The following is a 71,478-nucleotide window of genomic DNA, read 5'->3' on the forward strand; positions in this document are numbered from 1 at the left end:
GAGGTCCGACCCCTAAACAGCATTAGGTCCGAACAGGCAGTGGCGTTCTTCACCAACATCATCCATCGCTTTGGGGTCCCGAACTCCATCATCACCGACAACGGCACCCAGTTCACCGGCAGAAAGTTCCTGGACTTCTGCGAGGATCACCACATCCGGGTGGACTGGGCCGCCGTGGCTCACCCCATGACGAATGGACAAGTAGAGCGTGCCAACGGCATGATTCTACAAGGACTCAAGCCTCGGATCTACAACGACCTCAACAAGTTCGGCAAGCGATGGATGAAGGAACTCCCCTCGGTGGTCTGGAGTCTGAGGACAACGCCGAGCTGAGCCACGGGCTTCACGCCGTTCTTTCTAGTCTATGGGGTCGAGGCCATCTTGCCCACAGACTTAGAATACGGTTCCCCGAGGACGAGGGCCTACGCCGACCGAAGCAATCAAGCTAGTCAAGAAGACTCATTGGACCAGCTGGAAGAGGCTCGGGACATGGCCTTACTACACTCGGCGCGGTACCAGCAGTCTCTGCGATGCTACCACGCCCGAGGGGTTCGGTCCCGAGACCTCCAGGTGGGCGACCTGGTGCTTCGGCTGCGACAAGATGCCCGAGGGCGGCACAAGCTCACGCCTCCCTGGGAAGGGCCGTTCGTCATCGCCAAAGTTCTGAAGCCCGGAACGTACAAGCTGGCCAACAGTCAAGGCGAGGTCTACAGCAACGCTTGGAACATCCAACAGCTACGTCGCTTCTACCCTTAAGATGCTTTCAAGTTGTTCGTATGCCTCGTTCCCACGCAAAGTTTAGTCATCAAGGAAGGGTCAGCCTTGCCTCGGCAAAGCCCGACCCTCCCTCGGGGGCTAAAAGGGGGGAACCCCCCTGCGTCGAAATTTTCAATCAAAAGGCTTCCGCGTTCCCTCGGCTATGTCGGTAGCAGAACCCCAAGAAGCGAATGCAGGTGCATGTAAGTGGCAAGGCTGACTGAGCCGAGGGACTCCTACACCTCTAGGTTACGGATACCTCACTCGTCACCTACCACGAAATAGGACTCCTACTTGGGCAAGGCAGCCTGCTACTGACGAACGGGGCCGAACATGCAAAATGAAAGGAAAAGGGGCACGACTTTATGCTACGATAATAAAGTGTTTTGGGCCTCAACGGCCGCAAAAGACACACGTGCATTCAAAGGAAACTACTCCGACAGAATCAGGCGTCGCCCGGGGAAGGAGTCGCGCCTTCGGCTTCGTCCCCGCCTTCGACAGAATCCACCCCGGCTTCGGACGACGGCGCAGGCGGGAGGATCTCTGCCTCGAAGGTGGTCGCCAGCACTACGCTCGGGCCCGCGGCGGCCGCGTCGAGCCTCTGGACTTCAGCCAGGGCGGCTTCATCTTCGTCAGGGAGGCAATACCCCTCGCTGACCCGCTCCAGATCCACGACGTAGTGGGAAGCGAGCACGGCGAAGGCCCGCCTGATGCCGTGGTGTAGCGCCTCGCGGAGTCTACCGCGCACGTGGTCACCCAATGCCTGCAGGCGACTTTGAGGGGAGCTTCCTGAGGGGATGTCGCCGAAGCCGAAGACCCGGCAGAAGTCCGAGATGGCCTCGGACATGGCCGCGTGGTCGGCCTCCCTCTGCTCGGCCGCCTGGGCAAGCGCCCTGGTGGACTCATCAAGGGCAGACTCGAGCTCTGCGAGCAGCCAGAGCGCAAAGCCTCAAACACAAATGGAGGGAACAAGCTGAAACGAAAACCGAAAACAGCCAGGACATACCTTCGGCTCGGGCACGCTGCTCCGAGGCTGCGGCCTGGGCTACGGCTAGGTCTGCTGCAAGGGCTCCGGCCCGGCTTTCGGCCTCAGCAGCCCGGCCCCGAGATTGATCTCACTCATCGACGACCTGGTCGAACTCCGACTGCCGTCGCTGCACCTCTGCGCGTGCCGCTGCCGCCTCTGCTCTCAGATCGGCACAGAGCAACCGAAGGTCCGCCACCTCGGCGCCCTGCTGGGAGAGGCGCGCAGTAGCCCCGACGAGCGAGGTCCTCAGGGATCACAGCGAGCCCCAGATATCGACCTCGTGGCGGATGAACGACGACTTGGCGGCACTCAGATCCGTCAGATCCTGAGGGAAGGAAGCAGGGCGTCACAAAAGACGCCTTGGTCACAAAAAAGGTATGCCTGAAATCATTACCTGGAGGATCTTAGGGACGTCCCTGCAAAAGACCTCCAAGGATGACCGGAGCGACCCCACAGTTGCTTCGGCACAATCGCGGAGCTCGTCCCAAGACTGCTCCTCCCGCTCATCGTCAAGAACGAAGAAGGGATCCGAAGCCTCACGGGTCCGGAACCGGAGCAACTGGCGGCGCCTCTCGGAGCTCCGCCGCGCAGGGACAAGGCTGCCGCTCGGCGGGACAGATCGTGTTTCCACGCCCCCCTCCTCCGAGGCACCGAGCGCCGACGCCTCGGCCATCTCAGCGTCGGCAGCGATAGGTCGCTCCCCGACTGGGACGGCAGCGGCTTCAGCAGCAGCTGGCGCCAGCGCCGGCGGCATGTCCGGTGGGCCCGAGGCCACGACCGCGCCAGCCGCCTCCCCTAGCGCGACGGCCACCTCGACAGAAGAGCCAGCCTCGGGAACTCGCTCCACGGCGACTGGTGCCGCCTGAGCCCCCCGCTGTGGAGCGCCTTGCGAGAAGGTCAGCTGAACGGCGAGGCCCGCGCGGCACCGGCTGCGGAAGCCGACGCCGTCTTAAGGGCTTTCCGGGGAGCCAGATCGGTCAGGCCATGGCTTCGCTTGCTGAGGAAGAAAGGAAAGTCGCGGTCGGGACATACGAATGAGGAGCCAGGACGAAGATGTTCCAAGGTACTTACCCGCTCCGGGCCATGATCAGCCGCGCATGAGGAGAGGTCTCTCGGATCTCGACCCCCGAAGGTACCGCCGAGGTCCGCCTCGTCGCCAGCTTCGGTACCGTCCTCGCCTTGGGCACCTTGGACGCCCGGGAGACGGACTGCCCAGGTGCTGCCATGGCGACCTGAGGGTCACTCTCCTGTGCTGCCGGCGTGGGCGATGGCTCTCGGGGAACAGACGCCTCGGCCTGACTCCCCGGGGTCACCTCAATTTCCCCGGCCGAGGGGTCAAGAACCCCCTCGGTTTTCCCCTGCTCTTCGGGCCGGGACCTCGGCGTCCCGACTCCGGGAACTGACGGCGCCAGCCCGCTCGGGGGCTGGCTTGACGACTCCTGGCCTAGCCTCAAACCCGGGCTGAGGCCGAGGCGGGCAGCCATGTCGTCATCCTCGTCATCCTCGTCGTCGTCAGGCGTTTCCGGCGACGGCTCCCTCGGGAGTCCATCCCTCTCCTGTCGACGACAGAGCTTTTCCAAGGCGTCTCGGGCCCGTGTCCGCTCGCGGGCCCGAGCCTTCTCCGCGTCCTTCTTCTTCTTCTCCTCCGCGGCAACCCGCCGCGCTGCTCGGTCCACCGCGTCCTCCGGGACCCGTGGCCGGGAAGGCTTGTGCCACCCTACCTCCTGGGGACAGATGAAAAGTCTCGACCGTAAGGACCAAGGGCAATCCGACGCAAGGAGAAAGAAGGAGCGGACACTCACCAGGGTCACACACCCGTGGTCGGGGCGCATCAAGGGCTGAGAGAAGGCGCTGGCGTCCGGTTTTCCCAACGCGACGGCCACCCGCCCGTGGAGAACGTCGATGGGAAGGGGATCCGAGGACATCTGCGAGCCCTCCAAGTCAGCCTCCGGCTTCATCTCCCAAAGCGGCAACCGCCGCTCCGCCAAGGGAAGCACCCTCCGGCGGTGAATGGCGGCAATCACTCCCGCGGCGGTGAGCCCTCCTTTCCGCAACGCCTCCAGGGCCTTGAGGAGGGGCTCGAGGTTCTTCTGTCTGTCGTGCGGGGTCCCGTAGCGCCAAGCATCGGCGGCGACGGTGACCACTCGCTGAGAAAACGGCGGGAGCATCTCGCCGTCATTCCGGAGGTAGAACCACCGGCGCTGCCACCCTTTATTCGAGGACGCAAGGATGGCGGGAATATACTGCGACGCCCGCGACTGCCTCAGCTGGAGGATGCAGCCGCCGGCCCGCACTGCCGCGCGGACCCTTCTCTCCCCCGTCGGCGAAGCAAAAAGCTCCGCGGAAAAGAGATGAGTCCACAAGTCCCAGTGGGGAGCGATCCCCAAGTATCCTTCGCACACCGCTACGAAGATGGCGGCTTGCGAGATGGAGTTGGGGCTGAGGTTGTGCAACTCCACCACATAGTTGTGCAGGATCGCCCGCATGAAGCGGCTTGCCGGCACACCGAATCCCCGCTCGTGGAAGGAGACGAAGCTCACGACGTACCCCGGCGGCGGGGACGGAGCGGCTCCGCTCGCGGGGGGAATCCACTCCGGCTGCCTCTCATCAGAGAGAGGGCGAAGTAAACCCTCAGCAACAAGATCCTCCAGGTCATCCGCCGTGACTGTGGAGAAAGGCCATGGGTCGCGCGGCGAGACGATGGTCACCCGGTCGGCCATCACCGAGCAAAAGGGGTGGCGGCGGAAAGGACTGGGTGGGCGGTTTCCTTTTCTCTGGCTAAACCTCTCAGGTTGCGAAAACATAAGAAAGAGGCGAGAAGTGGAGCAAAGAACCGTCGCCAGACCCTCCCCCGAGTATATAAAGACCAAGGCGAGACCCGTTCAACGTTTCGCCCGGACCCGCCGCGGGATTCAAAAACTCAAAGCGAAACGACCGTTCCTCGAACGGCTCGCGCACGCGCAACGGCCGCCCCGCGAACCGCTCGCCCCATCGCATTAATTCTGCGGCGGGACAGGCGGTGCCTCTGGCAGGAGAAGCAAGCGACGCTTCGCCTTCGCCATAATGACCGCGTCAAAAAAGGTACGCCACGTCATTCGATTTCGTATCCTTTTCCTTTTCCTCTTTCTCTCTCTTACAACAGGGACCGGGAAAGGGGGATACCCCAAAAAGGATCCTTCTCCGTGAAGGAAACAGGCTTCGAGCCTCCCTACTGATCAGAGGTTCAAAGGCTAGCCCCTCGGAGGGGTTTAACAGCCGCCTCAGAGCGCGTGGGCTCCACACCCACTACTGGTCAGAGGTTCGAAGGCCGGCCCCTCGGAAGGGTTCAACGGCCGCCTCAGGCCACTCGGGCTCCGCGCCCACTACTGATCAGGGGTTCATAGGCTAGCCCTCGAAGGGTTCACAACCGCCTCAGACACAGAGTGAGGGATGACCTTGGGTACGTTCGATACATAACCAAGGCTCGGGCTACGCTCCCGAGGTACCCTAGGACATTTCCGAGACCAGCGGGAACGATCTTGTAACGGAATCCCATCAGAGGGAGGCATCGAGCCCTTGGACCCCGTCGACAGGGGACCGGGTCCGGCAGATCACCCGCAAGTACTTTTGAGCGCGCCTCTGGGCCTCTAGCCGACCCCTAACAAATGGGGCACGGGCGTCCACTCGGATTACCCGCCAGCAGCTCACCGGAGACACCATGTTCGGCGCCCTCCGAGGGCAACATGGCGCTTTCCCCCCCTCCTCCTTGCAGAAAGGCGACACAGGGGCGTATGTAAAAAAGTCGAGTCTGTCCTTGACCGTCCTCTCGCCCTGTGCAGAGGCTTGGGGGCTGCTCTCGCAAACCCGGCTCTGGCCAAACCGTTGACAGCGTCAACATACCAGCCCGAGAACTTGGGACCCGACCGTGCACCCAGGCTACGGCCAGCTCGCATGAGGGAACGACCAGACCAGCCGAAGCATTGCGCGAGGCATTAAGACCTTGGAGGAGTCAAACCACTCCTCCGAGGCCTCGGGGGCTACACCCGGCGGGTGCGCTCGCGCGCACCCACCGGAACAAAACGCAACCGAGAAAGGCTGGTCCCCTTGCAAAAAAGTGCGACAAAAGCCTCCAAGCGAGTATTAACACTCCCTTCGAGGCTCGGGGGCTACTGTCGAGGACCATAATTAGGGTACCCTCAAGACTCCTAATTCTCAGCTGGTAACCCCCATCAACACAAAGCTGCAAAGGCCTGATGGGTGCGACTAAGTCAAGGATCGGTCCATTCGAGGGACCCGATCACGCCTCGCCCGAGCCCAGCCTCGGGCAAGGGCAGCTGACCCTGGAGGATCTACGTCTCGCCCGAGGCCCCCTCCAGCAACGGACACACCTTCGGCTCGCCTGAGGCCCAGTCTTCGCCAAGAAGCAACCTAGGCCAAATCGCCACGCCAACCGACCAAATCGCAGGAGCATTTAATGCAAAGGTAGCCTGACACCTTTATCCTGACACGCGCCCTCCGGTCGACAGAGCCGAAGTGATCGCAGTCACTTCGCCGCTCCACTGAGCGGTCTGACAAGAGGACAGCGCCGCCTGCGCCGCTCCGATTGATGTGCCACTCCACAAAGTGAGGCTGACAAGCAGCCAGGCCCGGCCTCAGGCGCCATAGGAAACTCCGCTCCGCCCGACCCCAGGGCTCGGACTCGGGCTCAGCCCTGGAAGACGACGAACTCCGCTCCGCCCGACCCAAGGCTCGGACTCGGGCTCAGCCCTTGAAGACGACGAACTCCGCTCCGCCCGACCCCAGGGCTCGGACTCGGGCTCAGCCCCGGAAGACGACGAACTCCGCTCCGCCCGACCCCAGGGCTCGGACTCGGGCTCAGCCCCAGAAGACGACGAACTCCGCTCCGCCCGACCCAGGGCTCGGACTCGGGCTCAGCCCCGGAAGACGACGAACTCCGCTTCGCCCGACCCCAGGGCTCGGACTCAGCTCTGGCCTCAGTCGACGGTCTCTGCCTCGCTCGACCCAGGGGCTCGGACTCGACCTCGGCCTCGGAAGACAGACTCGACCCCGACCTCGGAGGAGCCTCCACATCGCCCAACCTAGGGCACGGACCGAGCACGTCAACAGGAGGCGCCATCATTACCCTACCCCAAGCTGACTCAAGCTACGGGGAACAAGACCGGCGTCCCATCTGGCTCGCTCCGCCAGACAAGTAATGATGGCGCCCCGCACGCTCTATGACGACGGCGGCTCTCAGCCCCCTTACGGAAGCAAGAGGACGTCAGCAAAGACTCGACAGCCCCGACAGCTGTCCTTCCGCCAGGCTCCAGCGCTCCTCCGACGGCCACGACACCACACGAACTAGGTGCCAAAACCTCTCCGACTGCCACGATGGCATGTACTTAGGGCGCTAGCTCTCCTCCGCTAGACACGTTAGCACACTGCTACACCCCCCATTGTACACCTGGATCCTCTCCTTGCGCCTATAAAAGGAAGGACCAGGGCCCTCTTACAGAGGGTTGGCCGCGCGGGGAAAGGACAAGACAGGCGCTCGCGTGAGGCCGCTCGCTCCCTCCCGCGTGGACGCTTGTAACCCCCTACTGCAAGCGCACCCGACCTGGGCGCGGGACTAGCACGAAGGCCGCGGGATTTCCACCTCTCACGCCCGTCTCCCTCCGGCTGCCTTCCCCCCTTCGCGCTCCGTCTCGCGCCGACCCATCTGGGCTGGGGCGCGGCGACAATTCACTCGTCGGCCCAGTGACCCCCCGGTCTCAAAACACCGACAAAAAGATTGACCTTGTGAGGCTAAATAGCGACAATCTACGACTCTACCATAAAAACTCCTCGTCGTATCTCTAGGCAGCTGAACAATTAGGGGTTGATAAGCAACCAACCAAAAGATCACCTCTTCAATAACATCTACAACTTCTTGCACATGACCTGGCTAAATGGAAAAGATGATGCTATGTTGCTTAAAACAATTAAGGAGAGCTTCTGCAATAAGTCCGATGATACAAACAATAAAATCGTTTGAGATTAAAGCCAAACAAACAACCTGAAATGTTAAAACCAGCCAAAAAAAATCATGAGTGCGAAAATCCTCGTGGATTTTGATAGGAAACGGGTGATACCATCGTGTATAGAATCCACTCTGTCCCTACCTACATCTAGTGCTGGCGTCCACAACGCATAGGGCAGACCGGCAGAGGCACGCCCCTTGCTAGTCGGGAGGGACCACCACAAAACCTCCCGCCGCCCCACGGAACACGGGAAGAGAGAGAGAGAGAGGAGCAAAGTCAGCAAACGGTGCAGTGTCGAACGCAAGGGCGGCGAGTAGTAACAACAGCACGAGCAGCGGCGAGCGGGCGAGAGCGCCACCAGGCACCAGCAGACCCCTCTTGTCTCTCTCACCACGCTTCCTCTCCCTCGTTGCTTTACTACGCCTTCTCTCCTTTGTCTCTTCCCTCCTTTTTCACCCGGCGACGTCGAGCGAGAACGGCCGGGCCCCAAAAGAGGCCGCATTCTTGGTGCTTTCTGAACCTTCTTTACTTTGTCCTCAAATGGCCTCCTCGCTCTCTTCACATCTCCCTTCACCATAGGCACAGGCACCTCTCCCCCCCTGCAAGCTCCTCCCTTTCTCGCCTCCTGATTCTTGCTCTGTCAGCCCAGAGGCAGAGCAAGCAAGCATCGGCGGCCATGGCGGCGCCAGGTCGAGCGGCGCTCCTGGCCGCCGCGCTCCTGTTCGGCACTTTCTTCCCATCCGCGTCCTCTGCGTCCTCGTACCCCGCAAGTGAGCTCCTTTCGCGGCCCCACCGTCTCGTTCGCTCTGCTTCATCCGCTGATTAAGTTTTGTTCCGCGTCGGGTGGCAGGGATTGCGGGCAGGCTCCTGTCCACCACGTCGTCGGCAGTGGCCAAGCAGCTGTGGTCGCTCAAATCGGCCGCCACCAAGACGGGTAATCGGCGACCCGTGGCGTCGTCATTTCCCTCTCCGATTCTCGGCTCATTCATTCGCTGTTTTCTCACCGGGTGTGCCTGCTCCTCCGGTGTCTGGCGGTGTCGGCGGCAGCGACGACGGCCGTGACGGGGCGGTCCATGGTGAGGTACGAGGGCGGGTACGCGGTGGACACGGTGTTCGACGGCAGCAAGCTGGGGATCGAGCCGCACGCCGTCGAGATCACCCCCGCCGGCAACCTCCTCGTGCTCGACTCCATCAACAGCAACATCTACAGGGTACAGCTGCCGTTGTCACCATGTGAGCACGCTCTGCCTCCGACCACTCCCTGCCCTTTTCAGGATTTTTCTGTCTTCATGGGATTCTGCTAAGTGTGCTGCTTCACTCGATGATGTGTGAGTAGTGACTAACGATTTCTGGGTGGTGGTTGGTAGGGACTGATGTTGCATGCAAACTTCATCAATAACTGTTCCTCGATTGTGAAATGCCTGTTATTTTCTTCATTGCTATAGTATGGGCAATATGAAATGATAGTTCTTTGCGACTTTCACTCCCCATGTTTGTGGAGTCATCGTTCTCGTTCAGGTTTTCTTTTTCTTCACTTCCCTTTGTTGATGATGCACTGGTTTACTTCCTGTTTCACACATCAGAAGTCGAGCAAATAGACCATGGTTTTTTTTTCACCAGGAAAAATATTTGCATGAATTGGTTGCCTGAAATTGTTAGCGATATCTCCTGTCTCATCTCGTGTCACTAAAATATAGGTGACACTTGGAAATTTCACACTGCAGCCTCACTATAAGCAACTGCTATGTCAGTCACACTCAAGATGACTTGTATTTTAGGATAGTGAAGTAGTCATTCATGTTTTTTTAGCATGAGCATGAGATGCTTCCCAGATTATTATATCCAAGCAATCCAATTCTGATGGATCTTCTGAAAATGGATCGAACAATGCAGATAGCAGACCAAAGCTCCTTGCTGGTTCTCCAAAAGGTTTATCTGGCCATGTGGATGGAAGACTGCGAGAAGCAAGGATGAACCATCCTAAAGGGTTCACTGTGGACGATAGGGGCAACATTTATGTTGCAGACGGCATGAACATGGCAATACGAAAAATCAGTGATACAGGTAAGCTAAAATGGCCCATTCTGAGGTAGTTCACATGGCATTGTCTGGTCCCCCAGTTCCCCTTCTGTTTGTTCTATGTTTTTTCATGGAGCTCCTCCTTTAGCACTTGTGCCCAAAATTGCATTCTGGACGAGGTAAGCTGTCAGTGTGCCTAAAAATTGTTTCTCCAGAAATTATTTAGTAATTGATACCTAGAGGAGATTGTAGTAAAAGGAAATCTAACCAGCATTCTACTCTTGGCTCTTGATTAGCAATATAGTTTGGTTCAAATTTCTACAATCATTTGACATTCATTGTTGGTTTTTTATGTTCAAACTCTTTTAGCACATTCATGTTTCTCTTGTAACTAATTTCTTTCACGACAAAATAATCAATTTACCTTATTCAGTAGATATTACCAATCTTTATGCTAATTGAATCTGCCTTTAGGTGAAATTTGTTTGGATCTTCTTCTGGATATATCTATTGTAAATATCCTTGTTTATTATATTGTAGATTAAGCTATTGACAAATTGTATTATAATATTCAGGGGTTACAACCATTGCTGGGGGAAAATCAATTAGAGGAGGGCACATAGATGGGCCCAGTGATGATGCAAAATTCTCAACTGATTTTGAAATCAAGTACATCAGCAGTAGCTGCTCTCTCTTGGTCATTGATAGAGGAAACCAAGCAATTCGAGAAATTCCACTCAACGATGATGACTGTGCATATCAGTATGAAGCTGGTTTTCCACTAGGTACATTGCACTTAAGCTCGCCGCTAATATTACTTGACCATATTTTACTTCTGCTCTGTAAAGACAGTCATATGGTCACTGCATTCAGTGCTCATGAAAAGGGACCTGTAAAACATGAATATTAATTACTTTTGATTTTGAATGCTCACAGGGTTTGCATTGCTTTGTGCTGCTGGCTTCTTTGGTTATATGCTTGCGATGCTCCAACGCCGGCTTTTAGGAATGTCATCAACAACAGATGTAAGTTTGTCATACTTTTTTATGTGTACCACCCCTCCTCCCCACCCCCAATGAAAAGGTGCACATATGTAAATTTGCTGACAAGTAGAATTTATAACTAATGTTTGGACCACAGTTTGTAGGCTTGCGGTAAACTAGCACATTGGTACATGCATATTTCACCATCAACCTTTGGTTATGCTACTGCTAATATTCTTATATTCATAATCTTATGGCTGCAGCCGTGCAGCCTGTGCACCCAATTTCTGATACCAATCCTCACAGCTGCTAGAACCGGATGTGTGCCACAACAGTTAAAATGCAATTTTTATGGTTAAAATAATATATGTTTAGATGATATTTCAGCTTTAGATAACTGGTTTTGTTAGCTAGGCAATTGAACAATGATAATGTACTGCTTTTGAGAACTCATCTATAGAAGGAAGCATAAAAAATAAATGACAATTTAATTTTGTTATCGTATTGTAGATCATTGTTAAAGTAAGAAAAAAATGACCAAATGTATTATCTTTGTTCATGTCACTCATGTATCAATGTAAAGTTGCATCTTTATTAAACTAAAATTTTACCTTACAGGATCCTCAAGCGCCTCCAAGACCCAGCATTGCAAGTATCCCTCCATCATACCAGAAGCCTTTAAATCCTTATATTCGTCATCCATTCATCCCGAGAGAAGAAACTGCAAAACAGGAAACCGGAGAGGGGTTCTTCACCACAGCTGGCAAACTCATGGGAGGGGCAAAATCATCTGTGGGTGAGATATTTGGTTTCAAGAAGAAGCGCCTGAGCAGCCCATACCATCATCAGCAGCAGCAGCAGCGAAGAGCTAACCCGTGGCCAGTGCAAGAAAGCTATGCCATGACACACGATGAACCACCTCCAGCACTGGACACGAGAGCACCAACCCCGCAGAAGAACTACAGCCTCATGAGAAAGGAGCCCGAGAAGACCCACTACGTCCGCCATGGGCACCCGTATTTCAATAGCTGGGACGGTCACTGTCACCCCCAGCAGCAGCCGGACCAGCAGCTGTATCGCCAGCAGCAGCACCTGCAGCAGCACAGGCAGTACTCTGCAGGCCCACAGACATTTTACGAGCAGAGCTGCGAGCCTACAAAGGAGATCGTCTTTGGCGCGGTCCAGGAGGTGGACAGCAAGCGGCGCATGGTCGAGATCAAGGCTGTGAACTACGGAGACACATTCTATGAGCGGTACGGAATGCGGTACCGCAACAATTTCATCGGCTACAACAACAATAACAACTACTGAACAGCCTGCCTATTTCTTCAACTTTTCCTGCCCGTCTAGGTTAGATTTACTGGTTGTTGTTTCTTTGTTTGCAATCCTCCACATTCCCTGTAACAAAAAAAAAAGAAAGAAAGTGGGGGCAGCAGAAGCTATCTCCTGTTTTTGACTTGTACAACGGGGAAAACTGGGTTTTGGAAGCACATCATGATTGCATATTCCTTAGACTTTCTGATGTGTATGTGTTTTACTGACATATTTCAGACTAGTAGGTACAGCAATAACTTCTTACATTCCTGCAGTTTTATGGTTGAGATTCCATGAAAGTATATGCCTTCCTGACCACCTGGTCTGGTCTACCAAGGTGGATAAGAAATAACTAGTAGCATCTGAGAGCTGCCAAACTTGTCTTGCTGCAGCTGCGCTGGTGATAAAGCTTCTATCTGCAGTCAGAGCACAGTGGCTGTGGCTGCAACACAGGCACCTATTCCTTGGATGCCGGTAGCATTTGGAGGAAACTATGCCAGGCACAGTGTTCCAGACCTCGTGATGGCACTGAATGCGTTCACCTAAAGAGGACAATCAGGAGAGAGACTGTAGACGGTGGTCAGACTTCAGAGCTACGTCAATAGTTTTACTGGCAAGGGTCCGGCACCCTGTGGCTGTGATGACAGGTAGCCCCCCCACCCCACAACCAAAAAAAATAAAAATAAATAACAGACGGGTGTAGCACGTCAAATACGTAGGCAATCACATGAAAACAGGAGCCAATCAAGATGGGAAATGGGATTACATGCTGCCAGAGATGTCGGGTAGTATTGTTGCTGTTGGAGAAGTGAAGGTAGGATAATTGTGGCCGTCTAGGAGCATTGTTAACTGGGGTGTGGATGGGCTACAGGCATACTGTGTCTGAGCTCTGATTACACATCAAGATAGGAAAAGCATTGACTACGACGAAGAACCTAGGTTATCCTATTTTTTTCTAAAAAAACGGGTAGAAGAATTGCGCCCCTTTATATATTAAGAACATAGAATAAAAGGTCTAAAATAGACCATACATCATAAAGCCTCCTTTGCGGTCTTGCGGGTATAGGTGTACATTCAGACCATCAGGCCCGGCCCAAGCCTGAAAAGGCTCGACTCGTTTGAATTTCGGGTCTTGCCGGGCCAGCCCACAGGCCTAGCCCACAGCCTGGCACGTAATTGCTTAAACGTGCCGGACTCATTTTAGGCGGCCCGAAATTATAAAAAGTCCGAAATTAATTTTTTGGCTTAAAATTCACATCAGGACCCAAAATTCACATTAGAGTCCTAAATTCAAAACAAATTTAATAAAATAAATAAAAGATAAGACAAATAAATTTGACTAAAAGCAAACTTAATATTTGTATTAAGTTACCAGAGCTATGCAATGACTATCTTGTTTAAAAATCATTTTATTAAAAGGAAAAAGAGTATAATCAGCTCTATACAGAGTTCGTAAGTTTAACTCATTATCTAATGTCCATAACAAAGTAAAATTACATCACATACTCTAATTCAAAACTACAAAAAACATCTAACTACCATCATCTGTAGCTTTGTGTTCTTTATCAAGTACATAAAAATGCGGACTGAAGTGTCATTTTAATGAATACTAGTCGGTTGCCCGTGCGTTGCGACGGCTCACAACAATACCCACGTAAACTATCCACCAAAAAGATCTCAAGATTTTTTATTGATTGCCTCCACTCTCCGCATATATTTTTTTGATTTGACTAACCGAGTTGACATCGTGGTAAAGGAAAGGTCATGTAGAAAGGCGATGTCGAGCCATCGAATGGGTACCATAGACAGCAAATCAGGGACCCCATCCCTTGCCTCCCCCACTTCCAAGGTTTCGTAGAGCAAGAAGGGAAGGGAAGAGGCAGTCATACATGTTCGTTGTCGGAGAAGGACACGACGAAGACCTGGATATCCGGAGGCAACATAGGTAGTATACCACTAGATACATACAGGGAGAGAAAGAAGCCCAACCGGAGTAGCTCCAAACCAAGATGCACCTGCACCAGGCGTCAGTCCGAAAAGGGCGAGAGAATGTGAGTGCCTTCCCAGCCCTGGACCCGCCGAGGCGACACAACACCACCACCAACTCCGTAGCATATGCCGACTGCTGCCGCGCTACGGGCCTTGGTTGTCCAATATCTCAGATCTGGACTCGTCATCGCCAAGATAACCTAAGCGTGGCAGGCGCCATCGTGTCCTCCTCATCGGTACGCACGAAGAAAAGCCAGGAGCAAGGCCAACTCGCCCGTACCCGCGCCGACGAGCGTCGGTCGGCTCGCGCTGCGACCGTGGGCGGGGGCAGCAGGTTGGGGTGGAAGAACAGGGCGAATAGCGGGAAGACGAACAGGACGTCCGACGATGACGAAAACGATGGCGCGTGCATGTTGTGAAACATCCTCGTGGACGTGCAATAGCCACTGCGCGGGTTGGTGTGGGGGCTGGTGTCGGACGAATACGGGGTGGAGGCGCCTGCTCCCACACCCTCTACCGAGAATGGGTGGCGCGGGGGTGGAGGCATGAGGGGAGAGAGAAAAGAAGTAGAATGGCGAACGAGGTGGCGGCAACTGAGGCGAGGATCATCATTATTGTGCGAAGGTATAGATGGCGAAATGGGCCGTGTCTGGCGGGCTGGTCCGAGGCACGGCCCATTTAATAGTGCCTGGGCTAGCCCGACACGAGCATCGTGTCATGCTTGGGTCGTAGCCTCGGTCCGTAGTGCTGATCCGGTCCGGCACGATTATATTTTTTTATTTTATAAAAAATCGTATATACATATGTACAATTTATATTTAATATTAGAAATATTTGACCATGATGTTTTACTGGTTACACGACTTGTCTCCCACCCTTCTTCCATCAGGGCTTGAGTTTGAACCCCACCTCCTACATCGGTTTTTTAACATTTTATGCTAATTTAACCAAATGGCCGACTGGCTAACGGACCGGACGTGTAGGGCAGGTTAATTTAAGATATATGTGAGGGGTTATTTGTAAAAATATGACACGGGACGACCGTTAAAACTGGTGCTTTAATATAGTAAAGTTTTTCGTGCCCCTATATGGGCCATTTCGTGCCTGCCTTAACGGATCGTGCTCGTGCCCGCCCATGGGCCGCGACCTCAGCCCAAACCCGACCCGATATATCGGGTCGTGCTAGCCCGACACTAAAATATTTCGGGTCATGTCGTGCCTAGGCCGTGCTTTTTTCTTGCTTCGGGTCAACCCATCAGGCCCGACCCAAATGTACACCAATACTTACGGGTGCCAATAGATAGCATACAAAAAACATTCATCATAAAAACCAACGAACCACCCTAGGGAGTAGCTGGAGAGGCAGCTAGAGAACATAGGCCCTTCGCCCCAGCTATTTCCCAACAATTTCTCTCCTCATCTGCCAAAGCAAGGATAGAGGTAAGGCATGGAGACAATCCGTCGAAGACACATCTATTCCGATGATTCCAAATAGTCATCTCTTCCTATTTCAAACTTCTCTATAAACAATATAGTCTACAGTGTAAAACAATGTTTTGCACAACTATATAGACGCTCTGTTAAGCATGGCCATATACACGTCCTGCTGACCATGATACAGAACAAGCATCAAAACAGGTCCTTAGAAAATTCAAGAAAAATGAACGATCTGATTGTTTTATCATTTTTTATCTACATTGAGACATTGGATTGAAGCATTGGAAATTCAAATACATGATGATCAAATGTTTTTAGGGGTGTTTGGTTCCACCCAACTAAAATTTTGTCATTGTCACATCGAATGTTTGAGCTCTTAAAATAGTAGCAACTCCAACCAACCCCCACTTGAGCCCTCATCCCATTTTAAGAGCTCGAACGCAAGAAAAAAAATTCTCCAACCAAACCCCTATTAAGCCCCTGTGATGACCCTTGGCCTCGGCGACGGATCGCCGGGCGTGAGTCGCTTGCGGAATGACGACGAGAATGCCGACGGGGACTCAGGTGAGTTGGTTTCAGGTGCCTGTTCTATTTCATTTCTTATTCCCCTCTCAACAACTCATTACAACATTTATAGATCTCAAATTCAACTACTAATACGACTAATGCCTTGGCTAATTCACCTATTACAGCCCATAGAAAGATTAATACGGCCCTAATATGGCCCAAGCACTAATACTCGAAGGACTCAACTAATACTCAATACCTACTGATTAATTCCACCATACTCGCCTATGAGCCGCCACCTTGGGTCATCACATCTCCCCCGGCGCCAAAAGACGCTTGTCCCCAAGCGTGAGCTGTAGGAAACCTAACTTTCACCACTTCATAGTCTTCCTAAGTAGCCGCATCAGCTGGAAGTCCTGTCCATTTGACCAGCACCTGGACAAAGGAATTGTTTCCTTTACGTACCATCCGTCGATTCAAAATTTGCTCAGGCTCAACATCCCCTTGGGACAGATCAACCAATATAGGAAGCTCAGTGTAAACTGGAGAATAACACGGGTGAAACGACTTAAGTTGAGACACATGAAACACCAGATGCACCTAAGCATCAAGTGGCAATTCCAACTTATATGCCACTGCCCCAACTCGAGCTGCAATCTTGTAAGGCCCAAAAAATTTAAAGGACAATTTGGGACAAGGTCGATTCACCATTGTCTTCTATGCATATGGCTGGAGTTTTAACATCACTAATTCTCCTACTTGAAACTCTCTTGGTGTTCTGCCTTTATCAGCATATTGCTTCATACGCGACTGTACTCTAGCCACTGTTCCTTCAACATGGCAAAAAAAGCATTCCTTTCCTTGACCCACTTAGTGACATGTGGGTCCTCAATATTGATGAGTCTAGGAAGGGCTAACAGAGGAGCATCATACCCATATAACACCCTAAATGGTGTACAACCCAAAACAACATGATAAATAGTATTGTACCAATACTCCGCTAGAGCCAACCAATTTTTCCATTTGGTGGGCTGAGAATTGACACGCTCACTTTGGCCATCAGTTTATGGGTGATAGGTTGTAGACATCAGCAGCTTGACCTCCATCAGCTGAAACAAATTCTTCCAAAAATTGCTAGTAAACACCTTATCCATGTCAGATACCAGCGATTTGGGCACTCAATGTAACTTAACCACATTGTCCAGAAAAGACTTGAGCAACACCCTTCGCAGTAAAATGATGTTTCAAAGGAAAGAAATGACTATATTTCGAAAATCTATCAACCACCACTAAAATTGTATCAAACCCATCCAACTTAGGCAAACCTTCAATGAAATCCATAATCACATATTCCCACACAACATGTGGTACAAGCAAGGGTTGTAATAACCTAGCTGGATGAGTTCTTTCACTCTTTGCCTTTTGACAAGTTGCACATTGTTGTACAAACTGGACCACATCTGTCTTTAACCCCCTCCAATAGAACACCTTTTTCACCCATTGATATGTGGCCTATGTACCAGAATGGCCACCAATGGCGTTGTCATGCAACACTGCCACCAACTTAGTTCTCAGGGCAGAATTAGCACCAATCCAAATCCTACCTGCCTTGCGAATAATGCCTTGATACAATGAAAACCCATTTTCATCAGGACTGCGCACCAACAACTGAGTTATCAACTGTTGAGCTTCAACATCAGTAGCATAAGAATTCAGCACCACCTGTACCCAAACTGGTTGCACTTTAGAAATGGCAGCCAACTCCAATATTGAACTCTTCCTTGATAAAGCATCAACAACTACATTCTCTGCCCCTTTTTTATATACAATCTGAAACTGCAACCCCATCAACTTGGTCATAGCCTTCTTTTGAAGATCTGATTGTAACTGTTGATCTCCCAGGAATGTAAAAGATTTGTGATCTGTCTTAATCACAAATGCACCCCTCTGCAAATAATGCCTCCACTTATCTACTGCCATAATCAAGGCTAAAACCTCCTTCTCCTATATAGAAATATGTTTGTTCTTTTCTCTCAGAGCTTTACTAAGAAAAGCAATGGGTCTACCCTGTTGCATCAATACAACTCCTAGACCCACATCTGAAGCATCTGTCTCAACTGTGAAAGGCAGATCAAACTTGGGTAGGGAAAGTACTGGTGTTGAAGGCATAACTTGTTTCAATTTCTGAAAAGCAACCTGAGCTTCTTCAGACCACTGAAACACCTGCTATTTCTGAAACAGTCTAGTAAGAGGTCTAGCCATAATACCATAACCCTTCACAAATTTCCTGTAATAGTCTGTTAAACCCAAAAAAATCCCCTCAACTCTTTCACATTCTTAGGTTGTGGCCAGGGTAGCATTGCTTCAGTTTTACTAGAGTCTGTGGCCACCCCGTCTCTTGAAATCACATGGCCCAAATATTTGAGTTCATGCTTCACAAAAGAGCATTTCTTCATCTTTAAGAAAAAGCTAGTGCTCTCTCAGCTTGGCCAACACCATCCTGATATGCTGATAATGCACTTCCAAACTAGGGCTATAGATGAGAATATCATCCAAGAAAACCATAACAAATTTTCTCAGAAAATTCTCCAATACTGAATTCATGGCACACTGAAAACTACCTGGAGCATTAGTGAGTCCAAAAAGCATCACTCGAAACTGATAATGGCCATGATGTGTTTTAAAAGAAGTCTTGTATTCATCCTCAGCTCCCATCCAGATTTGATGATAGTCTGCTGTCATATCGAGACTAGTAAAATACTGGGCACAAGCTAATTCATCCAGTATCCCATCCACCATAGGCATAGGAAATCTATTCTTTATAGTCATTCCATTTAACTTCCTGTAATCTATACAGAACCTCTAGCTGCCATTTTTTTGCACAAGTAAAACTGGGGAAGCAAAATGACTTACACTAGGGACTATCAACCCTGCTGCTAGCAGTTCAGTAATTTGCTTCTTGATCTCAGTTATGTGAGTTGGAGAGTATCTATAAGGCCTTGAGTTTACTGGAATAGACCCTGGTAACAGAGGAATGTGATGGTCATATGGTCCGACTGGAGGCAATCCCGAAGGCACAACAAAAACATCTTCAAATTCCCTTGGAATATCTTGTAGAACTGTATCAATTTCCCAAACTGCTTCTTCTGGAACCTGCTCCAGAAGCACAAACACCCAAACTTCCTCTCCCTTCACCCATTTCTCCAATTGCAACACAGATACTTGTTGCACTTCCTGCATCTCGTGCATCACCCTGTAACCTCACCTTCTTTCCTTGATCAGTAAAGGTTAACACCTTGTTAATCCAGTCACACTCCATAGGACTGTGAGCTTTTAACCAATCATACCCTAGGATCACATCATATGCTTCCAATCTAACACCCTCATAGCATTGTTGTACAGGTGCCCCTAGATCTCCACACTACTTCCTTAACCCTTTTGTCACTGATCATAGCTGCTCCATTTGCCACATTAACTCGCACAGCTGAGCAATCTTTAGTGATCAACCCCAACTTTGCTACAATTCTCTAACTGATAAAGGTTGCAGAACTACGAGAATCAATCAACATGACAAACATCTGATCCTAAATAGGGTTTGGACCCTCATGCATCCATCACATTCTATGCCACTGATAGCATTCCAGGATAATTGATCTAACTCCTCCACACACTTCTCCTCATGCTACAACTTTTGCAACACTTCATCAGTCAAAACCATACCCATGTCTTCCACTATCAGACTATGCAGTTGAGTTACCACCCTCTTGGGACATTTTGCTTGATGGTCTGGTTCAAATTTATCTCCACAGATAAAACACAACCCATTCGCTCTTCTGTAATCTCTCAACTGCCTTTCCTTGCTCAACTCAAGATACAATGTTCCTGTCCTATTCTCTCCCCTTACTCTTGTAACCTGAGTTTTCAGAACCAGCCCCTTTTATTTCATCATTCTATTCTTCTCTGAAATCTCCTGATACACCTTGGTCAACCTCTTCGCCTTATCCAATGTCTTAGGCATCTGAGCCATGACCTGATTTTGAATTTCATGTTTCAACCCCTTGATATAGTGCGGCACAAAGAGTCTCATCCAACTCAGAATTATGCAAAGTAGTGGCATATCTAATATCATCAAAGGCTTGAGAGTATTCCTCCACTCCTTGTTGCTGAGTCACATTAACCAAATCTCTCATAGCTTGAGGATATTCGTCTACTCCGAACTTTTCCCTAACTACTTGTGTAAACTGCCCCCAATCAACCAATCCATGTTTCAGCTTATACACTTGCAACCACCTTGACGCATTCCCCTCCATGTGCATAGAAGCCGAACTCGCCCACATCCACTCCGGCACCTGATAGACAGTGAAGTAATCTACAAATCGATCAAACCATATTCCTGGATCACTATCTTGAAATTTGGGGAATGTCCACTTTAGAAATGGCCCTGTCCTACCCTCTCTTCCCCCCACCCCACTGCTCCCTACGATCTCTTCCACGCTCCTTTCCTCCACCCCGATGATCCCATCAAGGAACACACATCTCTCGCTCAGAGTTTCTTTCATTACCTTCCAACTCCTTCGCCAGCAACTCGTTACCTTCCAACTCCTTCGCCAGCAACTCCAGTCGCGCAGTGGTTCGCTCGTTCTCCTCCATGTGTCGAGCCATCAGTGCTCGGTCTTCCTCTGCCTTCTTCTGTCCGATCTCCATGGTTTCCATCTTCCTAGTCATCTGCTCCACCGCCAGCATCATCCGCTCCCAATGCCCCTCCCCATTTTGCTCCACGCCTGCCATCGCTTCCAGGATCAACTTTGTCTGAACGGACGGCTTCGTGGATGGCGTCGTGATGCCCACCCTCCGAGGATCAACACCTCTGATACCACTTGTGATGACCCTTGGCCTCAGCGGCGGATCGCCGGACGTGAGTCACTTGCGAAACAACGACGAGGACTCAGGTGAGTTGGTTTCAGGTGTCTATTCTATTTCATTTCTTATTCCCCTATCAACAACTCATTACATCATTTATAGATCTCGAATTCAACTTTTAATACACCTAATGCCTTGGCTAATTCACCTATTACAGCCCATAAAAAGATTAATACGACCCAAGCACTAATACTCGAAAGACTCAGCTAATACTCTATACCTGCTACTTAATTCCACCATACTCGCCTATGCGCTGCCACCTTGGGTCATCACATCCCCCAGATGGATGGAGGACTCTCATTTATCTCCCCTAGACCTCTAGATGTAGGAGCCCATCATTCTTCCCCTTATTCCTCCTCTCTTTCCATAAATTTGACAATCCAGACCTAATGAACAGGGCCCATGACCATAACAATACAGTGTAAAGGGAAAAAAAATAGGAGATCGGTTAGGGTGTGCTGAGAAGTAGAGGATGAAATATCGATGAGAAACTCTCAACAACAACAAAGCCATTTGGAGGAATGTGTGTGTGTGTGTGTGTGGGGGGGGGGGGGGGCAAACTTTGAGAGTTTGGTTACACTTGCTCGTAGCTACCTACCCTATAAATGGGAAAAAACTTGCTTCATCATGAATTACAACTTGCTTCATCTTCTGTAATATGTACATTTAAATGTTCATCTGGTAATCGTCTCCTCTAGATACATCATCTAGGATTGATCCATATATCTGAACCATCAAGCTGCCAGCTGAAAGAAAAAGAACCAATCAACTTATATATTTAAAACCATGAAGCTACTGCAGAAACTAAAGACCAAGGCTCAAAGTCAGCTTCTCTATCTAAAGTTTTAAACCCATCAAGATACTAGCAGAAAAACAAATTATCAAGGACTCGAGATGAAAACTTCTCATTTTGAGAGCTTAAAGATTATTGATGTCTTCAACAATTAAACATGAAAAATTACTGTGAACAAAACTTTATGATCCATAATGTCACTGACAACACGGTGAATACGTTCTTACCCATGATGAAGATAGCCCCGACAAATCCTGTCAGGCCCCATCTCTCGCCGAGCATTACCCATGCAAAAGCAGCACCCCATACAGGTTCCAGACCATAAATAATTGCAGTTTCTGTAGCTGATACAACGCGCATAGCGGCCACCTGAAAGAAAAGGAAAGAAATATAGTGCCAACAAAAACGACCTCATCCACGAGAATAGCCGATCTGATGACAACAAAACTAACCTCTGCCCATAAACAAAACGAAGTTGACAATATGCCTGTGTATAGAATTGCTGGCCAAGGAAACAACATCGCCATACCAAATAACTCTGATGGAGACCATACTTTCAAATTCCAGTGTTGTACATTTTGTGTGAAGCATTTAAAAGTATATGACGCTGCTGATAGGATTGCTACAACAAACACCTGGTTTTACACTTGTTTAAGAACCTTGTCAAGACGAACAGAAGAACTCGCATAACTGAGGTAATGAGTCTTAGTCAGAATACTAACCTCACATCCAACAAGAGTTAAGAAATTTTCTTTCTTTATATTTCTTGAAATATGCTCAGTTCTGAGCATATGAATTGCAAAAGAAAAGGCGCTCAAGAGGTTCAGAAGATCACCAACCTGATGGAAGCAAGGGATGAGATCATGAGAACATCAATCAATATGGCAGGCGCAATCCCTAGTGGTGTAGTTCTCAAAACATTCATAATATCCAAATTACTAAAGCAGCGATATAAAAAGTTAAAACTTTCAAGACAATAGTAACCTTGACAGAGCAGTGTCATGGGCCATAAGACAAGCAAACAAAAGGTCAAGACAAACATGTTAACCTGTCCATGTAGATAATCCGACTTACACATGGTGGAGAACCACTTAGCTCCAGCATAATAACACCAAAAAGTGATAAAAATGCCCCAAACCATGTATGGGCAGGTACTTCTGCTCCAATAAGACCATCCAAGAACGGGACGATGATAACCTGCAGCAATTTGTATAAATAATAGTGATGTGATCATATTAATACGTTTTAGAGAAGGCATTGTTGTAGAGTTCTTGACAAAGAGTTCTTACTGTGAGTGCAGAAATGAAAGATGCACGTCCAGCACCAGCCGTAACTAACCCCATAGCCTGAGCAAGGTAGGCCACGCTTACCCAAATGCCCAACTCTAGTCCTCTAAAAAGGATTTGCATATTCCTCAGCGATTTTAGTAACAGCGGCACAAAAGGGATGGCTGCTATAGTGAACCTTAACATATTGAAAAGGTCAGGGTCCAAAAGAGCCTCTGCCTGTTTCACAACTGAAATGTTGCTAGCTGAAAGAAATAAAATTGAGTCTTAGCTGAATATGTACGAGGCAATTCAGCATGCAGAATAACTACCAGCACTAGTTCAAACACAAAACATATCCGTGTAAGAAAAACACACACACACAAAGCAGATGATAAGATAATGCAACTTTCGCATGCTGATTACTATGTGTTGAAAATTTATATATGTGTCATGTGTGTATGTTTTGAACTCAACACTATTAAAATGCATCCTCTTATTATTGTACATATAAGAAATGTAGAATAAACTGAACCAAATGTGACCTTTTCTGCTGACACCACAAAAGATGAAATGAAAACGAAGTGGCCACATCATTTAGCAAAAGGACAAATGGACAATTTGACCAAAAGGAATGTACAGCAATAGCTCTCACACGGTTGAAGCCTGTAGTAGGATCACCATTCATATCGGTAAATTTGATTTGATGGCTACATTAATCCCCAGTGAAAAAATCAATCAAACACACATTAATATCCGCAGCAAAACTCAGGGAATTGAGCACAGAAGAAACAGCCCCCACCCCAAACCTGCTCCACCATTTTATTGTCAACCATAACATCGAACAGGTGAGGTGCAATCATAAACAACCCGTCCGGCCGTCGGTCTCAAGAAGGCGAGGCTCTGTATGATCGTACCGAATATAAGAGTGACCAGATTGAGTAGTACGAGGCTCCGGGCCTTCCTGGGCACCCAAGACACCACCTTCCGCCACGCAGCGCGTGCCCTCCGCCTCGCCGACCAGAGGGCCGTCCGCGGCGGTGATGGGTCCTCAGTTTCAGTTTCAGGGTCAGCGGACTCGCGCATTCCAGGCGACACCGCCTTCCACCTCCTGATTTCATCCGGCGGCTTATTCTGCGATGACCCCTTCGCGGCAGAGAGTGGGGAATCCCTGGACGGGAAGCTGGAGGAGGCAGCGGCCGACGACCGAAGGAGATGTCGCCGTTCTGATAATGTCGTCGCGGGGATGCGGGAGCGAGGGCGAACGAGAGGAACGCCTGGTTGCAGGCAGGTGCGCCCCGGACGGGTAGGGCTCGGATGCTTGGGAAGGAACATCCGGAGCCCGGAGGAGAAGATTCCGAAAGGAGGCGATGCGCGATCGGACGAGAGCGCCGGGCAGGCTAGTAGGAGACGTGTGAGTGGCCCTCAAAAGACGAGGATACTATTTGGAGCCTCCAAATGCTATGACCTAAAATAGGTACCTTTCAACTTTCATGTTTTAAAGATATTAATATACCGTGCATCCTGCGTACGATATCAGAATCATTTGTATAACTTTTACATGATTGTAGTACTCAACAAAAAATAAGATCATACAACATTGTGATAGCGGTGTTTATGGATACTAATGTGGCTGCATCAGATGTTTCTGTTTTAGCATTTAAAAAGGTTGGCATGAATATAGATGAAAAAGGAGTCATTTATCTATTACTACTCTATAAGCACGTAAGGAGGGCATCCACAAAGGTACGCCGTGCCCCCGCTTCCGCGGATCACGCCTATCGTCGTCCTCCTCGCATGCGATTTGTGCCCCCTGCCACGCGATTTACGCACCCCCACCACAGATCCACCTACCCTCTACCCGACCTTTTCCTCCTCCTAGATTGACCTGTCACCGACGCCGGCATCGTATCCTCCCCGTGCTCCGTCTCCTCGCCCTTCTCCGCGTCTGGCACTGTCTCTTCCCCGTCCTCCGTCTCCTCGTACCGCCCTTCTCCCATCCCGGTCCCTGCCCCTCTCCAATCTCGCGCCCCACCCCCGCCCCCGCGAGGCCACGACGTAGATCCTGTGAGGCGGCGCTTCTGGCGCTCGCGGGTCTTGTGGTTCTGGAACCAATAGAAGACGTTCTTGCCCTCGATCTTGTCGTGCTGACGCAGCATGGCGGTGATGCGCTGGATCTGCTTCGAGCTAGGCGACCGGATGCCGCAGCCGTAGTAGAGCTCCTTCAGCATCCTGATCTACTCCGGCGTCGGCGTCCACCGCGAGCCGCTGGGGCGGCACACCGCCGGCGCCACCACGCTGCCGCTGCCTCCTCCCGCTCCACCGCCGCCCGCACTCCTGCCCGCGCCCGCATTGGCCGCCATGCCTCTATCTCAGCGGCCTTCCTGAGCTCTTCGATGACCTACCTTCTAGCTATCTAGCCTCTAGCTCCAATGCACTTCCTTCTCCTTCCCGTTGTCCTCCCCACCTCTGCCTACACGCAATGTCCCTCTCCTCAACACGCCTCCCACCCCTTGCGCGGCGGATGATGCTGCCTCCTGCTAGCGTTGTTGCCGTCGCCCCCATCAACGGTCAGTTTGTGGCTAGCCCCGGTCTCGCCCGATCTACCCGTCGAGGAAAAATCGACCGACTGTGGCCAGAGATACTGAGATGGAGTTCTTCGAGTAGAAGTCGTCCCGACGTGGAGACCTACACGGCGCTGCGGGAGTGCGACATGGACCCCGACGAGGCGGCCACCCGCCTCCTCTTCCAAGGTCCCATCCCGTGTCACTCCCCTTTTCCTCACCATTTCGTGTGCAAGTTCTGTCAGATGTACTGGTTAGAGCTGCATTAACTATGGACCTACCAATGACATCGAGCTTGTAGAGCAATCTGAGTAATCGTTGGGTACATATGTGGACTATAGGTGGTATGTCAATGCTAATGAGTTTGTTGTGTAGCCAATTAATCATCACTGGCATAGTGGCGTGTCAGTTAGCATTTGTGGTATTTAGTAGTTTCATTCAATACTTTACAGGCTCCTCACCTATCGCAGCTTCTTCGGCATCGCCATCAGATTTCCTGTCACGCTGCTCTGAGATAGGCGCGCCTGATTTTTTGACAGGTAAGTCGATCGTCAATCCCCTGCCGATACACCATAGCAAACTACTCCACCATCCTGCACAAACTAAACTAGATGCATTTTCCGTTTCTGATATATACACATTCTATGTTAATTTTGATCTTGGTTCATAATAAAAGAACATAAAAGAAACACATATCTCTACTACTACTTAATTGTGTAGTGTAGGCGTGCACAGGTGCTTGTTCTGCCGGTTCCCTCTGCCCACCCACCGCCCCTCTGCTCCCCGTCATCCACGCGACGCCGAACCGCCATCAACGTCGATCCTACGAACCGGAGCCCCAGCAGCGCGGCCGATGCACCCTCGATCCGAGATCCGAGATCCTTGATCCGCAATCTACGCTCCCCGCCATCAACGCTCCTCGATCTCTGCTCCCCTCCATCGACGCGGCCGCCCCGCTCACCTTCCATCGACGGGATCGGTGTTGATGGCGGATCGGCGAGGGCGGTGGGTGGGGCGGCCCCGGATCCCCGGCTCCGTGCCCCTGCGACCTCCCGCGATGCCCCCGCCCCCTGAGCCCCGAGAAGGGGACGCGGTCGTTGAGGCTGTAGACGAAGGAGGAGGAGGCCCAGACGACGGCCGGCTGCGGGTCGGCGTCCTTGCAGGCCTCGAGGAGGGAGACGAGGCCGGCGACGTTGGAGTGGACGTACGCCGCCGGGTTCTCCATGGCGTAGCGCACGCCGGCCTGCGCCGCGAGGTGGAGCACGTGGGTGAAGGGCACGACGTCGAAGAGCTTGGCCAGGAGGCGGCCGTCGTTGATGTCGCCCTCCACGACGAACACGCCGTGGCTGCCCAGCAGCGCGCGCCGCGCCTTCTTGAGCGAGGGGTCGTAGTAGGAGTTGAAGCTGTCGATGCCGGGCGCCGGCCGCGTCGCCGAGACAGTCGCGTCAGTTCTTTGGAGAAGAGCCGAGGAAACCGGCGTCGAAGGCATGGAGGCGGCCACGAGAGTGCTAGCCTTGATCTTGGCCTCGGATGGCATCGACGACTCGAACAAGAAGCGGGTGGCCACTGGCCTCGCCGCAGACGCGGCGGCCTCGACCGCGTCGCTGGCGCGTGTGAAGCACGGCGGGAGTGGCCTGGAGGCGAGGATCGACGCGGCCAGGCTGGCAGAGCTGTTGCTCGTCAATGCGGCCGGCGAGGCGAAGGCGGCGGCGACCAAATCGTCCGAGCTGGTACGCCTCGTGGGCACCGTCGACGAGATGGGCGCCCTGGATAGGAACGCCGTGGACACCAGCCTTTCCTGCCTGGCCGCCATCTGCGGGTTGTGTCGTGTCGCGCGCGGTGAGATGGTGCGCCATGGCGCGGTCCCGGCTGCTGTGCGTGCTCTGCGTGCTCTGCGTGCCTCGACGGAGTCCGGCGCGTCCGCGAAGGCGCTCCGGGTCCTCGAGTCCACCGTGGGTTGCGCCGAGGGCCGTGCCGCGCTATGCGCCAACGCGGAGGACGCCATCCCTGCGGTGGTGGCCAAGATGATGAAGGCTGGGCGCGACGACGCGGAGGCCGCCGTGGCCGTGCTCTGAGCGGTCTGCCACCGGTACCAGGACCGCCGGGCAGCGGACGCGGCTGTGGCGGCCGAGGGCGGGCTGACGAGGCTGCTCCTCCTGATGCAGAGCGGGTGCTCGCCAGCAGCAAGACAGATGGCGCTGGAGCTGCTGAAGATATACAGGGTGAACACCAAGAGCTGCCTCGCCGGCTACGACTCCAAGACCACCCACATCATGCCGTTCTGAGGAACCGGAGCGGACGAGAATGGCTTGCCGCGATCCTGGGTGGCTGTTTTGACATGATGAAATGGATTTAATTCAGTGAATCAATTAAATCGCATGGAACAAGGGAACGTGTTCTTGTTCCTGTGATGTTTATTGATTTCCACTCCCCCTCCTCTTTTCTTTTGATGTAAGCCGGTAGAGAAACAAACAAGAATTAGTTCATGAAGGTGAGATGAAGAATAATCTGTACAGACATGATCAGAACATGCATAGTGGACAATTTAACCAAAGGATTGATTTTTAGGCCAAAGAAATTGGAATTGTTTCATTGCTCTTCCTGAAAGGTTTTCGATCTCTTTTGAGAGATGATGATCAACAGGAGATGTGGAATGATAAGGTAGCAACTGGAAGCAATAATGATTGTTGCTTGCTGCCAGATCATAGTTTACGATATTCGGATCCGGGGTTCGCTCGGGTTGCCTCGCCGGGGACCCACCATGGCGGTCAGGGAGATGCTTGCGGCCTGCTGGGTGAGTTGATCGATCTTCGCCGCCGTTTCTTCCTCGAGACTCTTGACGTTTGCACTGGAGTCGCCGTTGCTATGTAGTCACCAAGACACAGAAGTGAGGTCCTGTAGTCCTGTGCGAAAAAAAGGACATGGCGTGCATACCTCTGCAACCTAGATATGTTCCCGTTGCAACGCACGGGCACTCACCTAGTCTAATGACTATAATTATACATACATCATCTCTTGTGATTTTAGATACTTTTCAGTTATACCTTTTTTTCTAAAATCACACGGAAAGACCAATTTGCGTCTCGGTAGCGATGTAGAGCACCACATTGGCTATTGAGTGATGAAGCGTCGTACTGAACTTGGGAGAAATCTTTTCTATTTGTCGTTGCAAACTATAATCATGTGAGCTACACGCGAATAGATTTTTTGAAACCGTTTTCCCTTTTTCTGAGATTTAAATGGTGGTGGATAATGATTGAAACAGATGGATGGCCAGGAGAGGCAAGGGCCGCCTCACCGTAGATGGAGCCCACAGGGCGCGCAAGGAGTGGCGCGCCTTCTCCGGCTCCTTGCTCCGCTCCAATGGTGTCGATGTCCACGTGCCACGTCATGGAGCGGATGCAACACAATTGGCTAGGTACCATTTTCTTTCCAAGCGTAGTATCTCTTTTGTTCTTGTCAAATCATTTTAGTTCACTTGGTTCTTTTTGTTTAGAATATCTTGGAACAAAGTGCAACACTTGTGTGCAGCCTGGTTAGTGTGTCTCCCTGTTTTATGAGTTTTTTATTTGTATCAAATACTTGGTTAGTCTACTGTTAGTACCATCTTTAATAATACTTGGTACATAACAGGACTTCTGCCTAACAACTTATTTGAGATATTTAGCTACTTTTAGATGCTTGTTACAAATTGACTTAGTCTGTCACCTAATTTAAATATTTTTATTTCCATGAAGTACCAAGAAGCAGAATAAGAAAACACCTAGGAGCATTAATGCCAACCATGGTCATCCAAGACATAAGCGTCGACACGCTGACAAGTAAAACATTGATCAACCATGGTCATTATTTTTTATAACCGATACAACCATTATTTTCCCTATACTATAGATCCATTTCCCTTTTAGGTTTGGGAATAATACAAAATATTGTTGTGTAAGATAGTGTTTGGCTTTCCATGGCATTTTGAGTTTTTGACTTGAGTATTTGATTTTGCATCGTGCAGATCATGGAAGTTTGACCATGTTACCTTTCACTGATGAGTCTGTTGTCTGGTATAGACTCCATCACCTATCATCGTTGAATCTTATTGTGTATCTACAGTTCTACACACTAGAATACTGTGTTTCTGCCCCCAATTATTCTGATTGAACTTTTTAGTGATATATATATCTCTACTACTGTATATGTTCTTAGAGTGGGCGTCCACCATCTCTCGTGAAGCCTGCCCCCGCTGGCTCTCCTCGCGTCCATGGAAGATGGATCTTATAGATTGGCTAGATAGAGATTTTAGATGATCCTGTGCGTCCATGGAAGATTGATCCCATGTCCAAGATAGATTTGAGTGCCCGTGCGTCCATGGAAGATTGATCCCGTGTCACTCCCCCTTGCTTACAGACCAGCCTAGGTATTCATCACTGGTATCCACTCCTTGCGGTATGCTTTAATTTTGTTCTTGCTACTGCTATAATTGATCCTTCTTAATTTCTTTTTCTTTTTGCCTTTTCTACAAATTAGGAAGGCACCTGAGAAAAAGGGGTGGTACATGTTTTGATGGTTTTCATTACATAGGACATGTGAAATACTATTAGAAGAACATCTGCGTATAAATGATTATCTTTTAGATTTTTGTCTTGTTAGCATGAGCTCTCTCAAACATTGTCTCTGTAGAGGACTACGATGTTGATTATAAATTATGTGTTGTTTTTCTTACTATAATCATTGTGGGCTAACATTTTAACGAATAGTTTGTGTTCCATTGCAACTCACGGGCACTCACCTAGTGTTTACATATGTTTGAGGCGCATAGATACCTTCATACGGAATGCATTGCCTGTGTTGGGGGGCCTCCTTGACTGAACGTTCTCAAAGTACTAACTCTAGCTATTCTTAAATATGTTTTAAGTGCAATAGGATAAAGTGTCGAATAGTACCTTTGTCTAGGATGTGAGGTGTGACGGGCATGGTTACAAGGTCGAAGCAGCAGGCTTCGGTTCAACAGAACAGAGTGTGCACATAAGGAGGGAATCAGCAATAACAAAGCAAAGTCTCTGACTTGTCCAGGAAGACTGTGAAAGGAAAGGACGTCAATGCCCTAGTTCAAATTTATAACTTACATGTATAGACTTGCATGATTGTAATTTTGCTGAATCTATATCTCATGACTATAAATAGAGGAACAGTGTCATGCATTGTGAGGACCTTTTTTAGCTAAGGTGAATTGTATAGCTCAGATTACGAAGCCGTGTAATTTCTTCATCTTCGTGCTATTGATTGTAAGGTTGAAGGTACATTTGTAATTACTTGTGATATTGCAAAGAATGAAACAAAGTGTTAACACATTTAGATGAGTAGTCCACTCTACCTTCTATGTATTGTACCTTGATTCGATCGATATCTTTTCATATCTTCAAGCTCTCTCTTATATTAACCTTCAAAAAAGAGTTAATTGGATGGAGAAGCTTGTGATTTATCTACTCGTGTTGCCTTGTTCTTGATAACCTCCAGGAATAAAAACGAGTGACTAACATTGACGTCCACCTCCGGTAAACTCACGACTACCACAAAGAGCTTTGTAATGCCTTCAAAGAAAACTACAACACCTAGTTCTGTTCTCCTTCCCATAGATCAGAAACAGAACAAAGATGCACTCCTCCGAGAGGCACAAAATCAGAAGAGAAAAGCCATCGACCCCCACTGCAAAATGATCAGGATGAGCTTGACCAAGAAATCCGAAATCTCAAAGCTCTTCATCAACAAGTCGAGAAGCGCAAATTAAAGATGCTTTGGGTCTCGCAACTCCAGAAGCAAATTGATGAAGCATCATAGCAGATGCGCAATATAACACAACAAATTGAGCAGCCAGAACAACAGTACTACCAGAAAGACCTCCAACATGATGGCCACACTCATGATGATCTTCAGCATGAGAACCGCAACTATGATGATTGTAACAAACCAAAATCCTATTTTTAGGATTCATGAAAATTCTCTAAGGATTTAAAATTTAAAGTCTTTTATAATAAAATTATAAAGTAAAACTATTTTCCTAAATATTAAATATAAAAGTTTGGTTATGTGTTTGAATTATTTTCTTAAATAATTATTATGGTAAAACATCTTACATGAATTATTCCTACTAAGTTATATGTATTATTTGAAGCATTTTCTTAAATGGATAAATTAATTTACAAAAAATGCTTTGCATTCGTGTAGATTTTTATTTTTTGCAGTTTATGTTTGATATAGAAAATTTAACTTAGTTCTAAATTAGACTTGAATTTTAAATTTAAAATAGAAAACAGAAATTAGAAAATAAAAGGTAGTAGTAGAGTGTAGAAGCCCTTGTGTAATCATAAAGACGTTCTTGTAATAAAATTCTTGACTATGTTGTAAAATTCATATTTACTTAATGCACAAGTTGTGACCTATCTAAAGGATAGCTTTCTGCCTCCTCGGATCACAAGTCTTTATCTTTATAAAGGCACTATTACCCAGAAGCAAGAATGACTGGCTTTATCGCCTATAATTATAAATAAAATATAAGCTAATATAATATATCGATGTATGTTTAGTTGGTTTGTCTTGTTTATTTGTACGCGACGTCCTTTAGATTGAGTCGATATAAATTAGGATATCACAATAATATAGCTAAGAAAATTCTCCTTTCAACTCGCATGTAACACCAAAAAAAATTAAATTAAAATTTGAATAAAAATATATTCTAAGATTTATTTAAATTGGAGGTCTAATATTATTAGTGCTCCAATAGTATAAATATGACAACAATATTATTAGTGCTCCAGGAATTTCTCACCGTCCGTTCATCTTCTGGGGCAACATAGAACATCGCCATGACCAGCTCGGTGAGAGCTTCGTCACCGTGCTTCCGGTTCGTCGCTTGAATCTCCAGTTCATCGTCAATCTGCGAAAGAAATCGAGATGTCCAGCAGCAGCGCAGGATCGAATGGATTTGTTGGAAGGTAAGTTAGTGCTAGGTTAGGGGTCTTTTCCGCGTGATAGGCTTGATGCTTCCTACCTGATAGATAACCACCACATGCCTTTTTACATGCAAGACTGTCATGCAACATTAATTTAATAGTAGATAAAATCATGATAAGTTTGCAGTGGTTAGTTGATGTCTTTATAAATAAACATTTTTCACCTTTAACAAACCAATCTAACCAATCAGATCGCGTCATGTTATCTATTTCTGTGCAACCTTAATTATTTATTAAAAATATGATATCTTCTAGTCAAATAATTTATTTTAATATGTTCAAATTGCGTTAGGTTCATACTAATTTTGTGTACATGGTAATAACATTGTTTTAATCATGCTACATGTTTTAATTAATTAATTTTTTATTAATGCTAATTAGCTAGACAATCTATTTAATCTAATTTATAGTTCTAACCTACACATTTTATAAATAATTGTTAAAGTGATTAATATAAGCTCAAATATTTCAATTTAATATCTGCTTAGTTTAAATGCAATATATGTTAGATCCTATCTATTATATTTATTGCGCCTAAAATATCATTTTATCCGTAAGTTCTTCGTTTTAACTCCAAATTTAGTGGTTCTCGAACCTATGATCTCGTAGAGACGTGTAAAATATTACTATGTGGTTTGCTTCCATATTTGGTGCAATGTTATTTTATATCCATTATTTGTTTATTTGTATGTATTGCTACGAGTAGAGGCGAGGTCACGAGGAATCTAAAGCTTAACTTTGGGGAAGCACCTGAGCTGTTGGATTTGCAAGTATAAGGCAAGTTGTATCTTTGATCACATTCTTTGACCTAAGAATTTAACTGTCATATTCTCGTCATGCTTGCACTGTTAGGTTAACTTGATGGAACCTAATAGGTTACCTAGTCTTATTTACCCTACACCTTGCATACATATAAATTATTGGGTAGTCTTGCTATTGCTTAACTTGATATTAGGATAAAATGGTACACATGAATTATGCTCATGTTTTATTGTCAATGGATTATTTATTGTTTATGATAAGATTATTTTGTTAATTGAAACATGGAGCGACCACTCGAGAAAACAGTGCTACCATAAGTGTGGAATAGGACGTCCTTGGCCAACTAATCAGTAAAGCTGGTGAGGGATTACCTTACCCGAAAGGGGCAAGCGGGAAGGCGTCACTGTAGAGCATAGTGATGGCTAGAATTATTACGATGGGGTTATAGACCGTGGAAAAAGGCCTCAAGCTAGTGAAACTTTGTAAAGGCCTTGCAATGGATCCCTAACTTAGGATAAAAGGAAAACACGTCTTAGGGATAAAGATGCCCAACCTCTGTAGAGCATAAAACTGGTATATCAGTCGTGCTCACGGTTATGAGCGGCTTGGACCCTCACATGAGTAATTTATGGAATTAAATTTAACTTGTCATGCATTGCATTGTGGGAATTATTAATTGTGAACTTTTATTTAATTGGAATGGTATTTACTTATATTTAGTAATTGATAATAAAATTTTGACCATCAAAATTAAAAGCATTGCTCAGCCTTAATCATTTTTCTTGATAAGCCTTACATAACACATGAGCCCCAAGCTTAAGTGAGCTCATACACACTTTCCCACACTTGTTGAGTGATGAATGTATGAGAGCTCACCGTTGCTATAATCACACCAGGTGAAGAGTATGTTCTGTCGAAGGAGCATGAAGGATGCTGCAATAAGGTCAAAGAGGTCTAGGGAGTAGTTAGTGATTGACTTAAGGCAAACCTAAAATGTGGACGGAGGGAGTAGTTAGTTACACGTACATGGCTATGGTTTTTATATATTATATAGGTAGATCTTACTTAAATAAATAATTTATTAAAACACGATTGATAAGCTCATATACATTATTCCCCACACTTGCTGAGCAATGAACGTATGTGAGCTCATCCTTGCTATAATCACACCAGGTTAAGAATAGATACCGCTGGAGGAACATGAAGGATGCAAGGATGAATTCGAAGAGGTCTAGGTCGTCGTCTCCCAATCAACTATGATGGTGGAGGATCGGTGTCACCATATGGTGTATTGCATTTAGCCATTTTGTGTAGAACTTGTATTATCTAATAAAGATGTGACATTGATTTCCGTACACTGAGTCATCATATGTGTGAAACTTGATCTTAACACACATTTGAGATGCATCTGGATTTATCCTTAAATCCGGGTGTGACAATGATTTCTTGTATGATGTTGCTTCTCCATTGGCTGAAGAGTTATAGGCTATGCAATGGCCTCCATCAAACATGCCACCCCAATTGCTAGTGTATGATGACCATTTAGATCTGAAGCAATTTCTGATGAGCTATGAGTCCACAATATCATCCTATGATGGAAACACAACAGTAATGGCAAAGTCATTTGTTATGGCAGTCAAAAGTGTAGCTTAAATATGGTATTCTTCTCTTCGGCAGGCACTATGACCTCATGGCAGAAGCTTAAGGACATGCTCCTCACAAGCTTCTAAGGCTTGAAGCCCATTACTGCACAAACCCTATTCTAATGCATGCAAGACCACGATGCATATCTTTAGGCTTTTGTCCGAAGATTCCTTCGGCTCTAGGCCCAGGCACCCACCGTCGCAAATGAGATTGTCATTAAGACAATGGTCAAGGGGCTTCGTCTAGGACCAGTTGCTCAATACTTTGCTAGAAAGCCTCCTAGTCCCTAGAAAAGCTTCTTTAGAGATGGCAAATAATGATTTTCACCAGAGAAGAGAAGAAGCCCAAAAATATCCAGAGATGGCCAAGGTTTTTGTGGGAGGTTTCACCTAAGACACATCTGAAGCATTCATAACTCAAACTAGAATGAATACAAAACTAGTCGGTCCCAAAGGCATCAAAATTAGCCCCAAGAGTTAGTGAAAGGGAAATATGCCCTTGGGTCATTTCTATTTAGTTTTGGTGATTAAATGCTCAACACATTGTTTTGGACTAATATCATCTTGTATGAGCATGAGCACAGATAGTTAAAGCAAATTGAGAGAAAGGCACTTTTAGGCTTGAAAATGGGCATACTACAAATCTATATGTGTCGGGTACCGTAATTAGGGGTACCCCCAATACTCCTAAGCATGGCTGGAAAACATCTTCAAAACAGACCGTAAAGACCGGTAAGCACGGTTCAAAGTTGAAGCCTCGTCTGCCAAGGAACGCGATCTTGTCTCGCCCGAGCCCGGCCTCGAGTAAGAACAAGTAGTCCCGGACGGATTCACGACTCGCCCGAAGGCCTCCTCAGGCAACGGGCGCACCCCCGGCTCGCCCGAGGCTAAGCTCGGGCAAACTTTGTTGTATAGCAACCTCGGCCAAATCGCCTTACCAACCGACCGTATCGCATGCGCATTTAATGCGGGGCTCGCCTGACACCTTATCCTAACACGCGCGCCTCAGTCGGCAAGGTCGAAATGACCGCAGTCACTTCGCCCCATTACTGATCGTTCTGACAGGAAAACAACACTATTCACCCCGTTCCGACTACTGTGCCAACCACGAGGGTAAGACTAACAACAGTAAGTCACGGCCTCTCCCGTGTTCAGCCTCGGGCGCAACAGGGAACTCCGCCTCGCTCGACCCCAGGCCTCGACCTCAGCCCCAGCCTCGGGAGAAGGTCTCCGCCTCGCCCGACTCCAGGCCTCGGCCTTAGTCTCAGCCTCAGGAGAAGGTCCCCGCCTCGCCCGACCTCAGCCTCGGCCTCAGGAGAAGTCGCCGCCTCGCCCGACCTCGGCCTCGGACCGACTACGCTACAGAGGATACATCATTACCCTACCTTTAGCTAGCCGTCTCAGGCTACGAAGGAACAAGACCGGTGTCACATCTAGATTACTCCGGCAACAGGTAATGATGGTTCCCTGCATGCGTCCATGACGTCGATTGTTCTGAGCTCTCTACGAAGGCAAAGAAACGTCAGCAGGACCCAGGGCCGCACCGCCAGCTACGCTACTACAGGGCTCAAGCACTTCTCCGCCGGCCACGTTAGCACATAGCTACACCCTCATATGTACAGCTGGACCATCCCCTTATATCTATAAAAGGGGATGCCCAAGGCCTTCCCAAGGGGGGTGGAAGCGAAGGCAAGGGCAAGGGGGGCTAACTCAGACGGCTCACTCCAGGGCCACACCCTCTCTCGCGAAGCTCGTAACCCCTACTACGAGCACCCCGGTGCAAGATAATATAAGCCTCATCCTCCCTCTCGTGTTTCATCTTGCATCAACCCATCTGGGCAGGGACACGCAGCGTCAAATTCACTGGTCGGTTGAGGGTCCTCGCGGGTCCAAAACGCCGACAGTTGGTGCGCCAGGTAGGGGTTGCTGCGTGTTGGCAATACTTTCCCGTTGAGTTCCAGATGGACAATCTTCGGCAGCCTCTTCAGCCCGGGACGGTGCTCCGCTTTGGGAGTCTCGAGTTCATGTCCCGCGACGGCAGCTACGACATGGTACTCCTCCCCCCGCAGCACGACAACAACGATGGTCGTCGGCTCGCTCGGCGAAGGCGAACTCGACGACAGCATCTCCCCATGGCAGAAGAGGAACATCCGGGTTGACCCGCCACCCTCCTTGCCGGAGGAGGAGAAGATGGAGCAACCGTGGCCAGGTAAGAGGCGGCACCTCGTCGGTTGTCGGACCAGAGCGAGCCGACGACGCCGGCACCCCTGCGGGAGACATGTCGGGTGTTATCCTCACACCTGGGAAACGACGGGTGTCGCTTCCCAGCAACGTGCCAACCCCAGGTGGACTGATGACGCCGGCACCCTTGCGAGGGACTTATCGGACATTAGTCTCGCACCTGAGATAACGACACATTTCATCCCCGATGCAACTTCACCACTGTCCATCAACCAGGAGGTACCATCAGTTTTCCACCCTGTTCCCTTTAGATTCAGCTTCGATCCACCAAGCGACCCCACTTCGGTGAGCGCTTTCGCGAGGGCATATCCTGACCTTCCGGGGTACCATATGTGGTCAACTTGTGACCGACTAACGGCCGTCTCAACCTCCAGACCCGCGGGTTCCAAGGAAGAAGATGACCCCGACTTCAGTTGGGATTTCTCCGGACTCCGTGATCCCAGTGCCATGCGAGACTTCATGTCCGCATGTGACCACTGCCTTGATGACAAGGGTTACGACCTAAGTCGCGAGTGTTTCCACATTGATCAGGGGGATCACGCTGAAGACAACCACCTCGGCATGCCAGGAAATGACGACGCCCCTGTGCCTGTGTCTCGCGTTGAGATCCCGCGGGAGCTAGCTATGGTCCGAGTCCCTGTGGGGGTCAGGGCACACAACTCGAGCAACTCACGAGATGCAGGCCAAGCTCGACGAAGAAACGGGGCGACTTGTGCAGCTCCGACAAAACATCGAGCAGGAGTGGGCAGGCCGAGCACTCGCCGGAGGAGCGCGTCATCGGGCCCGGGACGTCCAGCGCTGTATCATTGACGATGCCAGGGCAGTGCTGCCCCCGGCCTTCAGCGGGGCCGGCCAGAACCTATCTGCAGCGGCGATGCTACTTCGAACAATGCCGGAGCCATCCACCACTGAGGGGTGACGTATCCAGGGCGACCTCAAGGACCTCCTGGAAAACGCCGCTGTCCGACGAGCCGAGAGCTCTACCTCCCGAGGGCGAGGAGGCCCCTCGGAGCATCATGCAGCATCCTCTCGACGCCTGTGCGAGGCCTCGGTCCACACCGAGCACACAGGAGACAGGACACCTGCAGCCCGAGATCGCCTCAGCGACGAGCAACACCGCCGCGACCGTCGAGCCTGCCTCGAGGAGAAGGTGCACCGAGGCTACCACCCCAGGCGCGGGGGACGCTACGACAATGAGGAGGATCAGAGCCCCTCGCCCGAACCACCAGGTCCGCGAGTCTTCAGCCGGGCCATACGACGGGCGCCGTTCCTGACCCGGTTCCAAGCCCCGACTACCATTACCAAGTACTCAGGGGAGACAAGGCTGGAGTTGTGGCTCGCGGATTACCGGCTGGCGTGCTAGTTGGGAGGGACGGACGACAACAACCTCATCATCCGCAACCTCCCACTTTTCCTCTTCGACGCTGCCCGGGCCTGGCTGGAGCATCTGCCTCCTGCGCAGATCTTCAGCTAGGATGACCTATTCAAGGCCTTCGCTGGAAATTTCCAAGGTACGTATGTGTGCCCTAAGAACTCATGGGATCTCCGGAGCTGCCGCCAGCAGCCAGAGGAATCCCTGCGAGAGTACATCCGGCGGTTTTCAAAGCAGTGCACCGAGTTGCCCAACATCACCGACTCGGATGTCATCGGAGCCTTCCTCGCCGGCACCACATGCCGGGACCTGGTGAGCAAACTAGGGCGCAAGACACCCCCCAAGGCGAGCGAATTGATGGACATAGCTACCAAGTTCGCCTCTGGTCAGGACAAGCAACCTCAGGGAAGGCAGAAGGAAGACACCCCCGAGGCGTCCGTCCAGCGTGGCACAAAGAAGAAGACTAGGAAGAAGGCGCAAGCAAAACGCGACGCCGTTGACGCGGATCTCGTCGCTGCTACCGAGCACAGGAATCCTCGGAAAACTCCCAGAGGGGCCAACATGTTCGACAAGATGCTCAAGGAGTCGTGCCCCTATCACAGGGGTCCCGTCAAGCACACCCTTGAAGAGTGCGACATGCTCCGGCGTTACTTCAATAAGGCAGGACCCTCGGCAAAAGGTGGCAAGGACCAAGGCAACAACAAGAAGGGGGGCAACAAGGAAGAGGAGTTCTCGGAGGTCCACAACTGCTTCATGATCTACGGTGGGCAAGTGGCGAATGCCTCGGCTCGACACCGCAAGCAAGAACATCGGGAGGTCTGCTCGGTGAAGGTAGCAACGCCAGTCTACCTAGACTGGTCCGACAAACCCATTACCTTCGACCAAGGCGACCACCCTGACTGCGTACCGAGCCCAGGAAGGTACCCGCTTGTCGTCGACCCTATTATCGGCAACGCTAGGCTATCCAAGGTCCTCATGGATGGAGGCAGCAGCCAAAACGTCATCTACGTTGAGACCCTAGGGCTCTTGGGGGTCGATCTATCCACGATCCGGGCCGGTGCAGCACCTTTTCACGGGATTGTCCTCGGTAAGCGCGTCCTGCCCCTTGGGTAACTTGATTTGCCCGTCTGCTTCGGAACTCCCTCCAACTTACGAAAGGAAACCCTCACTTTTGAGGTAGTCGGGTTCCGAGGGACCTATCACGCGGCGTTGGGAAGACCGTGCTACACCAAGTTCATGGCCGTCCCCAACTACACGTTCCTCAAGCTCAAGATGCCAGGCCCCAGGGGAACCATCACCGTCGGATCCACATACCGCCACGCTTACGAGTGTGACATGGAATGCATGGAGTACGCCGAAGCCCTCGCCGAGTCCGAAGCCCTCATTGCCGACCTGGATTGCCTCTCCAAAGAGGCGCCCGACGCGAAGTGGCACGCCGACAACTTCGAACCAGCTGAGGTGGTTAAGTCCGTCTCTCTCGACCCCAGCAACGATGCCAGCAAGAAAGTCAGGATCGGCTCCGAGCTCGACCCCAAATAGGAAGCAGTGCTCGTCGACTTTCTCCGTGCAAATGCCAAAGTTTTTGCGTGGAGTCCCTCGGACATGCCAGGCATACCGAGGGATGTCGCCGAGCACTCACTGGACATCTGAGCCGGTGCCCGACCCGTGAAACAGTCCCTGCGCCGTTTTGATGAAGAAAAGCGCAGGGCCATAGGCGAGGAGGTCCACAAGCTAATGGCTGTAGGGTTCATCAAAGAGGTATTCCATCCAGAATGGTTAGCTAACCCTGTACTTGTAAAGAAAAAAGGTGGGAAATGGAGGATGTGTGTAGACTACACTGGGTTAAATAAAGCATGTCCAAAGGTTCCCTACCCTCTGCCTCGTATCGATCAAATTGTGGACTCCACTGCTGGGTGCGAAACCCTATCTTTCCTCGATGCCTATTCAGGTTATCACCAAATCAAGATGAAAGAATTCGACCAGCTCGTGACTGCTTTTATCACACCTTTTGGCATGTATTGTTATACTACTATGCCATTTGGCTTGAGGAATGCAGGTGCAACATACCAAAGGTGCATGAACCATGTGTTCGGGCAGCACATCGGCAGAACGGTCGAGGCTTACGTCGATGACATCGTTGTCAAAACAAGGAAAGCCTCCGACCTCATCTCTGACCTTGAGATAACATTCAGGTGCCTAAGAGCGAAGGACGTAAAACTCAATCCCGAGAAGTGTGTCTTTGGAGTCCCCCGAGGCATGCTCCTAGGGTTCATTGTCTCCGAACGAGGCATCGAGGCCAACCCGGAGAAAATTGCGGTCGTCACCAACATGGGACCCATCAAAGATTTAAAAGGAGTACAAAGGGTCATGGGATTCCTTGCGGCTCTGAGCCGCTTCATCTCGCGCCTTGGTGAGAAAGGATTGCCCTTGTACCGCCTCTTAAGGAAGGCCGAGCGCTTCACTTGGACTCCCGAGGCCGAAGAAGCCCTCGGAAACTTAAAGGCACTTCTTACTAATGCGCCCATCTTGGTGCCCCCGCTGCGGGAGAAGCCCTCTTGATTTACGTAGCCGCAACCACTCAGGTGGTCAGCGCCGCGGTCGTAGTCGAGAGACGAGAAGAGGGGTATGCACTGCTCATCCAGAGGCCGGTCTACTTCATCAGCAAGGTGCTATCCGAGACCAAAATCCGCTACCCGCAAATCCAGAAGCTACTATACGCGGTGATTCTAACACGACGAAAACTGCGACACTACTTCGAGTCTCATCCGGTGACTGTGGTGTCATCCTTCCCCCTGGGCGAGATCATCCAATGCCGAGAGGCCTCGGGTAGGATAGCAAAATGGGCAGTGGAACTCATGGGGGAAACACTGTCATTCGCTCCTCGGAAGGCCATAAAATCTCAAGTCTTGGCAGACTTCCTGGCTGAATGGGTCGACACCCAATTGCCGACAGCTCCAATCCAGGCCGAACTTTGGACCATGTACTTCGATGGGTCGCTTATGAAAACCAGAGCAGGTGCTGGCTTGCTCTTCATCTCACCCCTCGGGAAACATGTGCGCTACGTGATACGCCTCCATTTTCCAACGTCAAACAACGTGGCCGAGTATGAGGCCTTGGTTAATGGATTGCGTATCACCGTCGAGCTACGGGTCCGGTGCCTCGACGCTCGTGGCGACTCGCAGCTCGTTATTGACCAAGTCATGAAGAACTCCCACTGCCGCGATCGAAAAATGGAGGCCTACTGCGACGAAGTTCGACGCTTGGAAGATAAGTTCTACGGGCTGGAACTCAACCATGTTGCTCGACGGTACAACGAGACTGTGGATGAGCTGGCTAAAATAGCCTCGGGACGGATGACGGTTCCCCCGAACGTCTTCTCCAGGGACATATATCAACCATCCGTCAAACTCGACGACGCACCCAAACCCGAGGAGACCTCGGCCCAGCCCGAGGTACCCTCGGCCGCCGAGGGTGAGGCCCTGCGCATCGAGAGAGATAGCAGAATGGGGTTACGCCAAACCTAAACTGGTAGACCCCGTACCTGGAATATCTCCTCTGAGAAGAGCTGCCCCTCGACAAGGCCGAAGCTCGGTGGCTGGCTCGGCGCGCCAAGTCGTTCGTTTTACTAGGTGATGAAAAGAGTTGTACCACCACAGCCCCTCAGGCATTCTCCAACGATGCATATCCGTCGCCCAAGGACAAGAGCTGTTACAGGAAATACACTCGGGGGCCTGCGGTCACCATGCAGCACCTCGAGCCCTCGTAGGTAACGCTTTCCGACAAGGGTTCTACTGGCCGACCGCGGTGGCCGACGCCAATAGGATTGTACGATCCTGCCGAGGTGTCAATTCTACGCGAGACGGATGCACCTACCCGCTTAGACCCTACAGACAATACCTATCACTTGGCCGTTTGCCGTATGGGGTCTGGACCTCGTTGGTCCCTTGCAGAAGGCACCCGGGGGCTTCACGCACATGCTGGTCGCCATCAACAAATTCTCCAAGTGGATCGAAGTCCGACCCTTAACCAGCATCGGGTCCGAGCAGGCGTTGGCGTTCTTTACAAATATCATCCATCGCTTTGGGGTCCCAAACTCCATCATCACTGACAATGGCACGTAATTCACTGGGAAAAAGTTCCTAGACTTCTGCGAAGGCCACCACATCCGTGTGGACTGGGCCACCGTAGCTCACCCAATGACAAATGAGCAGGTGGAGCGCGCCAATGGCATGATTTTGCAGGGACTAAAACCAAGGATCTACAATGACCTCAACAAGTTTGGCAAGCGGTGGATAAAAGAACTACCCTCGATGGTTTGGAGTCTGAGGATGACGCTGAGCCGGGCCACGGGCTTCTCGCCGTTTTTCCTAGTCTATGGGGCCAAGGCCATCTTACCCACGGACTTGGAATACGGTTCCTCGAGGACAAAGGCATACGACGACCAAAACAACCAGACCAGCCGAGAGGATTCATTGGACCAGCTGGAAGAGGCTCAGGACGTAGCCTTACTACACTCGGCGCGGTATCAGCAGTCTCTGCGACGCTACCATGCCCGAAAGATTCGGCCCCGAGGCTTCCAAGTGGGAGATTTGGTGCTTCGGCTACGACAAGACACCCGAGGGCGCCATAAGCTTACTCCCCCTGGGAAGGGCCGTTCATCATCGCCAAAATTCTGAAGCCCGGGACATACAAGCTGGCCAACGATCAAGGCGAGGCCTACAGCAACGCTTGGAACATCGAACATCTACGTCGCTTTTATCCCTAAAATGTTTCAAGTCGTTCATGTACCTCGGTCCCTTTACATATATAAATAAAAAGTCTAACCATCAAGGGAGGATCGGCCTTGCCTTAGCAAAAACCGACCCTCCCTCGGGGGCTAGAAGGGGGGAACCCCCTCTGCGTCAAAATTTTCCTCGGAAAAGTTTTCTACCAAAATGACTTTCGTGCCTTTCGACTATATCGATAACGGAATCCTAAAAACGAGCGAGAGAGACCTTGAACGGCAAGGCCGACCGAGCCGAGGGACTCCTACGCCTCCGGGATACGGATACCTCACTCATCACCTTCCGCGAAAAGTAACTCACGCTCGGGCAAGTGATTCTGCTACAGAACAAGTCCTAACGCTCGAAACAAGAGGAAAGAAACGCAGCTTCATACTATAACACTAAAAATGTTTTGGCCTCAGTAGCCGCAAGAAACATACACATACTTAAAACAAATTATTCCCTACAGGCTCAGGTGTCGGTAGGGGAAGGAGCGGCACCCTCGGCGTCATTCCTACCCGCGGCGGAATCTAGCCCGGCCTCGGACGGTGACACAGGCGGAAGGATCTCCACCTCGAAAAAGGAAGCCAGCACCGTGCCTGGGCCCTCGGCAGCAGCGTCAAGCCTTTGGACCTCGAATAGGGCGGCCTCCTCTTCGTCGGGTAAGCAGTAGCCCTCGCTGACCCGCTCCAAATCCACGTTGTAGTGGGAAGCGAGGACGGCGAAGGCCCGCCTAACGTCGTGGTGCAGCGCCCCGCGGAGTCTGCTGCGCACGTGGCTGCCCAAGGCCCGCAGGTGACTCTGGGGGGAGCTGCCCGAGGGGGTGTCATCGAGGCCAAAGGTTCGGCAGAAGGTCGAGATGGCCTTGGACATGGCCATGCGGTCGGCCTCCTCCTGCTCAGCCGCCTGGGCAAGCGTCTTGCAGTTCTTGACGGACTCGTTAAGAGCCGTCTCGAACCCTGAAGACAGCCGGACGATATTCTTTAGACACGAGGAGAAGAATGAAGCTAAAACAAAGTCACAAAGCAGACAAAACAGACCTTCGGCACAGGCACGCTGCTGTGAGGCCATGGCTTGGGCGGACCGGGCAGATCCGACGGCCATGGCTAGGCCCTCCGCAAGGGTCCCAGCCCGAGCGGTCGCCTCGGGTCTAGAAAGGGGGAACCCCCTCTGCGTCAAAATTTTCCTCGGAAAGGTTTTCTACCAAAACGACTTTCATGCCTTTCGACTATGTCGGTAACAGAATCCTAAAAACGAGCGAGAGAGACCTCGAACGGCAAGGCCGACCGAGCCGAGGGACTCCTACGCCTCCGGGATATGGATACCTCACTCATCACCTTCCGCGAAAGGTAGCTCACGCTCAGATAAGTGATTCTACTACCGACGAACAAGTCCTAATGCTCGAAATAAGAGGAAAGAAACACGGCTTTATACTCAAATACCCAAACGTTCAGGCCTCAGCATCCACAGAAAACAAACACACACACTTATGATAACTATGCTACATAGACTTGGACGTCGGCGGCATCCTCAGCGATTTTCCCGACCTGCGGCAGACGTCTTAGTACTTAAAGCAATTACATTTTGCTCTCAGGCAAATGCCGGTACATTCCCTTAAAACGGTGTGGCGGAACTGCCCGAATTATTCCAACTTAAGTGCCCAAGTCCCGCCTTGGAGGCTAGACCACACTTAAATGGGAATAATCCGTCAATCCCTCGGATCTAGTCTGACTAGGCCACTAACAGGATCAAGTACCACGTACTCACTCGATGGTGAGGCACAGAGCAAATACAATAAAACATAAAACCATACATTAAGGAATATTAAATTTATTACATCATCATCAGAGTTTTTGCAAAAGTAGTCATCATTGTTCGAAGTGTAGCGGAATAAAACTAACGGTAAATAAACAGAGAGATGGGGAAGCCTGTCCCATCACTCCTCATGCTCCTCCTCAGCCGAGGTAGGGTCCCACTCGCCTGTCCAACCCGGTGGCAAGATGGACGGCCAAGTCACTCCAGCAACCATGTCCTCCAGAGAACCTGTAAAATTATGCCACAAGCAAGGCTGAGTATACTAATACTCAGCTAGACTTACCCGGTGTGAGGAGTCTACTCCTCTACCTCTAGACATGCAGCTATTTGGCTGAGGGGTTTGGTTGCCAAAAGCACTAGCTAAGTCTAAAAATCAAGTTTTAGCTTTTTCAAGTTTTAGTGTGACTCTCTTAAGACTAAATGTATACCTATCTAATCATACATGGTATAAAACATTTAGCAATCAACGACTTTTTGTCAAGTCATCTCATTTCCACTTGTTACTCAATGTAGCAGCATGGATCAAGCAGTCTCATTAGCTGCGAGAAGCAGACGATTCGAATCGAGTTTTTATTCTTGCAAGGTAAACCTAAACACACGACGTGGCGAGGCACTCCGTCCCCACACACATCAACCGTCCCCATCAATTCCCCGTTAGCAGATCAGGGCTCACCGCCTTGGCGTACAATGCCTCACTGACCCTGACTGCCGTCGTGCAGTGACCGCACTTGTACCCACCATAACCGGAATGGGAGACCACGTCTCAGGTCGCGTGAGGGGATACCACTGCCAGGTTCACTCAGGTACTAGGCTTACCGATTTACCATATTTCTCGGCATGTGCTTAGTACATTCAAACGCTTGACACACGGTACCACACCTTAATCCTTATTCCAATTCCCGTCTCGTAGACAACGCATCCCCATGGACCGTTGTCCACAGACCATCATCATTACGATATCAAAATGGATACAACTAATTCCTGACCTCACGCGAATGCTAGAAAAATCACTCGACTTCTACCGAGATCCCTAATTAGTAAAGCAACTATTCGACCTAGCATACTAGTATCCATCACAACAGGATTCCTGAGATCATGCAACTAGGGTTTCAATCAACTCCTACACTTAAGTGCACATTCAATCCTACAATCATTAAGTGTAGTAAAATAGCATAATAAATAGGTTATGCATAAAAACCGGGGCTTGCCTTCCAAAGCTGGGGCAGGCAGATCCTCTGGGGCAGGCTCTGGTGCTGGATCCGGGGCTACCTCCTGAGCAACTCCTTGCTCCGGCACGAGGACGTATTCTCCGTCAGCGAGGTTGCAATCTATCGAATGCAATGAATAAGATTATGTATGCTATGATTATGCAGGATTTAATAATCATTATGCTAAGTGAAGAAAAACTAAGTTAGTTAGTAACTTAGGGTTTCCTGGTTATACGTGGCTCTTAGTGGTTTATGCTTATCAACTTTAGGTTTGGGTTTTGCCTAGGGATAAGCATAGTGGATTGAGACTTGGAGTTCCCTTAGATGTTTTAGTAGGCATTTAAGGGGTTTTGCTGGTTGGGTTAGGGTGACATTAATCTCCACTATTAATTCTCCTTTTTCATTTTCTACTTATGAATTCTAGGGTAGGTTTGAACTACAACAGTGATTTAACTTTTTCTAAAAATTCTGCAAAAATTACAGTGGGTTACTATTTGTTACTGTAGTCTGTCCTATAAATTTGAGGTCCAGAATAAATAGAGTATGCCCTAGACAAAAATAACAAAAGTTGGGGCAAAGGGTCACTTTGCACTACAACTCTTAACTAGGGGTGGGTTCTGTCCTAAGGGTCATTTTTGCTGGTATCTAGAAGTAATAACATGCTTCTGTGCCAAAAATCACAGAAGGTTATTTGGTGGTTATTTAGTTGTGATTTTCTAAAGTTTTATGTCAAAAAGGTGCTTATAACTAACTTGTTATTTGAAAAATATCAAACAACAGATTTCATATTTTTCCTATGTTCATAATAACAAATCATTAGTTATCCCAAGGTTTGGGGTGTTTTCTCCTTGGGGTTATTTTTCTATGGTTCTTCTAAGTTTTCCTTGTTTTCCTAAAATAAAAGGTATCTCATTTCTTTTGTACTAAACAAGGGGATAATAAATTTTTCTAGTGAACTATACTGAATAAGTAAACTAACAAAAATGTGGGTGCTCCCTAGTTATTTATTTAAACCACCTTTAATATTTTCTCTAACTTTAGGCTAAAAATGATTTAAATGGTAAACTCCACCTTAACTTGGTGTATAGAGGGATTTAATTCAGAATATTTTAAAAGGTTTCCTGGAAAACTACTTTGCACCGAAGACCCTGGGTTCTTTCTAAATCAATCCACTCATTTCTACCCCTGCGCTACTATTCCCCTGAGTCACTGACAGCGCACAAAACCCCCTGGCCTTTCCTTCTTCTTCCCCGAGGTCCCTCCCCCTATGTAAACAGTAGCCGCGGAAAGGAAAAGGGTGGCGCGGCTTATCGGCGGCGAGAGAGGTCCGGCGAGGGGCGGGATTGGCTTCGGGAGGTCCTGGCGGTCACAGCGAGGTACGGCTCGACGATGGTGGTGGCCGTAATCAGCCAGTTCACGTGCGCAGGCGGGTGAACTCGTCGGCGGCGGGTGCTCAGGCTTAACCACGACGATCTAGTTCAATTAAACGGCATGATGAGCTCCACGGGATGACGTAGAGGCTATGTGCGCAAAGAATCGAAAAATGGTGCAGAGACTTACCCGGTCTACGTTCACCGGTGATCGGGTGAAGTCCGGCGACCGTGGACTGGCTTCTCCGGCGAGGCAAAGTCCGATTCCTCGCGACAAAAACCATGCCAAATCTTGTCAAACGTCTTGGGCTCGGTTTCAAACTTTTCCAGTGGGTGCCTTAGGTGGTATGACACCTTTTTGGTATACAACTCAAGTGGTTTTGGTGCCATTTACTAAGTGAACACGGTGGATCTTTAGATTAGGTTCAAGATTTAACTTAGAAAGAATTAGAGAGCTCTAGTGCTCTCTCTCCACTTAAAGAATGAATTTGGGGTTTTTAAGGGGTCTTTTTGTAATGTTTCCTCTCTGCATTTTGTAGATTATAATGTTACTTAAACTTTGGCTAAGGGTTAACTTATGCTTTGCACATTTGTTTAACCTTTTCCCCCCTTAAACCAGGGTTTTGGGAGTTAAGGGCTCAAGAAGGGTCTAGGGTTTAATCCTCTCTTGCCCAAGGTGATAATTGCATAACTGCTTGGGTAATGCTTTTGGTCATTAACATTCTTGGTTAATACATGGTTCCCAAGGTTTTGGGGCTCCCTCTCCTCCACTTAACCACATGAGATAACATGTCATGGGTGCAAGTAGGGAGTCAGGGCCTTGGTAACACATGGGGTGTTACAGCCCTCCCCCCTTAAAGGAATCCCATCCCGAGATTTTAGGTAGAGTCCTTTGGAGGGGCGCCATGAAGGTGCATTGGTGTGTGGTTTCTTCCTTTATCCAAGTTTCTCTAGTTAACTGCTCTTCGAATGTCATTCTCTTTGCGACTTCAGAAGGAAGTCCTTTTTGAGTCATTTTCAAAGCTTACACTACCTTTAACATCTAAGTTTTTCTTATATTTGAATTCAAAGGGCAGGTGGGGGTGGGGTTTTGGGTTACGTACCGACTCCTTTGGGCAGAAAGTCGGGGAAGCGAGAATGTAGAAAATCCTCAGTCTCCCATGTAGCTTCTTCTACTGAATGGTGACTCCACTGAACCTTATACATTTTGATCGACCTTGCCCGCGTTGATCTCTCCTTTTGGTCCAATACCTTGATGGGGTGCTCTTGATAAGACAAGTCTGATTCTATCTCAATTTCTGGTTCAGGTAACACTTCGGTGGGTAAGCGGACACATTTCTGTAGCTGAGATACATGGAACACATCATGAACGGCTGACATGTGGGGTGGCAACTTCAACTGATATGCTATGGGTCCACAAGTTTCCTTGATCTCATAGGGTCCAATGTAGCGAGGAGCCAACTTGCCCTTGATTCCAAATCTCTGGACACCTTTGATGGGTGACACCTTAATATAAAGATGATCTCCCACTTCAAATTGTAGAGGCTTCCTTCCCTTGTCCTGATAGCTCTTTTGCCTAGCCTGAGCAGCTTCTAGGTTATTCTTAATAACCCTGACCTTTTCTCTGCTTCAAGTACCAAGTCTGGTCCAAAAATTTCCCTTTCTCCTGCTCGAGACCAATTCAGCGGGGTCCTACACCTTCTCCCATACAAGGCTTCAAAAGGTGCCATCTTCAAACTGGACTGGTAGCTGTTATTATAAGAGAACTCTGCCAATGAAAGACACTTGTCCCAATCCTTTCCATAGTGTAGCACACATGCTCTCAACATGTCTTCCAAAATCTGATTTACCCTTTCTATCTGGCCATCTGTTTGAGGTTGGTATGTTGAGCTTCTTATTACATGGGTCCCAAGTGATTCTTGTAATTGCTCCCAAAATCGTGCCACGAATGGTGCTCCTCTGTCCGATACTATAGTCCTTGGTATTCCATGCAAGCAAACTATTTGGTCAATGTAGATTTCTGCATACTTCTCTGTCCTGTGGGTGGTGTGTATCGGCAAGAAATGAGCTGTCTTGGTCTATCTGTCCACAATGACCCAAATGGAGTCATGGTGCCGGGAGGTATTGGGCAATCCTACGATAAAATCTATGCAAATGTCCTCCCATTTCCAAGATGGTATGGGAAGGGGTTGCAAAGGGCCTGCTACCTTCAAATGACTGGCCTTGATTCTTTGGCAGGTGTCACATTCAGATATGTACTTAGCAATTTCCCTTTTCATTCTGGTCCACCAGTATAAAGATCTGAGATCATGATACATCTTGTTACTACCGGGGTGCATGGAGAATTTTGAAAGGTGAGCTTCATCCAATATCTTTTTTTTGAGCTCAGGGTTTTTGGGAACAACCAATCGGTCTCCAAACCATAGGATTCCTTTGCTGTCCTAACGGAAGCATTTGTATTTTTCTGCTTTCTGCTTGATCATTTCCTTAATGACCTGAACACCCTTGTCACCAATCTGTGCCATGACTATTTGCTCCTGTAAGGTAGGCTCCACGGAAATATAATTTAAAGCACCCGAGGAAACAACTTCTAGGTTTAGCTTACACAACTTATCACATAGGGTGGTGACTCTTGCATCCATGTTCATACAATTGCACTGGGCCTTCCTGCTTAAGGCATCTGCCACAACATTGTCCTTGCCAGGATGGTAATGTACCTCCAAATCATAGTCCTTGATTAGCTCTAACCATCTCCTCTGCCTCATATTAAGATCCGCTTGAGTGAAAATGTATTTGAGACTCTTATGATCAGTGTAAATGTTACAGTGAGCTCCCATCAGGTAATGTCTCCATATCTTGAGAGCATGAACCACAGCTGCTAACTCCAAATCATGCGTGGGGAAGTTCTGCTCATGGGGTCTGAGTGCCCGGGAAGCATAAGCAATGACTCTGTTGTCTTGCATTAAGACACATCCCAAACCAGTACCGGAAGCATCGCAATAAACTTCAAAGGGCTTGGTGTTGTCCGGTTGAGCTAGCACTGGTGCTGTTGTCAAATGTTGCCTTAGTGTATGAAAGGCATCCTCACACTTCTGGCTCCAATCATACTTGACTCCCTTCTTCAACAGTTCAGTCATTGGCTTGGCAATTCTGGAGAAATCCGGAATGAATCGTCGATAATACCCTGTCAATCCCAGAAAACTCCGAATCTGCCTCACTGTGGTAGGAGGTTTCCAATCCATCACTTCTTGTACCTTCTCAGGATCAACTGATATCCCATCCTGAGAAATTGTGTGACCCAAAAGTTTAATTTCTCTTAGCCAGAAATCACATTTAGACAACTTAGCATATAGACGATGATCCCGCAGTCGCTGAAGCACGATGTGTAGATGCTCTGTATGCTCGTCTTCACTCTTGGAATAGACCAGAATATCTTCAATGAAAACCACCACAAACTTGTCCAGCTCTGGCATGAATACTGAGTTCATCAGGTACATGAAATAAGTCGGGGCATTGGTTAGCCCAAAAGACATCACCAAGAATTCATAGAGCCCATATCTGGTAGAGAAAGCCGTCTTTGGAATATCACTGGCACAGATCTTGATCTGATGGTAGCCTGAGCGAAGGTCTATCTTGGAGAACACTTTGGCTCCCACCAACTGATCAAACAAAACATCAATGCGGGGCAGTGGGTATTTGTTCTTGATGGTCACCGCATTGAGAGGGCGGTAATCGACACACATTCTCAGACTTTCATCCTTCTTCTTTACAAACAAGGCTGGTGTCGGGGACCATAATTAGGGGTACCCTCAAGACACCTAATTCTCAGCTGGTAACCCCCATCAGCATAAAGCTGCAAAGGCCTGATGGGTACGATTAAGTCAGGGATCGGTCCACACGAGTGACTCGATCACGCTTCACCCGAGCCTAGCCTCGGCCAAGGGCAGCCGACCTCGAGAGACTTCCGTCTCGCCCGAGGCCCCCCTTTTTACGGCGGACACATCACCGGCTCGCCCGAGGCCTTGGCTTCGCTCAGAAGCAACCCTGACTAAATCGCCACACCGACTGACCAATTTGCAGGAGCATTTAACGCAAAGGTGGCCTGACACCTTTATCCTGACACGCGCCCCCCCGGCAGAGCCGAAGTGATCGCTGTCACTCCACCGCCCCTCTGACCGGGCTGACAGAAGGACAGCGCCGCCTGCGCCATTCCGACTGCGGTGCCACTCGACAGAGTGAGTCTGACCGGCAGTCAGGCCCTGCCAAAGGCGCCACGGCGAACTCCGCTCCGCCCGACCCCAGGGCTCGGACTCGGGCTAAGACCCGGAAGACGGCGAACTCCGCTCCGCCCGACCCCAGGGCTCGGACTCGGGCTAAGACCCGGAAGACGGCGAACTCCGCTCCGCCCGACCCAAGGGCTCGGACTCGGGCTAAGACCCGGAAGACGACGAACTCCGCTCCGCCCGACCCCAGGGCTCGGACTCGGGCTAAGACCCGGAAGACAGCGAACTCCGCTCCGCCCGACCCCAGGGCTCGGACTCGGGCTAAGACCCGGAGGACGGCGAACTCCGCTCCGCCCGACCCCAGGGCTCGGACTCGGGCTAAGACCCGGAAGACGACGAAACTCCGCCTCGCCCGACCCCAGGGCTCGGACTCCGCCCTGGCCTCGGCCGAACGACTTCCGCCTCGCCCGACCCCATGGCTCGGGCTCGGCCTCGGCAACAGAGGACAGTCTCAACCTCGGCTTCGGAGGAGCCCCCACGTCGCCCTGCCTAGGGCACAGGTCCGCCACGTCAACAGGAAGCGCCATCACCAACCTACCCCGAGCCGACTTGGGACACGAAGGACAAGACCGGCGTCCCATCTGGCCAGCTCCGCCGGATGGGCAATGATGGCGCCCCCCAAGCTCTGTGACGACGGCGGCTCTTAGCTCTCTTACGGCAGCAGAGCGACGTCAGCAAGGACTCGACCGCTCCAACAGCTGTCCCTCCGCCAGGCTCCGTCGCTCCTCCGACAGCCACGACATCACGCCAGCAAGGTGCCAAGACCTCTCCGGCTGCCACATTGGCATGTACCCAGGGCGCTAGCTCTCTCTCTCTCCGCTAGACACATAGCACTCTGCTACCCCCCGTTGTACACCTGGATCCTCTCCTTACGACTATAAAAGGAAGGACCAGGGCCTTCTTAGAGAAGGTTGGCCGCGCGGGACCGAGGACGGGACAGGCGCTCTCTTGGGGCCGCTCGCTTCCCTCACCCGCGTGGACGCTTGTAACCCCCCTACTGCAAGCGCACCTGACCTAGGCGCGGGATGAACACGAAGGCCGCGGGACTTCCACCTCTCTCACGCTCGACTCCGGCCACCTCGCCTCTCCCCCCTTCGCGCTCGCCCACGCGCTCGACCCATCTGGGCTGGGGCACGCAGCACACTCACTCGTCGGCTTAGGGACCCCCCTGTCTCGAAACGCCGACAGTTGGCGCGCCAGGTAGGGGCCTGCTGCGTGCTGATGAACAGCTCCCCGTCAAGCTCCAGATGGGCAGTCTCCAGCAACCTCTCCGGCCCGGGGCGGTGCTTCGTTTCGGGACTCTTGAGTTCATGTCCTTCGACGGCAGCTACGACATGATACTTCTTCCACCGCCGCGCGACGACGACAATGGCGGCCGACAGCCCGCCCGCCGGTGGCGGAATCGACGACATCTTCCCCGCGTGGTGGAAGAGCAACATTCGAGCTCGCCCCGTTCTCTCCCCCGCCAACGGAGGAGGAGGCGGGGCCGTCAAGGCCAGGCGGGAGGCCGCGCTTCGTTGGCCGTCGAGCGAATCGACGCCCCCGACGCCCCGACGGAAGGCACGCCGGACGTCGACCTCGCGTTCAAGATGGAGGCAAGCGCCGTCCCCCCGCGACACGCCGACCCCGAACAAGAAGACGACGCCAGCGCGCTCGCGGAAAGCCTGCAGGACGTCGCCCTCGTACCTGAGATGACGGTGCAACCAGTCCCCGATGTGACTATGTCGCTCCTCGTCGACCAAAAGGGAGAGCTCAAGAATCTCCTGGAAGGCGCTGCGGCCCGACGGGCCGAGAGCACTGCCTCCCGAAGGCAAGGATACCCCTCGGAACCTCACGCCGCGACTTCCCGATTCATGCGGGAAGCCTCGGTCTACACCGGGCGCACGCGCAACACCGCGCCTGCGGCCCCGGGCCACCTCGGCAACGAGCACCATCGACGCGACCGTCGGGCTCACCTCGACGAAAGGGTGCGCCGAGGCTACCACCCCAGGCGTGGGGGGCGCTACGACAGCGGGGAGGATCGGAGTCCCTCGCCCGAACCACCCGGTCCGCAGGCCTTCAGTCGGGCCATCCGACGGGCGCCATTCCCGACCCGGTTCCGACCCCCGACTACTATCACGAAGTACTCGGGGGAAACGAGACCTGAACTGTGGCTCGCGGACTACCGCCTCGCCTGCCAACTGGGTGGGACGGACGACGACAACCTCATCATCCGTAACCTCCCCCTGTTCCTCTCCGACACTGCCCGCGCCTGGTTGGAGCACCTGCCTCCGGGGCAGATCTCCAACTGGGACGACTTGGTCCAGGCCTTCGCTGGCAATTTCCAGGGCACATACGTGCGCCCCGGGAATTCCTGGGACCTTCGAAGCTGCCGGCAACAGCCGGGGGAGTCGCTCCGGGACTACATCCGGCGATTCTCGAAGCAGCGCACCGAGCTGCCCAACATCACCGACTCGGATGTCATCAGCGCGTTCCTCGCCGGCACCACTTGCCGCGACCTGGTGAGCAAGCTGGGTCGCAAGACCCCCACCAGGGCGAGCGAGCTGATGGACATCGCCACCAAGTTCGCCTCTGGTCAGGAGGCGGTCGAGGCTATCTTCCGAAAGGACAAGCAGCCCCAGGGCCGCCCATCGGAAGAGGCTCCCGAGGCGTCTGCTCCGCGCGGCGCCAAGAAGAAAGGCAAGAAGAAGTCGCAATCGAAACGCGACGCTGCTGACGCGGACCTTGTCGCCGCCGCCGAGTACAAGAACCCTCGGAAGCCCCCCGGAGGTGCAAACCTCTTCGACAAGATGCTCAAGGAGCCGTGCCCTTGCCATCAGGGGCCCGTCAAGCACACCCTCGAGGAGTGCGTTATGCTTCGGCGTCACTTCCACAGGGCCGGGCCACCCGCCGAGGGTGGCAGGGCCCGCGACGACGACAAGAACGAAGATCACCAAGCAGGAGAGTTCCCCGAGGTCCGCGACTGCTTCATGATCTATGGAGGGCATGCGGCGAATGCCTCGGCTCGGCATCGCAAGCAAGAGCGCCGGGAGGTCTGCTCGGTGAAGGTGGCGGCGCCAGTCTACCTAGACTGGTCCGACAAGCCCATCACCTTCGACCAGGCCGACCACCCCGACCATGTGCCGAGCCCGGGGAAATACCCGCTCGTCGTCGACCCCGTTGTCGGCAATGTCAGGCTCACCAAGGTCCTGATGGATGGGGGCAGCTGCCTCAACATCATCTACGCCGAGACCCTCAAGCTCCTGCGCGTCGATCTATCCTCCGTCCGAGCAGGCGCTGCGCCCTTCCACGGGATCATCCCTGGGAAGCGTGTCCAGCCCCTCGGGCGACTCGACCTCCCCGTCTGCTTCGGGACGCCCTCCAACTTCCGAAGGGAGACCCTGACGTTCGAGGTGGTCGGGTTCCGAGGAACCTACCACGCCGTACTAGGGAGGCCATGCTACGCGAAGTTCATGGCCGTCCCCAACTATACCTACCTGAAGCTCAAGATGCCGGGCCCCAACGGGGTCATCACCGTCGGCCCCACGTACAAACACGCGTTCGAATGCGACGTGGAGTGCGTGGAGTACGCCGAGGCCCTCGCCGAGTCCGAGGCCCTCATCGCCGACCTGGAGAACCTCTCCAAGGAGGTGCCAGACGTGAAGCGCCATGCCGGCAACTTCGAGCCAGCGGAGACGGTTAAGGCCGTCCCTCTTGACCCAGGTGGCGACACCACCAAGCAGATCCGGATCGGTTCCGGGCTCGACCCCAAATAGGAAGCAGTGCTCGTCGACTTTCTCCGCGCAAACGCCGACGTCTTTGCGTGGAGTCCCTCGGACATGCCCAGCATACCGAGGGATGTCGCCGAGCACTCGCTGGATATTCGGGCCGGAGCCCGACCCGTCAGGCAGCCTCTGCGCCGATTCGACGAGGAGAAGCGCAGAGTGATTGGCGAAGAGATCCACAAGCTAATGGCAGCAGGGTTCATCAAAGAGGTATTCCATCCCGAATGGCTTGCCAACCCTGTGCTTGTGAGGAAGAAAGGGGGGAAATGGCGGATGTGTGTAGACTACACTGGTCTCAACAAAGCATGTCCGAAGGTTCCCTACCCTCTGCCTCGCATCGATCAAATCGTGGATTCCACCGCTGGGTGCGAAACCCTGTCCTTCCTCGATGCCTACTCAGGGTATCACCAGATCCGGATGAAGGAGTCCGACCAGCTTGCGACTTCCTTCATCACGCCGTTCGGCATGTACTGCTACGTCACCATGCCGTTCGGTTTGAGGAATGCGGGCGCGACATACCAGCGGTGCATGAACCATGTGTTCGGCGAACACATCGGTCGCACAGTCGAGGCCTACGTCGATGACATCGTAGTCAAGACAAGGAAGGCTTCCGACCTCCTCTCCGACCTTGAAGTGACATTCCGATGTCTCAAGGCGAAAGGAGTCAAGCTCAATCCTGAGAAGTGTGTCTTCGGGGTGCCCCGAGGCATGCTCCTAGGGTTCATCGTCTCCGAGCGAGGCATCGAAGCCAACCCGGAGAAGATCGCGGCCATCACCAGCATGGGACCCATCAAGGACTTAAAAGGTGTACAGAGGGTCATGGGATGCCTCGCGGCCCTGAGCCGCTTCATCTCGCGCCTCGGCGAAAGAGGTCTGCCTCTGTACCGCCTCTTAAGGAAGGCCGAGTGTTTCACTTGGACCCCTGAGGCCGAGGAAGCCCTCGGCAACCTGAAGGCGCTCCTTACAAAGGCGCCTGTCTTGGTGCCCCCGGCGGATGGAGAAGCCCTCTTGGTCTACGTCGCCGCGACCACTCAGGTGGTTAGCGCCGCGATCGTGGTCGAGAGGCAAGAGGAAGGGCATGCATTGCCCGTTCAGAGGCCGGTCTACTTCGTCAGCGAAGTGCTGTCCGAGACCAAGATCCGCTACCCACAAGTTCAAAAGCTGCTGTATGCTGTGATCCTGACAAGGCGGAAGCTGCGACACTACTTCGAGTCTCACCCGGTAACTGTGGTGTCATCCTTCCCCCTGGGGGAGATCATCCAGTGCCGAGAAGCCTCGGGCAGGATCGCAAAGTGGGCGGTGGAAATCATGGGCGAAACGATCTCGTTCACCCCTCGGAAGGCCATCAAGTCCCAGGTGTTGGCGGACTTCGTGGCCGAATGGGTCGACACCCAGTTGCCGACGGCTCCGATCCAACCGGAGCTCTGGACCATGTTTTTCGACGGGTCGCTGATGAAGACAGGAGCCGGCGCGGGCCTGCTCTTCATCTCGCCCCTCGGGAAGCACTTGCGCTACGTGCTGCGCCTCCATTTCCCGGCGTCCAACAATGTGGCCGAGTACGAAGCTCTGGTCAACGGGTTGCGGATCGCCATCGAGCTAGGGGTCAGACGCCTCGACGCCCGCTGTGATTCGCAGCTCGTCATCGACCAAGTCATGAAGAACTCCCACTGCCGCGACCCGAAGATGGAGGCCTACTGCGACGAGGTTCGGCGCCTGGAAGACAAGTTCTTCGTGCTCGAGCTCAACCACATCGCTCGGCGCTACAACGAAACCGCAGACGAGCTGGCTAAAATAGCCTCGGGGCGAACGACGGTCCCCCCGGACGTCTTCTCCCGGGATCTGCATCAACCCTCTGTCAAGCTCGACGACGCGCCCGAGCCCGAGGTACCCTCGGCTCAGCCCAAGGTACCCTCGGCTCAGCCCGAGGCACCCTCGGCACAGCCTGAGGTACCCTCGGCCCCCGAGGGCGAGGCACTGGACGTCGAGGAAGAGCAGAGCGGGGCCACGCCAGATCGAGATTGGCAGGCCCCATACCTGCAGTATCTTCACCGAGGAGAGCTACCCCCCGACCAAGTCGAGGCTCGGCGGGTAGCGCGACGCGCCAAGTCGTTCGTCTTACTGGGCGATGAAGAGGAGCTCTACCATCGCAGCCCCTCGGGCATCCTCCAGCGATGCATCTCCATCGACGAAGGTCGGGAACTGCTGCAAGAAATACACTCGGGGGCTTGCGGCCATCACGCAGCACCCCGAGCCCTTGTCGGGAATGCTTTCCGACAAGGCTTCTACTGGCCAACGGCGGTGGCTGACGCCACTAGAATTGTCCGCACCTGCGAAGGGTGCCAATTCTATGCGAAGCAGACCCACCTGCCCGCTCAGACTCTACAGACAATACCCATCACCTGGCCCTTCGCTGTATGGGGTCTGGACCTCGTCGGTCCCTTGCAGAAGGCGCCCGGGGGCTACACGCACCTGCTGGTCGCCATCGACAAATTCTCCAAGTGGATCGAGGTCCGACCTCTGAACAGCATCAGGTCCGAGCAGGCGGTGGCGTTCTTCACCAACATCATCCATCGCTTCGGGGTCCCGAACTCCATCATCACCGACAACGGTACCCAGTTCACCGGCAAAAAATTCTTGGATTTTTGCGAAGATCACCATATCCGGGTGGACTGGGCTGCCGTGGCTCATCCCATGTCGAATGGGCAAGTAGAGCGTGCCAACGACATGATTCTACAAGGGCTCAAGCCTCGGATCTACAACGACCTCAACAAGTTCGGCAAGCGGTGGATGAAGGAACTCCCCTCGGTGGTCTGGAGCCTAAGGACGACGCCGAGTCGTGCCACGGGTTTCACGCCGTTTTTCCTGGTCTACGGGGCTGAAGCTATCTTGCCCACTGACCTGGAATACGGCTCCCCGAGGACGAGGGCCTACACCGATCAAAGCAACCAAGCTAGCCGAGAAGAATCGCTGGACCAGCTGGAGGAGGCTCGGGACAGGGCCTTACTACACTCGGCGCGGTACCAGCAATCCCTGCGACGCTACCACGCCCGAGGGGTCCGGTCCCGAGACCTCCAGGTGGGCGATCTGGTGCTTCGGTTGCGGCAAGACGCCCGAGGGAGGCACAAGCTCACGCCCCCCTGGGAAGGGCCATTCGTCATCGCCAAAGTTCTGAAGCCCGGAACGTACAAGCTGGCCAACAATCAAGGCGAGATCTACGGCAACGCTTGGAACATCAAACAGCTACGTCGCTTCTACCCTTAAGATGTTTCCAAGTTGTCCATATACCTTGCACCTGCGCAAAGTTTAGTCGTCAAGGAAGGGTCGGCCTAGCCTCGGCAAAGCCCGACCCTCCCTCGGGGGCTAAAAGGGGGGAGACCCCCTCTGCGTCGAATTTTTCCTCGAAAAAGGATCTCTTTTTAGCAGGATTTCTTTCGTGCCTCTTGACTACTTCGGAAAGCGGATCCAGGCTGACCGAGCCGAGGGACTCCCACGCCTCTGGGATACGGATACCTCACTCGTCCCTTCCGCGAGAAGCAACTCTCGCTCGCACAAGCATCCCTATTACCGACAGAGTCCAGATGCTCGAAACAAGAGGAAAAAAGACGCAGCTTCGCAAGCACGGCGAGGGTGTGTTTTCTGGCCTCGGCGGCCGCAGAAGGCGCACGCTGCAAGACGATCTGATCCTGCAGGCTCGGGTCTTCACGCTGAAGGGAGCCGTAGCACCCTCGGCATCGACGGCGTCTTCAGCAAAGTCCAACCCAGCCTCGGACGGCGACGCGGTCCAGGGACTCCTCCGGGAATCCGGCCCGAGTAGGCGGCTCGGCCGGTTACCCCTGGGGCCTCGGCCAGCCGGCTTCCAAGGGCGCCAGCCCGACCCGAGGCCTCGGCTGATCGACTTTGGCGTCGGCTCTGCTGACGGACGACACGGCTAGGCTCCGGCCAACCAGGTTCCCATTCTCGAGCCAACTCCGCCTCTGTTCATACTGATATCGCTACCCCTGGCCTCGGCTCATCGAAGGGCGGCCGAGGGGTCTCTTTAACTAAGCTAGAGGAGCCCCAGACAACAAGGCCGAACGGGCCGAGGGATTCCTACGCCTCCGGGATACGGATACCTCACTCGTCACCTTGACACGAGGCGACTCATGCTTGGCAAAGCGGTTCAGATAATCAACAGGCGAGACTTAGTGCTCGAAAATGAGGAAAAAACACGGCTCCGTGCCGAAATTACATACATGTTCAGGCCCCGACAGCCACAATGAACAAAAAATACTGGCATTCGAGATGCCATTACAAACGGAACTCCGGTTCCCCTCCGCAGGAACGAACAACCCCACTCCGAGGGGAAAGGCCTGCGCAGTAACAGAAGAACGATGAGCGGCTCGCTGCCGCCCGTTCCAACCACGACGACAACCACCCCCGCCCTAGGCAGCGAAGCGGCTTAGGCAGCAGCTTCGGGGCAGGTGTCACGACAGGAGGGCTCTCCCCCGCTGAGGACGAGAACCAGCCATTCAGGCAGGGAGACGGAGACCCAGGGCCACTAGCGCCCTACCTATCCCGGCATGGCTGGAGGAAGTCTCCGTGGGACTCGAGGGTGCCATCCTCCCCCAGGCGCGGGGGGGAAGAAAAAGGCAGCCGACCCACGCGGGGGCAGCCCCCCGACTCGCCTCATCTTCCATCTTGGCCTGGATGACGAAAATCCTTGAGGCCGAGGGAGGAGTAGAGGCCACAGCCTGGCCCGCTTTCCCCACCGACGAACTGGAGGTCACCATCTTGGGTGACCGCCGGTGGCGGGGTGTGGCCAAGCTGCGTGATGAAAATCCTTGAAGCCGAACGATGGCTGAGAGGTACCAACTCCCATGGAGTTGCGTTCCTCCAACGAGGAGGCGGAAAGGCGGCGGATACCCCCCATCCGGGGGCTTGAAAGATGGAAAGACACGACGCATAAGGGAGGAAGAAGACATGGTTGCCTTCTGAAAGGAGTCTCCCTCCTTTTAAAGGCAACTCTCCCTACGTGCGCCCCCAGACGCCGCGGGCTAAGTCTTCTACAACACGCTCCAAGGCCCTCCCCTGCGACTCGGGGGCTGGGTCCCGCATGTCATGCAAACCGGCTCAGGGCAGAAGAAGCCAAACCGCCGCGCGTGGTGCGCACGACCGCCCAGCGGTTACAAGCGACCCCCACTTTTGCCCAGACCAACGGGCGGAAGGGGCGGGTAGCCATGCAGGCGGCATGCAACCGCGCCAGGTGGATGCGCTTCTCCGACTTCTGACACGCCAGTTTGGAAGCCCAGACCCACGCGTCAAGCAATCGGCGCGCCAGCGACCGCACCGCCACTCGTGCCACCGTCGCGCCTCTTCGGTTGCGGAGCCTATGCCGCGACTCGAGGCGACCCAGCAGCGCCAGCCTGGCGCATCGGTCAAAGAGACCGAAAGTGGGCCGGCAGTGATGGCGGTGGCAGGCGGGCGGGCGCAGCAGTCACGTCGTCAGCCAGGCTCACGTCTCATCCTGGGACAACGAGAGAGCCTCCTCTCACGGCGTGAAGACGGTGCACCCGTGACCCGTTCCTCGAACGGATCGCGCACGCGCAACGGCCGCCCCGCCAACTACACGCCTCGTCGCATTAACTCCGCGGCGGGACACGCGGCGCCTCTAGCGGGAGAAGCGCGCGACGCTTCGCCTTCGCCGTAATGACCGCGTCAAAAAGAGGTACGCCACGTCGTTCGATTTCGTATCCTTTTCCTTTTTCCTCTTTCTCTATCTCTTGCAACAGGGACCGGGAAAGGGGGATACCCCGAAAAGGACCCTTCTCCGCGAAGGAACCGGGCTCCGAGCCCCCCCTACTGATCAGGGGTTCGAAGACTGGCCCTCCGAAGGGTTCAACAGTCGCCTCAGATCGCGTGGGCCTGACACCCACTACTGGTCAGGGATTCGAAGGCCAGCCCCCCGAAGGGTTCCATGGCCGCCTCAGGCTACTCGGGCTCCGCGCCCATTACTGATCAGGGGTTCGAAGGCTGGCCCCCGAAGGGTTCACAGTCGCCTCAGACACCGAGCGAGGGATGACCAGGGGTACGTTCGATACATAACCGAGGCTCGGGCTGCGCTCCCGAGGTACCCTAGGACATTTCCGAGACCAGCGGGAACGATCTTGTAACGGAATCCCATCGGAGGGAGGCATCGAGCCCTCGGACCCCGTCGCCAGGGGACCGGGTCCGGCAAATCACCCGCAGGTACTTTTGGGCGTGCCTCTGGGCCCCTAGCCGACCCCCAACGAACGGGGCACGGACGTCCACTCGGATTACCCGCTTGCAGCTCACCGGAGACACCATGTTCGGTGCCCATCGAGGGTAACATGGCGCACTCCCCCCCTCCTCCTTGCGGAAAGGCGACGTAGGGGCGTATGTAAAAAGCCGAGTCTGTCCCTGATCGTCCTCTCGCCCTGTGCAGAGGCTCGAGGGCTGCTCTCGCAAAAACCGGCTCCGGCCGAACCGTTGACAGCGTCAACATACCAGCCCGAAAGCTTGGGCCCCGACCGTGCACCCGGGCTACGTCCAGTTCGCATGAGGGAACGACCAGACCAGCCGAAGCGTTACGCGAGGTATTAAGACCTCGAAGGAGTGTAACCACTCCTCCGAGGCCTCGGGGGCTACACCCGGCGGGTGCGCTCGCACGCACCCACCGGAACGAAATGCAACCGAGAAAGGCTGGTCCCCTTGCAAAAAAGTGCGACGAAAGCCTCCAAGCGAGTGCTAACACTCCCTTCGAGGCTCGGGGGCTACTGTCGGGGACCATAATTAGGGGTACCCTCAAGACACCTAATTCTCAGCTGGTAACCCCCATCAGCATAAAGCTGCAAAGGCCTGATGGGTACGATTAAGTCAGGGATCGGTCCACACGAGTGACTCGATCACGCTTCACCCGAGCCTAGCCTCGGCCAAGGGCAGCCGACCTCGAGAGACTTCCGTCTCGCCCGAGGCCCCCCTTTTTACGGCGGACACATCACCGGCTCGCCTGAGGCCTTGGCTTCGCTCAGAAGCAACCCTGACTAAATCGCCACACCGACTGACCAATTTGCAGGAGCATTTAACGCAAAGGTGGCCTGACACCTTTATCCTGACACGCGCCCCCCCGGCAGAGCCGAAGTGATCGCTGTCACTCCACCGCCCCTCTGACCGGGCTGACAGAAGGACAGCGCCGCCTGCGCCATTCCGACTGCGGTGCCACTCGACAGAGTGAGTCTGACCGGCAGTCAGGCCCTGCCAAAGGCGCCACGGCGAACTCCACTCCGCCCGACCCCAGGGCTCGGACTCGGGCTAAGACCCGGAAGACGGCGAACTCCGCTCCGCCCGACCCCAGGGCTCGGACTCGGGCTAAGACCCGGAAGGCGGCGAACTCCGCTCCGCCCGACCCCAGGGCTCGGACTCGGGCTAAGACCCGGAAGACAGCGAACTCCGCACCGCCCGACCCCAGGGCTCGGACTCGGGCTAAGACCCGGAGGACGGCGAACTCCGCTCCGCCCGACCCCAGGGCTCGGACTCGGGCTAAGACCCGGAAGACGACGAAACTCCGCCTCGCCCGACCCCAGGGCTCGGACTCCGCCCTGGCCTCGGCCGAACGACTTCCGCCTCGCCCGACCCCATGGCTCGGGCTCGGCCTCGGCAACAGAGGACAGTCTCAACCTCGGCTTCGGAGGAGCCCCCACGTCGCCCTGCCTAGGGCACAGGTCCGCCACGTCAACAGGAAGCGCCATCACCAACCTACCCCGAGCCGACTTGGGACACGAAGGACAAGACCGGCGTCCCATCTGGCCAGCTCTGCCGGATGGGCAATGATGGCGCCCCCAAGCTCTGTGACGACGGCGGCTCTTAGCTCTCTTACGGCAGCAGAGCGACGTCAGCAAGGACTCGACCGCTCCAACAGCTGTCCCTCCGCCAGGCTCCGTCGCTCCTCCGACAGCCACGACATCACGCCAGCAAGGTGCCAAGACCTCTCCGGCTGCCACATTGGCATGTACCCAGGGCGCTAGCTCTCTCTCTCTCCGCTAGACACGTAGCACTCTGCTACCCCCCGTTGTACACCTGGATCCTCTCCTTACGACTATAAGAGGAAGGACCAGGGCCTTCTTAGAGAAGGTTGGCCGCGCGGGACCGAGGACGGGACAGGCGCTCTCTTGGGGCCGCTCGCTTCCCTCACCCGCGTGGACGCTTGTAACCCCCCTACTGCAAGCGCACCTGACCTGGGCGCGGGACGAACACGAAGGCCGCGGGACTTCCACCTCTCTCACGCTCGACTCCGGCCACCTCGCCTCTCCCCCCTTCGCGCTCGCCCACGCGCTCGACCCATCTGGGCTGGGGCACGCAGCACACTCACTCGTCGGCTTAGGGACCCCCCTGTCTCGAAACGCCGACAGCTGGGCATCCCCAAGGTGAAGTACTTGGGCGAATGAACCCCTTGTCCAACAACTCTTGTAGCTGCTTTTTCAACTCCGCTAATTTTGCGGGAGGCATTCTATAGGGTCTCTTGGATGAAGGAGCAGTCCCAGGCTGCAATTCAATCGCGAACTCTATGTCTCTATCGGCTGGCATTCCCGGCAATTCGTTAGGAAAGACATCTGGGTAGTCACAGACCACTGGGATCCTCTCCACTGGGGACTCTATCATAACGAAGGCACAAGAATGGGTACAACCCTGGTTGGGCAAATATAACGTGGTTTCACCACAAGTGGGCGAGTGCACCTCAATGGCCCTTGCCGCAATATCAATCACTGCCTGATGTTTGGTTAACCAGTCAGTTCCCAATATGATATCCACGCTATCCAAACCCAAAATGAGGAGGTTGGTTTTGATTATCAAACTACCAAACTTTATAGGCACATTCTTGTTGATTTGGTAGGTGGCAACCCTGCCTCCTGGGGTTGAAATTATAATACCCCCATTGGTGTGGTGAAAAGGTAATTGGCACTTGGCACTAAATTTTGCACTGATAAAACTATGTGATGCACCAGAGTCAAAAAGAATAATAGCAGGATAATTCAAAACTGAAAAGATACCAGTCATGACGGGTGCTCCCTCTGTAATGTCAGTCATGGTGGTGAAGTTTAGTCTGCCTTGCCTTACTTGCATCTTCTGTCTCTTGCCTTGATTCTGGTTGGCATTCTGTCCCTGTCACTGCTGGTTTCTAAGGCAATTCTTGGCATAATGCCCAGTGTTACCACAAGTGAAACACTTGTTGTCATTGGCCTGGCGGCACTGCTGCTGCTGTGGCTGATTGTTCCTCTGAACTGGAAACTGGGTGCGGTTGGGTGCCGGCTGCTGCTGTGGTCGAATCACCCAACGTCCTTGCTGCTGCTGAGGTCCTCTGTTCTGAGTGTCAGACACGATCCTGAAGCGCTGTGGCCGAGCTGAAGGTCCTGCCACAGGGGTCTTCCTCTTCTTCTCTGCCTGACGAGCTGTGATACAGTCCTCCTGCGAAATGGCCATGTTGACTAACTCATTATAGTTGTTGGCCCTGATTGTGTTGAGACGGTCACAGAGCTTAGTGTTGAGCCCCCTCCTGAACCTGTCCCTCTTCTTCTCGTCCGTGACTGCATGATATCCGACATACTGGCACAAGTCATTAAAGGCCTGGGCATACTGTAACATTGTTCGGTTTCCCTGAGTGAGTGCGAGAAACTCGTTGAGCTTGCGGTCTATAATGCCTGCAGGTATATGGTGCCCCCTAAAAGCTGCCTTGAACTCTCTCCATTCCACCTCATGGTCAGCTAGCTGCATAGCAAGATAGTGGTCCCACCATGTCCGCGCGGGTCCGCGAAGCTGCTGGGTGGCGAACCTGACCTTAGTCGTCTCTGAACAAACTCCATGGAGTAGCGGGAATTTGGATTCCACTACCCTTAACCATACATCAGCATCAAGTGGGTCCTCTACCCTAGTGAACAACGGTGGCTGAGTACTGAGGAACTCCTGGTAAGTGGCTGCGGCCGGGTGACGCTGATGGTCACCACCACCATAGTGCTGAGGTGGTGGCGGTGGTGGAGGAATGCGCTCATTCTGTCCACGACGCGCTCTTCCTGCCATCTAAAAAATCATGTATATTCTCAATATCACATTCCTGAGGTTCAAGGTTCAATCATGGTGAAAGAGTCAAAAGGGTAAAACCAATATATTCTTGCATAATTATAAAAGATTCCACATGGCATAAACTTTTCTTCTTAAATTAAGACTGACATCATTCATCAACCATGCTTCCAAAAGAGTTTGTCATGATTACATCAGTAACTCAAAAGACTCAACTCTACCTAGCCTAGTACCCCAAGGGTGCAAAAGCTAAGCTAGCTTCGAGGAGTTCTATCGTCACTGACTTCTAACTCTATCCCTGCGACCTAGTGGGCAAACGAGGCAACGCTCGACTCGGGGGAAGGTGGTCTCCCTGAGCCAGCAGTGTACAAACTGGAGGTAGGCTCCTCTCCTCCCTCGATGTCGACATCCTCATTGACCTCCATGTCCTGGATCTCCTGGTGGTGCATATCCAGGTGCTGGTTAGCCTCTGCAAGCTGCTGCTGGGTGTTGATCAACTGATCCTCGAGAACCTCGATGGTGTTCTCCCTCGTTCCCACTAGCTCCTCAAGCTCTTGGATCTCGTTTGACAGTTGCTCCACTTATAAGTCCTTTTCCACCATCTCAGTGGACAAGTCTACCACAAGTTCCTCTCTGTTATCCAAAGTGATCTTGGTTGCCTCCAACAATGCCATTAGATGGGACATTGCCTCTCCACGCATCACTTGCAGACGATACAGGGCATTCATGCACCGCACCATCAAGTGAGTAGTCTGCCCTGGATAGATAGCCCATATATCCTTGGCATGCTCCACTCGGTCCTTCCACATTGGGTCGTCCTCCTTCTCCGCGGGGAACAAGCCAATGGGGTGAGTGGACAGCTCCAAGGGGTGGAATCCGCAGAAGGTGGTCAGTCCGTGAAGAGCAATCACCTTGATAGTATCCTCAGCCCTGTATCCAAAAGATTCAGAGTCCAGCGAACGCCAGCCTGGCTGCAGGGGATGAGGCTCTAGGGTCATCCTCACCCTACAGCGGGGCACTCGGTGCTTCTCGAACAGCTGCATCGTGTACTGGGGAGGTGTCATGTAACCAGCTCCCTGAAGTACCTCCCACAAAATACGGGGGAAACCCTCTCGTGCAAGCCCGTCTGTGTGGGACTGTGCATTCCCTTCGTCCGAGGATCCGTGAGAAGTCATCTGTGTATGGTTAAGCGTAAGTAAAAAGAAAAAGAAGTATAAAAGAAAAAGGAATCAAAACTTGGCCTCTCTCGGGTTATAACCATATTTCATGGGGTACTTATCTTTGTTATTATGCCTCGTATCATTTTAAAATTCTTAACTAGTTACCCAGTAGTTTGATTACATGATGCATGCATGCTCGTCCTAAACGACCTCACATCAACTTAGAGGGAATAGGAAGGAACTCCCATCCCTTATAGTAGCCTGTAGGGCTTACTGAATTAGCCACCTAGCTACCACTCTATCATCCTAAGGCTTCACGTCCTAGGTCTACCCTGATCGTCCTACGATCTATCCAACAATTGATTCTAACCAGTTTTACTTTGAAAAAAGGGTGGTATTTATAGTTTATTGATTTCTCTGTGGTGGTACAAGCTCCGATACCAGCTGTGGCGGAACTGCCCGAATTATTCCAACTGAAGTGCCCAAGTCCCGCCTTGGAGGCTAGACCACACTTAAATGGAAATAACCCGTCAATCCCTCGGATCTAGTCCGACTAGGCCACTAACAGGATCAAGTACCACATACTCACTCGATGGTGAGGCACAGAGCAAATACAATAAAACATAAAACCATACATTAAGGAATATTAAATTTATTACATCATCATCGGAGTTTTTGCAAAAGTAGTCATCATTGTTCGAAGTGCAGCGGAATAAAACTAACGGTAAATAAATAGAGAGATGGGGAAGCCTGTCCCATCACTCCTCATGCTCCTCCTCAGCCGAGGTAGGGTCCCACTCGACTGTCCAACCCGGTGGCAAGATGGACGGCCAAGTCACTCCAGCAACCATGTCCTCCAGAGAACCTGTAAAATTATGCCACAAGCAAGGCTAAGTATACTAATACTCAGCTAGACTTACCCGGTGTGAGGAGTCTACTCCTCTACCTCTAGACATGCAGCTATTTGGCTGAGGGGTTTGGTTGCCAAAAGCACTAGCTGAGTCTAAAAATCAAGTTTTAGATTTTTCAAGTTTTAGTGTGACTCTCTTAAGACTAAATGTATACCTATCTAATCATACATGGTATCAAACATTTAGCAATCAACGACTTTTTGTCAAGTCATCTCATTTCCACTTGTTACTCAATGTAGCAGCATGGATCAAGCAGTCTCATTAGCTGCGAGAAGCAGACGATTCGAATCGAGTTTTTATCCTTGCAAGGTAAACCTAAACACACGACGTGGCGAGGCACTCCGTCCCCACACACATCAACCGTCCCCATCGATTCCCCGTCAGCAGATCAGGGCTCACCGCCTTGGCGTACAATGCCTCACTGACCCCGACTGCCGTCGTGCAGTGACCGCACTTGTACCCACCATAACCGGAATGGGAGACCACGTCTCAGGTCGCGTGAGGGGATATGTCCACTGCCAGGTTCACTCAGGTACTAGGCTTACCGATTTACCATATTTCTCGGCATGTGCTTAGTACATTCAAACGCTTGACACACGGTACCACACCTTAATCCTTATTCCAATTCCCGTCTCGTAGACAACGCATCCCCATGGACCGTTGTCCACAGACCATCATCATTACGATATCAAAATGCATACAACCAATTCCTGACCTCGCGCGAGTGCTAGAAAAATCACTCGACTTCTACCGAGATCCCTAATTAGTAAAGCAACTATTCGACCTAGCATACTAGTATCCATCACAACAGGATTCATGAGATCATGCAACTAGGGTTTCAATCAACTCCTACACTTAAGTGCACATTCAATCCTACAATCATTAAGTGTAGTAAAATAGCATAATAAACAGGTTATGCATAAAAACCGGGGCTTGCCTTCCAAAGCTGGGGCAGGCAGATCCCCTGGGGTAGGCTCTGGTGCTGGATCCGGGGCTACCTCCTGAGCAACTCCTTGCTCCGGCACGAGGACGTATTCTCCGTCAGCGAGGTTGCAATCTATCGAATGCAATGAATAAGATTATGTATGCTATGATTATGCAGGATTTAATAATCATTATGCTAAGTGAAGAAAAACTAAGTTAGTTAGTAACTTAGGGTTTCCTGGTTATACGTGGCTCTTAGTGGTTTATGCTTATCAACTTTAGGTTTGGGTTTTGCCTAGGGATAAGCATAGTGGATTGAGACTTGGATTTCCCTTAGATGTTTTAGTAGGCATTTAAGGAGTTTTGCTGGTTGGGTTAGGGTGACATTAATCTCCACTATTAATTCCCCTTTTTCATTTTCTACTTATGAATTCTAGGGTGGGTTTGAACTACAACAGTGATTTAACTTTTTCTAAAAATTCTGCAAAAATTATAGTGGGTTACTATTTTTTACTGTAGTCTGTCCTATAAATTTGAGGTCCAGAATAAATAGAGTATGCCCTGGACAAAAATAACAAAAGTTGGGGCAAAGGGTCACTTTGCACTACAACTCTTAACTAGGGGTGGGTTCTGTCCTAAGGGTCATTTTTGCTGGTATCTAGAAGTAATAACATGCTTCTGTGCCAAAAATCATAGAAGGTTATTTGGTGGTTATTTAGTTGTGGTTTTTCTAAAGTTTTATGTCAAAAAGGTGCTTATAACTAACTTGTTATTTGAATAATATCAAACAACAGATTTCATATTTTTCCTATGTTCATAATAACAAATCATTAGTTATCCCAAGGTTTGGGGTGTTTTCTCCTTGGGGTTATTTTTCTATGGTTCTTCTAAGTTTTCCTTGTTTTCCTAAAATAAAAGGTATCTCATTTCTTCTGTACTAAACAAGGGGATAATAAATTTTTCTAGTAAACTATACTGAATAAGTAAACTAACAAAAATGTGGGTGCTCCCTAGTTCTTTATTTAAACCACCTTTAATATTTTCTCTAACTTCAGGCTAAAAATGATTTAAATGGTAAACTCTACCTTAACTTGGTGTACAGAGGGGTTTATTATTTTTGAACATGTTAGGAAGTGATCAAGTACTTTTCTAAATTTTCTTAACCCTAGTCAAATAGTGTAGCTATTTTTCCTTATTTCTTTTAGCTTTTGACCAGTTAATTATTTAAATCAAAACTTTAAAGTTTTCTGTAACACTTAGGGTTTTTATATTTTTTCCTAAGTAGTTTACATTATTTAGGATCTGGCAAAATTTGTTTGACTCGATTTGGGTAAACCAAACTGAAGTTATGAGTTTTTCAAGTTTTGTTTGGATTTAATTCAGAATATTTTAAAAGGTTTCCTGGAAAACTACTTTGCACCGAAGACCCTGGTTCTTTCTAAATCAATCCACTCATTTCTACCCCTGCGCTACTATTCCCCTGAGTCACTGACAGCGCACAAAACCCCCTGGCCTTTCCTTCTTCTTCCCCGAGGTTCCTCCCCCTATGTAAATAGTAGCCACGGAAAGGAAAAGGGCGGCGCGGCTTACCAGCGGCGAGAGAGGTCCGGCGAGGGGCGGGGTTGGCTTTGGGAGGTCCTAGCGGTCACAGCGAGGTACGGCTCGATGGCGGTGGTGGCCGTAATCGGCCAGTCCACGTGCGCAGGCGGGTGAACTCGTCGGCGGCGGGTGCTCCGGCTTAACCACGACGATCTAGTTCAATTAAACGGCACGATGAGCTCCACTCGATGACGTAGAGGCTATGTGCGCAAGGAATCGAAAAATGGTGCAGAGACTTACCCAGTCTACGTTCACCGGCGATCGGGTGAAGTCCGGCGACCGTGGACTGGCTTCTCCGGCGAGGCAAAGTCCGATTCCTCGCGACAAAAACCATGCCAAATCTTGTCAAACGTCTTGGGCTCGGTTTCAAACTTTTCCAGTGGGTGCCTTAGGTGGTATGACACCTTTTTGGTATACAACTCAAGTGGTTTTGGTGCCATTTACTAAGTGAACACGGTGGATCTTTAGATTAGGTTCAAGATTTAACTTAGAAAGAATTAGAGAGCTCTAGTGCTCTCTCTCCAATTAAAGAATGAATTTGGGGTTTTTAAGGGGTCTTTTTGTAATGTTTCCTCTCTGCATTTTGTAGATTATAATGTTACTTAAACTTTGGCTAAGGGTTAACTTATGCTTTGCACATTTGTTTAACCTTTCCCCCCCTTAAACCCGGGTTTTGGGAGTTAAGGGCTCAAGAAGGGTCTAGGGTTTCATCCTCTCTTGCCCAAGGTGATAATTGCATAACTGCTTGGGTAATGCTTTTGGTCATTAACATTCTTGGTTAATACATGGTTCCCAAGGTTTTGGGGCTCCCTCTCCTCCACTTAACCACATGAGATAACATGTCATGGGTGCAAGTAGGGAGTCAGGGCCTTGGTAACACATGGGGTGTTACAAACGGGACCCCAGCTCCGTTCTCGCAGGAATGAACTACCTCCACACCAGAGGGGCTGTGAGATAACAAACTCCAAGCGGCTCACCGGCGACCACTGCACCAGCAGCGACAGCCGACCTCCGCCTCGGG

At 51.5% G+C, this 71,478-nt stretch overlaps 3 protein-coding genes and 1 pseudogene across 3 annotated transcripts; 3 read left to right on the top strand and 1 right to left on the bottom strand.

Annotated features, from left to right (window-relative positions):
* Positions 1-8,383: 8,383 nt before the first annotated feature.
* Positions 8,384-12,225, top strand: LOC100192979 (uncharacterized). The gene is made up of 7 exons (NM_001310329.1): positions 8,384-8,552; positions 8,633-8,716; positions 8,830-9,015; positions 9,676-9,846; positions 10,377-10,586; positions 10,738-10,826; positions 11,403-12,225. Exons 1-7 carry the CDS (start codon positions 8,459-8,461, stop codon positions 12,093-12,095), a joined length of 1,527 nt encoding a protein of 508 aa, NP_001297258.1. The 5' UTR covers positions 8,384-8,458; the 3' UTR covers positions 12,096-12,225.
* A 9,242-nt stretch (positions 12,226-21,467) lies between these two features.
* Positions 21,468-24,410, bottom strand: LOC100382659 (uncharacterized). The gene is given in 7 exon segments (NM_001320294.1): positions 21,468-21,697; positions 21,972-22,113; positions 22,197-22,379; positions 22,467-22,583; positions 22,819-22,941; positions 23,034-23,275; positions 23,927-24,410. Coding segments are annotated over 7 exon segments (1,305 nt in total). The 5' UTR covers positions 24,345-24,410; the 3' UTR covers positions 21,468-21,617.
* A 2,459-nt stretch (positions 24,411-26,869) lies between these two features.
* LOC103629971 (U-box domain-containing protein 27-like) lies at positions 26,870-28,143 on the top strand (annotated as a pseudogene).
* Positions 28,144-28,876: 733 nt separating this feature from the next.
* Positions 28,877-29,776, top strand: LOC111589577 (uncharacterized). Its single transcript, XM_023300444.1, has 3 exons — positions 28,877-28,991; positions 29,311-29,394; positions 29,580-29,776. The coding sequence occupies exons 1-3, from the start codon at positions 28,877-28,879 to the stop codon at positions 29,723-29,725; spliced, it is 345 nt and encodes a 114-aa protein (XP_023156212.1). The 3' UTR covers positions 29,726-29,776.
* The last annotated feature ends 41,702 nt before the right edge of the window (positions 29,777-71,478 follow it).

The sequence above is a fragment of the Zea mays genome, chromosome 6, assembly GCF_902167145.1.
Source record: "Zea mays cultivar B73 chromosome 6, Zm-B73-REFERENCE-NAM-5.0, whole genome shotgun sequence".
NCBI classification, from domain to species: domain Eukaryota; kingdom Viridiplantae; phylum Streptophyta; class Magnoliopsida; order Poales; family Poaceae; genus Zea; species Zea mays.

Coding starts and splice junctions, on each gene's coding strand:
- LOC100192979 (NM_001310329.1), top strand. CDS start 8,459: ATGGCGGCGCCAGGTCGAGCGGCGCTCCTGGCCGCCGCGCTCCTGTTC. Junction 10,587..10,737: donor TGAAGCTGGTTTTCCACTAG/GTACATTGCACT, acceptor GAATGCTCACAG/GGTTTGCATTGCTTTGTGCT. Junction 10,827..11,402: donor GAATGTCATCAACAACAGAT/GTAAGTTTGTCA, acceptor TTTACCTTACAG/GATCCTCAAGCGCCTCCAAG.
- LOC111589577 (XM_023300444.1), top strand. CDS start 28,877: ATGGAGCCCACAGGGCGCGCAAGGAGTGGCGCGCCTTCTCCGGCTCCT. Junction 28,992..29,310: donor GATGCAACACAATTGGCTAG/GTACCATTTTCT, acceptor ATTTCCATGAAG/TACCAAGAAGCAGAATAAGA. Junction 29,395..29,579: donor AAGCGTCGACACGCTGACAA/GTAAAACATTGA, acceptor TGCATCGTGCAG/ATCATGGAAGTTTGACCATG.